The sequence below is a fragment of the Eleutherodactylus coqui genome, chromosome 10, assembly GCF_035609145.1.
Source record: "Eleutherodactylus coqui strain aEleCoq1 chromosome 10, aEleCoq1.hap1, whole genome shotgun sequence".
Lineage (NCBI taxonomy): Eukaryota > Metazoa > Chordata > Amphibia > Anura > Eleutherodactylidae > Eleutherodactylus > Eleutherodactylus coqui.
In genome coordinates, this window is record NC_089846.1 from 125,587,657 (window position 1) to 125,659,745 (window position 72,089).

Sequence of the window (72,089 nt, forward strand, 5' to 3'; positions counted from 1 at the left end):
TAAAGATCTGCCCAGCTACTGTACATCATTATAACAATCATGTGGTGCTATGGAAATATAGCAGAGCTTTACAAGACAGATAGAATTAGAAAGCAGGCAAGGCTATATTCATATCTGTGTTCGGGTACCTTGTAAAAGAATAGAATTTAAAAAAAGGACTGTTCATTGGAACTTGGAAGCAAGAATGGAAAGAATTAAAATTAAAAAAAGGACTCACCTCAGCGCATGCGGCCTAATCGTTCAGGTAGACCCTTACACCGTGCGTTCCTGCACATGTATAAAATGGGTGGACTAGACACTAGAGATGAGCGAGTATACTCGCTAAGGACAATTACTCGATCGAGCATTGTCCTTAGTGAGTACCTGCCTGCTCGGAAGAAAAGGTTCGGCTGCCGGCGCGGGGGGGGGGGGGGAGGTGCGCTGTGAGTTGCGGCAGTGAGCAGGGGGGAGCGGGGGGAGAGAGGGAAAGAGAGATCTCCCCTCCGTTCCTCCCCGCTCTCCCCCGCCGCTCCCTGCCCGCTGCCGGCAGCCGAACCTTTTCTTCCGAGTGGGCAGGTACTCGCTAAGGGCAATGCTCGATCAAGTAATTGTCCTTAGCAAGTATACTCACTCATCTCTACTAGACACTCCATCAAAGTGACATAGAGGACAACAGGAGAGCATGCAGAGAGAATCCAAGCAAGTTGACAAGCAATAAAAAATAACACCCCCACCCCCCACCCCCCATATCGCTCAAAGACTCACAGTAAAAAATGGATAGACTCTTTGAGCGCCAGAGATTTTTCGTACTTTTTACAACTTGCCTAGTTGCCTTGTCAGGTATTCCATCTCTTCTGACATTAAGAATAGCACAGCATGCAACACTATTCCTATTGTAAAAGTGAACCTTAGCGGACCCTGTGATAAATTTGGATATGGCTCACAGCTATGGCTACCGTCATGAACAGAACTGATAGCACAGATGTCACAGAGCCTAACGAAAAGGACACAGAGGTACTTATACAACTATGATCTTTATACACTAAACTAATGTAAGTATAAAATTAGTTTCAACTTATATTAAAATATTAATAGTGCTGATAGGTATAAGGATATGTAATTTAGAGATGAGCGAGCGTACTCGGATAAGCACTACTCGCTCGAGTAATTGGCTTTATCCGAGTATCGCTGTGCTCGGGTCTAAAGATTCGGGTGCCGGCACGGAGCGGGGAGCTGCAGGGGAGAGCGGGGAGGAACGGAGGTAAGATCTTTCTCTCCCTCTCTCCTGCCCGCTCTCCCCTGCTCCCCGCTGCGACTCACCTGTCAGCCGCAGCGGCACCCGAATCTTCAGACCCGAGCACAGCGATACTCGGATAAAGCCAATTACTCGAGCGAGTAGTGCTTATCCGAGTATGCTCGCTCATCTCTAATATGTATCTTTCTTTACATGTAGAACCTTTTACTCAATATTATAAGCATATAATTCCTTCAGTAATGAGTTGGCGCTATACAATAAAGATTATTATTATTATTATTATTATTACAGTAATGATATGTATACAAAAGTACATTGTGATAACCTGATGCCTATTTATACTGTATGCATAAAGAAATCAGAATCATCTAGGAACTCCTACTTTCTTTACGCAGTGTTCCTTTTGATTGCACATTCCAGCAGCCTTGAAGTAGAAATTGTTAGCCCTTAATCTCTTTAAGACCACAGATTTTTTTTTTTTTCTTTCTATTTGTTTCCGGCTTCCAAGAGCCATAACTTACTTTATTTTTCCATCAATAAAGCTGCATGAGGGCTTCTTTTTTGCATGACGAATTGTGTTTTTAGTGGTATCCTTTAACCCTTTGCAATCCAATTTTGGATTTAGGGGTTCCTAGGGGGCTTTCTCTTTCTGCCATTATACAATGCCGCCATCTGCTGGCTAGAGCCAGTACTGCGGTGTGGGACATGCTGGAGAGGTCCCCGACAACAGATCGGCCAGTAATCTACTGTAAGAAAATACTCTGCCAGATGTCTTCCAACATCACAGCTGTACAGCCTTCAATCGGAATGTCTTTAGATGTCAGACAGTGGATTGGAAAGGGTTAATGTGCTGAAAACCGGTTAAAACTTTAAAGTAGGGTGAAATGACAGAAAAATGCAAAATGACATTTTTTGGGGGGCGGAGGATTAGTTTTCAAAGAGTTTATGGTGCAGTAAAATTACATGTGAACTTTATTCTGTGGGTCAGGAAGACTACGGTGATACCAAATTTATATAGTTTTTTTTATGTTTTACTACTTTAACAAAGTAAACAAACTTTTTTTTTTTTTAACTAAAAACTTTTTTTCATTGCTATGTTTTGAGACCCGTAACTTTTTTATTCTTTGTCAATTTGGCTGTATGAATGCTTGTTTCTTAAAGGGCGACCTCTAGTCTAAATCAATACCATTTGGGGTAAATGCATCTTTTTGATCACTTTTTATTCAATTTTTCTGGGAGCCAAGGTAACTAAAAATGGTAATTCTGTTTTTTTTATTATGGCACTCACCATGCAGGGTAAATAGTGTGATAGTTTAATAGTTCAGGCTTTTAAGAACATGGCAATAGTTTTATTTTACATTTATTAGATATTTATGTAAAACATTTATTTTTAATCTTTTAATTTTTTTCCCAGTTTTAACAATGTTATTAAATTGTTTTCTACATTTTTCTTAATCTCTATAGAGAACTTGAAATCACTTAAATGCTTGTACTATATGTGGCAATACTTCAGTATTGCAATATATAGTAATTTTCAATGTTGCCTATTAAGCCCTGCCTGAAACAGAGCTTAATAAGAATCCATGAATGGAAGCCCTGTGAACCTTCACTAAGCTTTGAGCTGCCATACTAATCCATTGGCACCTCGTTATTGTGCCACAGACAGGGCTGATGAAGAGCAGCTATTCAGGCAATTTTGACTATGACATCTTAATAGTAAATTGCCTTGAATGGAGCTAACTCTGATCATGAGAGTTGTCATAGGCTTTGAGCAGTCAAAAGCAGCCACCAGGTATACACCAGACTCAACTTCTGATCCTGCTCCATGCACCGTTTGTGACCTCATGATGTATATTTATGTGATGTAGTTGCAAGGTGTTTTAAAGGGAATGTGCCTTTAGAAAATGACCTATAATATTATGCCTTTAAAGCTAACTTGCTAATCAGTGGGGGTCTCACAGCTGAGATGCCTGCCAATGTAACTCCAGTGTCCTACTCTCCTGCCATTGCTGGGGTAGCTTCTTCCCCCTCAGTGACGTCACTCTGACTGGGGCATTGGCAAGATGGCAGCCCCATACTGTTACACAGACAATAGAATAAAAAATCTATCATCGAAAAATAAAAAAGATTAGGAAAATGGAGTATACAGTGTTTAATTATCAAGTTTGATTAGAAAAAGAAAAATATAGGTGATACATGTTCCTTTAAATATGGAAATCTCACTTCTGGCAAGAAACTTTGTAAAACTGTAGTTCTGTGTGAACTGAGCCTGAAAACTCCATATTACTAATGCATGTGTCACACTGAACAGCATAATCTGAGATGTTGCTTTCACAGAGCTTTGGACGTCAGGGATGAAACCAGTTCTTATCCACAAATAGAATAGTAATGATGTGAATTACCATTCTATTTGTAGATCAGACATTGCTTCAACTCACAGAACATAAAGCCCATACTAATTCGAACCTTAGTTCTGTATGTAGATTGATGAGCGTGTAATGTAAAGTCATTACAAAATAGTAAGTCAGCAAGTTCTGTAAATTTTGTTGTTTTTTTATGTGTTTTTTTTTCCTTTTGGCTTATTTTCTGGCATGACATTAAAACACAGTGTTCTGGGTCGGTTTCAAAAAAACAACAACAAAAAAATAGTATATATCTGCTATTGTTTGAAAAATAGGTTGCTATCAAAGTAATGTTCCCTCTGGAGTTGCAGTCTATGTAAGAATTTCTCTGGAACACTAACTTAATCAGCATATGTATAACCTCATTATGATGTGTCCACATATTTTCTCTGCTCTTCTTTCTAAAATATAACTAATAAAGAGAAAACCGGGAATGACACTTTTGCGAGGCAGTTAATCTTAAGTGTCCTTCTTTAATCGTTTTATGTTGTTTTCGTGACTGTATTTTTTTCTTAAACATTCATTTTCACTGAATTACGACGTGAGCTGAAGCTCCATGGTTTAAATCAAATTACATTTCAAAGTTTTTACAAATTTGAAACACTGTCTTAAAGTGAAGCGCTGATGCTCACATGAGGGGAGTGTAACTTGAAGCTCTTGTGTCCCAATTAGAGATGAGCGAGCACGCTCAGATACAGCAATTACTCAAGCGAGCATCGGGGGGGGGGCGGCGGGGGTGAGGAGGGGGTCTCTCTCACTCTCCCCCACGTTGCTCGCCGCTCACCCCCGTTGCCCCCCCCCGAGCACGCTCAGACCAGTAAGCAGTTACTTGAGAAGAGCGATGCTCGCACAAGTAACTGCTGTATCCGAGCGTGCTTGCTCATCTCTAGTCCCAATGAATACAGTGGTCCCTCAACATAAATTAATAATTCGTTCTGGGATGACCACTATATGTTGAAAATATATGTTGAAGCCATAATGAAAAGGAAAATTGCTAATCAATACCTAAACGCCAAAATGTAATCAAAAGTAATAAAATGTGAAGATTAACCCCTTAGTGACCGCATTACGCTTTTTTGCTTACCTCACTAAAGGGCTTTAAACCTACACACACTTTTTTTCAAGATGGAGACTTGACTGACTCTAGACAGCCAGGCTCCTACTCTAAAAGCCGGGAACAGAGAAACCTCAGGACCTGGCAGTTTAACCCCTTACATGCCACAATCAATAATAACTGCAGCATGTAAGCAGATGACATAAGGATGGTGCCCCTCCTGTCACCCTTTAGCACCCTGCAATGCAATCGCAAGGTACCAACAGGCTCCCATAACGGCCTGACAAAGGCCTCGATGTCTGACATGTAACTCAGCCTATAAGGCCCCAACTCCCACTGAGTTTAATAGGCTGCAATTATAGGCTTAGCAAAATGCAAAACATAAGTAATGCAGTGTACTATCCTAGTGATTGAATGATCGCATCTTCAAGTTCCCTTGTGGGACTAAAATAAGGTAAAAAAAAGTTGAATTGAAAGAAATCCCCATTTTAGATAGAAAAATTCAAAAAAAATTAAAACGGAACATTTAATAGGTATTACTAAATTCATAATGATCCAGACAATTAAAATATTTTATTTATCTTGCCTGGTGAGTATAGTAAAAATAATTTTGTTTGCCTCTCAAAAATGTAATAAAAAGCAATGTAAAAGTCATATGTATCTCAAAATGGTACTAATAAAAAGTACAACCCTTTTGGCAAAAAACAAGGCCTCACATAGCTGCGCTGCCAGAAAAATAAAAAAGTTATGGGTCTTAGATTATGACGATGCAGATTCAATTTTTACTTTAAAAATGTGTTATTTATTGCGCAAAAGTAGTGAAAAGTAAGCAAAAGCCTTTTTAAACTTGGTATTGCAGTAATTGTGCTGATTCAGATAAGAAAGTTCTCATGTTATTTTTACTGAATGGTGAGCGCTGTAAAAACAAAACCCAAAGGCAATGGTGGAATTTCTGGATGTTTTTTTCCATCCCTCTTCTACCAGAAAAATAGAATAAAAGTTAAACAATACATTATATGTACCTCAGAGTGATGGAGTACATATAAAAAATATATAAAAAAATATAGCTCATCCCCTTAAAAAACAAGCCCTCATATGGCTATGCCAACAAGTTATGGTTCTTGTAATCTGACAATGAAAATTTCTTGTTCCTTAAAGCACAAAATAGGCTGGTCATGAAGGGGTTAAAGAAAATCAAACAAATAACGAATGGAGATAAAGTAAGTCCTTACATGTAAAAGCCAGAAATTACTACCAAAAGCTGCCTATGATGATGACAGACATTTCTGTACAGGCTAAGACTGGCCCACAGGGGAACAAGTGAGTCCCCTGGTGGGACATTAGCCCCTGACCCCGCAGACAGGATATGCACCTATTGGGTAAATAGGAGTCTACAAATTCCTTGTCACTGCTTCCTCCATATACTACAGTGGAAACAGGGCCATATACAAATGGAATCACCTTTTTATTGAAGTATGTGGAAAAAGCAGCAGCAAGGAATTTGTGACCAGGGATCAGGTAATTAGGTAATATTTGCATGTTGCTATACATAACAGGGGCCTATAGAATGACTTTTACTGACATTGCATTAAACCATATCAGCATACCAGGGAGCAGAGACTAGCCATTTTCCATCAACCACCCCACACTGGGAGCAGACAGTTGGTGAGTGAGATACTTATTAGCAGCCACTGTGAACAACATCCCCATCTCGATTACTGCATCTGCACACTCAACATACTCTGCTATATTTCACTACTTCTGTCCACTGGTGTAGATATAGGGGTCACAGTTGCGACCTGGCCCCTAAGCCAAGGGGGCCCTTCACCACATTTATATATTGGGACTGTGCTCCCTTCCCTCCACCCATGTCATCTCACCACCACCAGGTCACCACACTCAGTTACTTAACCCTGCTGTATGATAGCCTGACTGATCGTCTGTGCCTACAACACGGACAGAGGAGAAGTCAGGCTCTCATGCTGCCATTTAGGTGACTGAACAGCATTGAGAGAAAGTTTGAGTTCCTTCCTGTCACCGCTCAGTCATCTAACCCGGCCGCATCAGAGCCCAACTTCCCTGACTTCTTCTGTGTCCCCAAAACCGTCGAAGAAGCAGCACAGCATGAATACGTGTCTCATGATATAATCTTCATGGTAAAAACCTCATCTTTATTGAGACATCCACAGATGTCTTTATTGAGACATCCACAGAACTTTTGCACCCAGGCTCAGACCTCTGTTTCTATGCCCCTGCTTCTGCCCATTGGGTTACTTCTCCCTCCTTCAGACTACCAAGTTCCATCTTGCCTGTCCTCCCTCAAAGACTTAAAGTTTCAATAGAGAAATCGCCACCTTTCAAATGTTAGCAGAGGGGAAACCAGATCAGTCAAGTGAAGTTATCAATGAGCAGATGCTGATCTGCTGTACCACATAGTGGTTTGGCTATGTGGCAGCTTACTCTACACTAGACCAGGGTGCATGATGCAAGCTGGCCTTATAAGACTGCAGGTGTGTGCACATGTGCACCCTTCAGGAAGCTGTGAGAGACTGACTGAGGCCAGAGTATGGCGCCAGCCACATACAGGATTGTGACCTTGATTGTGAATTGTAATAGTACAGACCCTCTAAATCCCCTCTCAATGGATCTCCACAAAGTGGACTAGGCAAATTCAGGCACTAGAGGCTTGGTAGACTGAACCAAACAGAGTACAGCAGGCACTTGTGGCTTTGCAAAGTTAGGCACCAGGCTTGGAACAGCAGTTTCAACATCAGGCTAGGAACAGCAAACTCATGAAGCCTTTGTAGTGGCCCAGAATGCCATCCTGGTCTCCTCCATAAATGTCATACATGTTTTGTCCTATGTATATGCAAAGCTTGTCCTGTTATATCCAGTGTGTGTGTTGCACAGCTGCGGTGCTTGAGAGGTTAACAGTAATAAAATCACTGCCTGCATGTAAATGTATCAGTTTGTCTGGTCATGTGGTACAAGTGAGGTTATAAATGTGAATGTTTGAGAGCGGGAAGAGGTCTTCCATCTTGTCTACCTGAGAGAATGCTAACACAGAGCCACATGGAAGCACCTTCAGCTTCCATGTAGGTAAAGATGGAGGAAGAGGAGCGACATTGGAGTGGATGTGAAGGAGTAAGTCCCACCATCATAGAGAAAGAGAGCCCTACAATAATTCTGTACAGGTACCAGTTCACACTACAGGCTTTTCCTGTGCAACTGTGCATAGTGGGGATCACCGTACAGAGGTACTTTATTGTGTCACACCCATGGGGTGTTTATTGACTAAGCCTTCCTGTTATTAATTGTCTGCCAGAGAGTCTGCATAGTGACCCCTACCCCCTTCCTCCTCTAGAGTGCTCCCAATTTAGGACCGGTGACATACAGATAACATGGACTGTAGGACCATATTTATCCTGTGTATCCTCCCTACCTTTGAGCTATAGTCTGTTAACATTCTAAAGTGAATTGTACCTGCATTACCTGCTGTAAAAAGTTTATTATCAGTAAAAGTTATACCAGGCCCTAACCGTTCCTTGGGACCCGTGTTCTCTGTGTTCATTTCTCTGCCACATAGCACACTGGTGTGTGGGAATGCTTGTGTCATGAGTGATCAGTACTGCTATTCCCCCCATCCTGTTTATTGGCATTCCCTATCGTAGGGGTGTCGAAGCTGGCCTACGATCCTACTCTGGCCTTGGCTATGTGTCATCCCTCCAGGACGAGAGCCTGGTAAGTGACACCATGACAAAACAGCACTTATCCCTCCTAGCTCTTCACGTTAGCCAGGTGCCCAGGATCACCCCTCTGTGGTATTGCACCTTTATCCATAATGCTTTTACATTCATTTTTAATTGTGATAAATATCTATGACTTCATTTTCATACTGTTCATTACTCCAGCTCCAGGCATTGCTACATAAACATTTTCTAGTTTTGCATTCATATTCTGAGATTCCATGGCTACCAACCATGTTTTCCAATAGCACTCATCGCCCCTGTTTGAACCCAGCCAAAGTGCTCTGTATTAAATGTGCTTTAGTAGATTGTTCTGAGTGTTTGCTCTTTACAATGGCATTTTCCTTTAGTCAAACATCCATATACAAGAGTTCAATGCAAATGTTTTACAGCGCACTTGCATACAACTGCAGAACTCTTAAGTGTGCCATTCAATAGGTTTTACAGCTGCTTACGAAGTCTGATTGATAGTCAGGAGCAGACAATGTCTTTGTCCAACATGTGAGTTCTTCATTATAAAATTAGCACATTATCATCTGATTAGTTCATTCCATTGATTTGTGGTGAATCTAAAAGGTCCATAACTGTAAACACGTGCAAGCTAATAGACCTTAGCTATTCAGAGACCGCAGTACAAGCATAATATTACTTATTCCTTTTAATGTATATTTATCTGGAAAGCTCCATGGTACCTGTAGGTAATTAGTATTTTCATCTTGTAATTATCACTTGAGAACTGACAGCATCTAGACCTTCTGTCTAATGTTTAAAGTTCTTTCATCGGAGCTCATTTAGTTTTCATGGATCGGTGTTTTGTCAGTTGCCTGAATCATTCTTTACTGATATAATTGCATTTTTATCTAACAGCTGTTTGTGAGCCTCAATAACCATTGCAAAGGATGTTCCTCTTCTTACTGTTCTAGGCAACTGTTAAGATTGTGTCTGTTTGTTGCTTGAGGCAGAATATGGACTTTCTACTACAATTTAGACCAATTTTAGCAACATATGGAATTCTTTTAATTACTTTCATTCCTTTAATACAGCTATATGAATATAATGGCTTATTACTGTTTTTTTTTTCCTTTTAATTACTCTAAAGATTAGGTCTTTGGTGTCCAGTGAAGATGACCAAGCAGAAGATGAAGTGATTAGATAGACACATTTCAAAGACGTTTTTATGCTGTACAACAAATTAATACTGTCACATTTGTTGTCTTACTCTAGGCAATTTACTTCATTAGATTGTCAGATAACTAATGGCAGAATGTAACTTGGGAAATAACAAAATACTTCTTATAAAACTTGGCAAAGTATGTTCCCATATGGTGAGTTTTGTAACAGAAAAAGTGCATTCCTTGCTTTCTATTGTATTTAAATAACTGGAGAAACTGCAGACTAAGGTTTTTCTAATCAACTAGTCTATCGCATTCAAAGCTTTTTAACACTTTCGTGTGACACTGAAGAAATGTTCGGACGCACCAGTCAATATAGCTTTATTCCATAAAAAGGTATATGTGTATATATATATATATATATATATATATATATACAGAACCTTGTAATATATCTTATTAAAGGGAAGTTACATTAACCCCTCTTTCCAGAAGTCTGTTGTTCCCCTTTCATTACCTGTAGGACTTGTGCAAATTGTCACGAACAACTACAAAAAACTACTAGGCCTTGTGTGGCACAGAGTGTTAAGGTAGCAGAATGCAGTCCTAAACTCTCACTCACAGCCTGAAGTTTGTGGTTTCAATCCCTGCATGGTTGATTAAGCCTTCCATCCTTCCGAGGTCGATAAAATGAATACCCTGAAAGCGCTGCGAAATAAGTTTGCGCTATACAAATAACTTGTCCCTTCCCCCTCATATGCAATGTTGAGAGAAAAAAAATTGCGCCATGTTCTATCTTTTGGTGATATTGCCCATTAATTTTAATGGGGCGGGCAGCAGCAGCAGCCCTATTGAAAGCAATAGGAGAATTCCGTAATCCTCTGCCACAGCTGTGAAAGCTGTGACGGGGAAATCCCTTCACCAGATGCTGGGGAAATCCCTTTAGCAGTGGCTGGGGGAATCACTTGAGCCATGGCTGGGGAAATCCCTTGAGCCATGGCTGGGGGAATCCCTTGAGCCATGGCTGGGGGAAATAAGTTGGCGCTATACAAATAACTTGTCCCTTCCCCCTCATATGCAATGTTGAGAGAAAAAAAATTGCGCCATGTTCTATCTTTTGGTGATATTGCCCATTAATTTTAATGGGGCCAGCAGCAGCAGCAGCGGCCCTATTAAAAGCGATAGGAGAATTTCGTAATTCTCTGCCACAGCTGTGACAGCCGTGGCGGGAAAATCCCTTCACCAGATGCTGGGGAAATCCCTTTGGCAGTGGCTGGGGGAATCCCTTGAGCCATGGCTGGGGAAATCCCTTGAGCCATGGCTGGGGGAATCCCTTGAGCCATGGCTGGGGGAATCCCTTGAGCCATGGCTGTGATAAAAAGATTTCCTTCGGGGATGAAGGGATTTCCCTTAGTGATGCAAGACTCTTCAAATGAAAATGCCTTACAGCCAGGGTGCTTTCACATTGTAGAAAGTGCAATATCGAGCTGTGAATCACAACCTGTGTGAAACTACCTTAATTCAGCTAGGCTGAAAACCACTTGATTTACTAAGACATTTACCTCATTATTATTTGAGATTTGCTTGCCTTGTATCTTTTAAAACGTGCTTAGCTACCAATATACTGCAGTTTACATTACATAATTTACTAAGCCTGTTACAGTGTTGTATCATAACTAGACAATCTGACATGTCTTTATGAGCAATAAACATGCGCTTCTTAAAATGTTACTTTTTAACCTCTAAATGATCTGCCTATTTTGGTCTTCACATCTCAGGAATCCTATTTCAATGTATTGTAAATCTCAAAAGTAAGGCACTCACCCATTGGATAATTCAATAATACCCCGTTCTCTAGATATTCTTTCCTCTTCATTTTTGTTGTCTATAGCTGGTTGTCAAAGGCAAGGGCTACCTCCACTATTAAGTCGGTGCTTGCACACTTGTTACTCCTTCTTTCTTCCTTATCTGGTGGCTGGGATCTCAGGAGCACATGAGCACTAGCCCCCGGCCTGGCCACTGCTACTGACGTCTCTGCTATTTCTTTTAATAAAAGAGGGAACACGAACAACAAGGACTTGTCCAATGAGAGTGAACGGGATAAGCCTGTGTACTCAGATGAGCTGCTATAAAAAGTATGTCAATCTGATTACATACAAGATCATACTGTAATGCAAACATTGAAGCCACCACATCGCTCATTTAAGCACCATTGTCCTTTTTATTGGCTGTGCAGCAGGAGTTCTGGGTGGTGGACCAACAGCGGGCAGATATTGATGGTATATCCCAAGAATAGGCTCTACATTTTCAAAGCTTGGATGACCACTTTTGGTTTACATTGAGCAGACTAATACATATTGTGACAACTTGGGGTTGTTAGCTCATTGGCTCACCATATTTCCTCCACCAGATGAATAGTCGCACAAAAGTAAACTATGTTCAGGCCAGAAGTTTGGTACAACCTTAGTAAATCTGTCCTTTATTGTGGTAAATCAACAGCAATCATAATGCAATCTTCACACTGTTGTTACTCATCACAATTTAGATATGTTGTCCCTATCTTCAAAAAAGGGAAGAAGGTGGATCCAGGAAACTTCAGGCCTGTTTTCATATCACTGCCAGTGCACACATATTTCAGTTAGTTCTGACTAGAGATGATCAAGCATACTCGTTCGAGCATTAGCCTATTCAAGGTACTCGTTACTTGAGCCGAGCACCATGCGGTGCTCGGGGGTTCGAAAAAATTTCACCCTCTCCTCCCCACATGTTTTCAATGGAGCCGCAGCTGCTGCCGGTGGCTCCATTGAAAACAATGGTCTGCCGGCACCCCTGAATTGTTTTTTATGGAAGGGCGCTGCCATGTCCCCCACGGGATGAAGAACACATCTGCCGCATGCGGCAGATGTTTCCTTCATTGCTGCTAGTAAAAGGAATTCCCCGCTGCTACATCTGCCACATCTGTATCAGATGCAGCAGAGGAATTCTTCAATTTCCTACCGCAGCTGTCACACATGACAGCTGTGGTAGAGGATCCTGCTGCCCCCACCTGTCAATGGATTTCTGGGAAGGGCTTTAAATATAATCCCTTCCCTGAAAAACCAGGAAAAATTGTGTAAAAAAAAAAAAAAAAAATACATACCTCCCTTCAGCTACCGGGGCTCAGCCGAGTCTTCTCCGTGCTGTCCCTGACTTTGTAGTGCTGATCTATCAGCAGCTGAAAAAGCTGATTGTGATTGGCTGAGGTGCTCAGCCAATCACAGGCAGCTCTCGCCGAATGACAGTCGAAAACAATGCAGAGCATGGGTCACCTTGAAAAATGCTCGAGTGTCCCATTGACTTCAATGCGGTTCGTTACTCAAAACGAGCTCTCGAGCATTACAAAAATCTCGGCTCGAGTAACGAGCACCTGAGTATTTTGGTGCTCGCTCATCTCTAGTTCTTACTAGTTTGGCTTGGACAGATCAGTGGCAAAAGAAGACCTGGCCACCAAAGCACATGATGGCTGATACTTTCAAAGCTGATACTGGCATGGATAGCAGACAACTGAAAGAAGCAGTGCAAAACCGAAAAACATGGAGGGTCACCGAGGGTCATGAACGACCAAACGGCTCATAACAATAAATTAGGGTTAAACATTTCCGTGCTGTTGTCAGCTGAAGTTCTAGCTGGTGATTTAGAGCTCTGTTAGTTAATCAGTATCATCATTAATTATGTCAGCAACTGTGCTGTATGTGAGGATTGACAGCAACTTCTCTTTAGAAATGTAATCCAGCTCTTCCTGGCCAGAAGTGCATGTTATACTTGTTGTATTCTGGCCTCATCAGCGCTCACAGCGTACCTGGCTGCTAGTACTCTGTATTTGTCTGTTTTGTGTTCTCTGCATTTTTGTCTGTTGTCTGCAGTCGGTTTGCTGTCAGTATTGTTGGTGTTTAATGTTTTATTTTTTATTCCTTTTATAGTCTCTGGTTTGGTTATCCAGCAGTGGGGTTATCCCTTTTGGGATGGGTGCTCCGTTTCGAGGCAGGTCATGTCAGAGAGGATCAAGGTCTGCTGCTTAGATCTGCACCTCTTTGTTTGATCCACTTTTGTGTCTTAGCCATCTTTAGTCTTGTGTACACACGCCTGTCCAGATTTCTCCAGTACCTTGCTCACCATAGTTTTGTCAGCAGTCTTGGACAGACATGACATTATAACCGGTCCTAAAAAATTGTGCTAGATGCAGTATGTATCCATGTTTAGTCACTGACTAAGCAGAATAAAACTATGTCTGTACAGGATCCAATGCAAGCCTTGGTACAGCAGGTTCTGGTGTTGTCACAGCAGATGATGGATATTAAGTCTTTATCAGCATCTTCTGATGACTCAGCACAAACTGAACCAAGGCTTGATTTACCAGACCAATTTTTCTGGCAAATGCTATGACTTTGTTTTATTTCAAGAGGCTTGTAAGCTATATTTCTGTTTAAGACCAAATTCCTCAGAGAATGAGGTTCAGAGAGTGGGCATAGTAATCTCCAGGAAGACCCTGTGGCATGGGAATTCTGCCTTCCACCCACTTCACCTGCTTTACCTCGGTAGGCAATTTTTTTGCAGCCCTTAGTCTGCTTTATGATGAAATGGATCATGTTGCCCTTGCTGAGAGTAAAATCTGTGCTCTTCAGCAAAGGAATCGTCCGTTTGAGACCTACTGTGTGGCATTCCGATGCTGAGCGAACAGAACTCAGCAGAATGATCTAGCCCTGAGGGAAAAATATCATGGCTCAGGATGTGACACCATGCATGCTGAAGGATGTTATGGCCCTGGCGATTAAAGTTCATCACTGCCAGCGTGAAAGAGTGCATGAAAAAGTGTTTGAGTCTACCTCCTCATCTTCTGCTTTCCCCAAAGATGTTTCAGAGGAGTCTATGGAAATAGGGACAGTTTCCATCAATAAAGAAACCTTGCAGGTCCTGTTGGAGATATTCAAGGTCTTCTGCTCATTTCTGTACGCCTTTGTTTGGTCCACTTTTGCGTCTTAGCCACCTTTAATCTTGTGTACACACGCCTGTCCAGACAGCTCTAGGACCTAGCTCACCATAGTTGCGTGAGCAGTCTCGGACAGACATGAGACCTGTGAGTCTGACTCTATACCAGGAAAAATTTTTGAACAAGTTATTAAGCAGCATGTATGCAAGTACTTGGATGAGAATGGAACAACTAACCAAAACCAGCATGGGGTTGTAACAAACAAGTCATGTCAGACAAATCTAATTTCTTTCTATGACAGAATCACTGACTGGGTTGATCAGGGAAATGCACTGGATATAGTACATATCAGGGCTTGAGCGGATTAAAAGGCAGGCAACTAAAGTAATAAATGGAATGGGCGGACTACAATACCCAGAGAGGTTATCAAAATTGAGATTATGTAGTTCAGAAAAAAGACAGCTGAGGGTTGACCTAATAAGTATGTATAAAAAAATAAGAGGTCAATACAGGGATCTCTCCCATGATTTCTTTATATCCAGGACTGTGACTGTAACAAGGGGGCATCCTCTGCTAAGGAATTATCTACCTGAGGACGTGGTAATGGTGAATTCAGTAAGAGTTCAAGAGGGGCCAGGATGCCTTTCTTGAATGTTACAATATTACATGTTATAATCCGTAATAACTTTAGAAGGGTTGTTGATCCAGAGGTTATTGCGATTGCTAGACTGGAATCGGGAACATTTTTTTCCCCTTAAACGGGAAAAATTGCTTTTTTTGCCTTCCTCTTGATCAACATGGGGGGTAATAGGCTGAACAGGATGGATGCATGTCTTTTTTCAGCCTTACATACTATGTTACTTACAAGTCCCTGGCTGACTGGCTGCAGCATAACAGACTTAATCTTGTCTACCATATAGGCCTAGTACCTCAAACATGTAGCATAAAGTCCATCACATCATACCCATCCAAGGTGCCAGCTAAGGGCCTTCCGCCCTTGTCAACCTTGTGGTTCTCCCAAGTAGCAGCAGGAGTTCCACACTAGACCGGTGCTAGGTCTTAAATGGACCAGAATGGATAAGGAACTTAGAAACTCATGAGCTTTTCTATACTGCAGAAAAAAACCTTCTGTGCTGTAGATATTCCTCTCAAAACCAGTCCTTGAGTTCCCTACAAGCCTTTTCTGATACTGCATTATGATATATCCATATACGTACCATGGATATAAAAAGTCTACATATCCTTGTTAAAATGCTAAAAATATCCGACAAACATTTATCATTTCAAATTTATTTCCACCTTCAATTTGGCCCACTATCTGTACAATTCCATTGAAAATTAAACTTAAATCTCTTCTGGTGGAAAGAAAACCATAAAATATTGTGGTTGCATGAATACGCACACCATAAAACTAATACTTTGTTAATGTACCCCTTGACTTTATGACAACATTCAGTCTTTTGTAGTAGGTGTCTATCAGCATGGAACATCTTGACTTGGCAATCTTTGGCCACTGTTCCTTGTAAAAAAGCTCCAAATCTCTCCGATTGTGAGGACAGCTTGTGTGTACCGCCCTCTTCAAGGTTAACCCACAGATCTTCAATGGGATTCAGTTCTAAGCTCTGGCTTGGCCATTCCAAAACTTTGATCTTCTGACAAAGACATATGCTTTTGGTTGTTGTCATGCTGCAAGGTGAAATTTCTTTTCATCTTCAGCTTTTTAGCAGAGGTCTGAAGGTTTTTGCCAAAGTGGACTGATAATTGCAGCTGTCCCCTACACTTAGACTAAAGCCCCAGTTCCAGGAGCAGAAAACAGCCCCAAAGCATATTGCTGCCTCCACCTTGCTTCACTGTGGGTATGATGTTCTTTTAGTGATGCACACTGTTGGCTTTGTGCCAAACATGCCTTTTGGAATTAGAGCCAAAAGATTCAACATTGGTCTTATCAGACCATCACAAGTTTTCCTCCATACTTTTGGCAGATTTAATGTAGGTTTTGGCAAAACATTAGCTGGGCATTGATTTTTTTTGGTTAGAAAGGGCTTCCGTCTTGCCACCCTACCCCACAACCCAGACATAGGGAGAATACGGGAGATGGTTATCACATGCACTACACAACCAGTACTTGGCAGAAATTCCTGCAGCTTCTCTAATGTTGCTGTCAGCCTCTTGGCAGCCTGCTGGACCAATTTTCTTCTGGTCTTTTCATCAATTTTTGAGGGACATCCAGTTCTTGGTAATGTCACTGTTGTGCCAAATTTAATCCAGTTGATTTTTCAAAATTATTTTTATTGAAGTTTTATCAAGATTTTCAATAACAAACATTTCATGCATTGCTTGAATAACAACAAGTGTTACTACTAAAATCAATCGATTTTACAGAGAAAAGACAGAAAAGAAAAGTTATGGATTAGATTCTTCAAATCACAGAAATCATGTTGCAAGGAAAATCAATACGGTGAATTCAAAAGAATTGAAACAAAGTAACATTGTTTCAAGAAATACAAACAAACAGTAGTGCAGCTAGGGGTTCCGTGATAGAACTCGTTATTCAATAGGTTAGCTTTAGTTGAGTAGGTATTCGTCTACAAATACATTTCTCTGGCAATTTGTCAGAAATCATCTTGTGACAGGGGAGAGGCATTTATTCTCTATTTAGTCTTATGTCCTGTATCCAAATAGATATCCTGCTATTTCAGGATGTAGTGTAACCAATAGAGATGAGCGAACGTACTCGTTTCGAGTAATTACTCGATCGAGCATCGCTATTTTCGAGTACCTGGCTACTCGGGTGCAAAGATTCGGGGGGCGCCGGGGAGCGGGGGATGGTGTGGTGGAGCGGGGGGTAGCAGTGGGGAACAGGGGGGAGCTCTCTCTCTCTAACTCTCCCCCCCCCCACTTTCCCCTCTGCAACCCCCCGCTCACCCACGGCGCCCCCCGAATCTTTTCACCCGAGTAGAGAAGTACTCGAAAATCGCGGTGCTCGAGTGAAAAAGGGGCGCGGCCGAGTACGTTCGCTCATCTCTAGTAACCAAGGATTCCATATTCGGTAAAAGTTAGATAGGGGCCCATTGGTTAGGGCATGTATTTTCTCATAGGAGCAATAGTCTGTTATTATGTCATGTATCTCCTTGGCTATAGTAGGGAGCGCGGAGTTCCACTTTCTAGTCAAGGCTAGCTTAGTAGACGGCAGGAAGTGGCATGTCCACTTTCGGACCTGAAGGGGTATACTTTTGCACTCTAGCAGTAATAGAGCTAACTCTGGACCCTTAGAGATTTTGCTGTTGGTTACAGTCTGCAAAACTTGAATTATTTCACCCCAAAAGTCTTGTATCCATGGACACTCCCAGAGCAAATTGTATATAGTCCCCTCCTGCCCACACTCTCTCCATCATTGGTTGCTAGTGTTAGGAAATCTCCCCGCCAGGCAAGAAGGCATATAGTACCATTTCATCAGAGGCTTTTAAGAGTCTGGAGGAGATTTGCGTTTATGGTGCATTTGTTTGCCCAATTGAAAGACTATATCCATTGTGTTGGCAAGAAGCTTTTCTTTAGCTATCACACCCAATTTAACGAGTGAATCACAAAGTGAGTGGAATAGTGCCTTGATGGTAATGTAGTAGTAAAAACTCTATAATAGGAGGACTTACCTGGCGTTAAGCAGGGGTACCCAGGAGAGAGAACCTGCCCGCTAGTACCTGTAGTCCTGGCAGGTATAATTACTGTGAGTCGTCTTTCCGCCCCACAGGGCATTCATAGGACATGGAGAGCAGCATGAGAAAAAAAACAGATTTCAAATGGGGAGGTCCATTTTTTGTAGAAAGTCATTAATGATGGCTAAATTCAGTTGCAAAATTGACTTGTAGACATCGTTCATGTAGGCATCAGGTAATGTTCCAGTATGGTGTGAGGGAATAGATTTTGCTTTAGGCCTTAGTCACACGGGCGTTTTTTCACGCGATTTGCGCATCGCATGACGGATGCGCATGCGCAAATCGCGTGACCGGCGCCGAAAAATCGGCCCAAAAATCGCCCGAAAATCTGTTCCTAGCCGCGTTTCATTAGAAACGGGCCGGAGCTGTCCAGCGCATTGCATTTAATGGAGCCGGCAATACAGCCGGCTCCATTGAATGCAAGCGCTGCGGGCGAGTGTGGGATGAATTGTCGGGAAGGAGTTAAATATATAACTTGCCAATCAGAGGCAAGTCTCAGTCACACCCATTCATGAATTCATGAATGGGTGTGACTGAGATCTGCCTCTGATTGGCTCAGGCTGAGCCAATCAGGGGCCAGTCTGAGTCACACCCCTTCACACCCACTGCAGGCCGGCCACGGGGATCTCCAGCTGCCGGGAGCAGGTGAGTACATCCTTTTTTATTATTTTTTCACATTTAAGGATGCATTGCAGGGAAGGGGTTATATATTTAATTCCGAGCATGCCGGCAGCCCATTGCTTTCAATGGAGTCGGCTGTATTGCCGGCTCCATTGAATTCAATGGGCAAACATCGTTCTTCTCTGCCACAGCTGTTCCAGCTGTGGAAGAGAAGAATGATTTGTCTTCTGTATGTTCTCAATGGGGTCGGCGCTGCTGCCGCCGGCCCCGTTGAGCGCATATAGAGAAGAGAACAGGAATCACAGATCGCAGATAGGTGCGATCTGCGATTTCTGTTCTCTAATTTATCGGACGAGCGCATAAAAAGCGCTCATGTGTCCGATACCATTGCAAAGCAATGGTTTTAAAAAATCGCCGGACGCATGCGCAAATCGCGGCAATAAACGCCCGTGTGACTAAGCCCTAAGAGGTTTGATCCGGAAGAAGCTTCTCATGTCGAAACAGGGCTTCCTTAACATGAAAAAATTGGATCCTCACTATAACATCTCTGGGATATTTTTCCAGAAGAAATTTAGGTTTGGGCAGTCTATGTGCTCTATCTATAATCAGTTCCTGCAGTGGGGTGTTTGGTAGAATTGAGCTCATAAGCTTGAAAAGGAAGTCTTTAAAATGTTTGGTTTACACTTTCAGGGACTCTACGAAATTTCATATTATTTCATCTATTTCTGTCATCAAGGTCAGCAAGTTTACTTCTAATGGATGACACTTCTTCAAGAGTGTAATAAGCATCTATGAAATTATTGTGGGATGTGGTTATTTCCCTTATTTTATTTTCCATGTGATCTGTGCATTCTCCCAACTCTTGTATAGAAGAGTTAAAAATGGAGGACATGTGCTTGAGATCATTCTGGACAGAGCCGCTCAGTGCCATTATCATGCTTTTAATAAACTCTTCAGTAGCTAGTTAGTGGATGAGAGGTTTGTAATGGGATTTTTTATTGTAGTAAAGCTGGTTTGTGGGGGGGGGGGGTAGGAGGGGACAACTTGGTTCTCCGCTTCTCTGGGCTTGTTGAGGGTGAAGGGGCTGCAGCATGTTAGTGCCTGTGCTTAGGCGCCATCTTGTTTGCCTCATCAGGGCTGAAATGTGCTCTCTTACTGCTGTCATTAATCACTGTCTGCCGTAACTCCTCAAAGCTTGTGTCTATGGGGAGCAAGCTGTGCCTGCTGTTTGCAGCTATAGCAGCATTGAAGGTGCTGTGGGGGGAGGCAACAGCAGAATCCTCTTCTGCTGCAAAGCTAGCAGGGGAGAAAGGGCTGCTGACAGCTACTGCCTACTCCTGTCCACCGCCATGCGCTGTAAAAAAATCCAAGACCCACTATGGAGGAAGCCTGGATGTCCTCTTATTCGTTATAGTGAGTGAGGAGAGGGTCTTTTAGAGCTCAAATTTGTACCTGGACTGCTGTGTAGTCGCTACGAAGACACTCATCAAACAGAGCTCACTGATGTGCATCCGACCTGTTCTGCATATAGACCACACCCCATTTAATCCCCTTCTTGATGACCATCTTCACTGTGTTCTATTGTACACGTATGCCTTGAAAAGCTTTTGGTACCCTTCTCCTGACTGGTGCCTTTCAACAATCAGATCCCTTTGATATGTTGTCAGCTCTTTACGGACTATGGCTTTTGCTAAACAGTGCTGCTAAAAATGTCAGGAAAATCCTACTAGAACAGCTGAACTTTATATGGGGTAAATCAGAATCACTAAATAATGGCAGCAGAGTACTGACTACTATTTAACATGAGTTTAAATGTGATTGGCTAATTCTAAACACAACCACATCCCCGAATATAAGAGGGTGTTCACACTAATGCAACCACATTGCTTAAGTTTTGATATTTTTATTTTCCCACTCAGTTTGTTTTTCAATGGAATTGTACAGATAACGGGTCACATTGAAGGTTGAAATAAAACTGAAATGATTCATCTTTGTCACATTTTTTAACATAACAAAAACATGGCGTTTTAACAGGGGTGTGAAGACTTTTTATATCCACTGTATATAAATTGTATATAAATTCTTTACAAGTTTGAACATTTTTGTATCCTACAAATATTTTATCCATTCTACATGAAACAATCTTATCAGCCAGATAATGACATTTTTGAAGGCTATATGTCACAAAAATCATGCTAACAAATACAGATGAACAGATGGATAGTGATTATGGGTTCACAAAGGTTGAGTGCAGCTAATAGTGAAGATTAATACCTTCCTATGAAACAACAATCTGGCGGAGGTGAACACAGTAGGGCAACAAGTATTTACTAGAACTAGTGAAGCTTTTCTATTTTAAACTCAGCAAAGCTATAATGTAGACTTTTAGCACATAAGAATGATAATACTGTGCTTTGGTATAGCAAGTAAAAAACAGAAGCTTCAGGTAAGTGAGCTATAAAGCCACATTTACAATACATTTATCATAATGGCTTACAAATGGATACCTTTTAGAAAAGTTAAAAATAGCGTAATCTTTTATTAGAACACCTTGTCTAGTGGGCCATTTTTAGTAAAAAAAAAAAAAGCTAAATGATTCTCCTTCTTTAAGAGGTAAAAAATGACCTGCTTTTATGAAAAACTAGCTTACCCGTCGCGCGTTGTTGTGAAGACAGACAGACATACATTCATTCGTTTTTATATATCTAGATAACAACCAATCACAGTGCAGCTTTCATGTTACCTCAGTGGTATAATATATAACAACCAATCACAGTGCAGCTTTCATGTTACCTTAGCAGTATAAAATATAACAACCAATCACAGCGCAGCTTTCATGTTACCTTAGCAGTAAGAGAAATAACAACCAATCACAGCGCAACTTTTATTCTGCCTCATCAATATAAAAAATAGCAACCAATCACAGCTCAGCTTTCATGTTACCTCTGCGGTATTATATATAGCAACCAATCACAGCGCAGCTTTCATGTTACCTCAGTGGTATAATATATAACAACCAATCACAGCACAGCTTTCATGCAACCTCAGTAGTATAAGAAGTAGCCACCAATCACAGCACAGCTTTCATGTTACCTCAGCAGTATAAGAAATAGCAACCAATCACAGCTCGTAATGCCTTTTGTTTTTGTGCTTGAGATGGAAATCAAACGATCTTTGTCTGGGGGGCATAACTGTCGAAGATGCTCGTACGCGCGGCACCTATCGTAGGATAGTTGTACTATGCCTGTAATCTTCCCAGGAGTGTACTCAACAACTTCCCAGTCTCATGGCAATTGGATGAATGGTGTAGTAATGCATAAAGGACAGACAGACAGACAGACAGACATTTATATATATCAGGAAGTGAGAGAGTTAGATTCCGTACGTAAAATTTGGACGCTAATTGTTTTGCGCTTAGAATTGAATAATCGACTTGGGACCCATTAACTTTTCCTATTTATGGCATAATCAATGCCCGTGCCAAATTTCAAGTTTCTATGTGAGAAAATGACATTCCGTACGTAAAATTTGGACGCTAATTCTTTTGTGCATAGAATTGAATAATGGAGTTGGGACCCATTAGCTTTTCCTATTTATGACATAATCAATGCTCGTGCCAAATTTCATGTTTCTATGTGAGAAAATTAGATTCCGTACGTAAAATTTGGACGCTAATTCTTTTGCACATAGAATTGAATAATCGAGTTGGGACCCATTAGCTTTTCCTATTTATGACATAATCAATGCTCGTGCCAAATTTCAAATTTCTATGACATTGGGAAGCGAGAAAATTAGATTCCTTACGTAAAATTTGGACGCCAATTCTTTTGCGCTTAGAATTGAATAATCGAGTTGGGACCCATTAGCTTTTCCTATTTATGACATAATCAATGCTCGTGCCAAATTTCAAGTTTCTATGATATTGAGAAGGGAGAAAATTACATTCCGTACGTAAAATTTCGACGCTAATTCTTTGGCGCATAGAATTTAATAATCGAGTTGGGACCCATTAGCGTTTCCTATTTATGACATATTCAATGCCTGTGCCAAATTTCAAGTTTCTATGTGAGAAAATGACATTCCGTACGTAGAATTTGGACGCTAATTCTTTTGCGCATAGAATTGAATAATCGAGTTGGGACCCATTAACTTTTCCTATTTATGACATAATCAATGCTCGTGCCAAATTTCACATTTCTGTGACACTGGAAAGTGAGAAAAATACATTCCGTACGTAAAATTTGGACGCTAATTCTTTTGCGCATAGAATTGAATAATGGAGTTGGGACCCATTAGCTTTTCCTATTTATGACATAATCAATGCTCGTGCCAAATTTCATGTTTCTATGTGAGAAAATTAGATTCCGTACGTAAAATTTTGATGCTAATTCTTTTCCGCATAGAATTGAATAATCGAGTTGGGACCCATTAGCTTTTCCTATTTATGACATAATCAATGCTCGTGCCAAATTTCAAGTTTCTATGATATTGAGAAGGGAGAAAATTACATTCCGTACGTAAAATTTGGACGCTATTTCTTTTGCGCATAGAATTGAATAATGGAGTTGGGACCCATTAGCGTTTCCTATTTATGACATATTCAATGCCCGTGCCAAATTTCAAGTTTCTATGTGAGAAAATGACATTCCGTACGTAAAATTTGGACGCTAATTCTTTTGCGCATAGAATTGAATAATCGAGTTGGGACCCATTAACTTTTCCTATTTATGACATAATCAATGTTTGTGCCAAATTTCAAGTTTCCATGACATTGGGAAGTGAGAAAATTAGATTCCGTACATAAAATTTGGACGCTAATTCTTTGGCGCTTAGAATTGAATAATCGAGTTGGGACCCATTAGCTTTTCCTATTTATGACATAATCAATGCTCGGACCAAATTTCATGTTTCTACAACATCGGGAAGTGAGAGAATTAGCGGCAATGATGGAAATCGAACGATCTACGTGGGGGGGGGGGGTCGTAACTGTCGACGACGCTCGCGCACGCGCCATTTATCATAGAATATTTGTACTATGCCTATAATCTTCCCAGGAGTGTACTCAACAACTTCCCAAAGTTTCATGGCGATCGGATGAATGGGGTAGTAGCGCATAAAGGACAAACAGACAGACAGACACGCAGACAGACATACATTCAATTTTATATATATAGATAAGGAACATCTTAACTGGATACCCCATAGATGCTCATACTCTGAGATGGCTACTATGGAGGGTGAAGCTTGGTGTTTGCAGGGTACCATTCTAATGAAGGAAAATAATATATGTTGCGGTGAAGGAATGACTCATACAAAAATGATGACTTTTATGTAAATTTGATAAAATTATTAAAATAATGATATTTGAGGAAATAAATGTGTGTTTCAATGTTACTGTTATGTGAGAAGTGATAAGGGGAATAAAATAACTTAGATAAAAGTGCATTTAGTTTACCCCTCAGGGACACGGCCTATTTTGGCGTTGAGGGCCAAACAATTTTTGGTAGATTTACATCTCCATTGTTCAAAACCCATAACTTTTTTATTTTTCCGTCGATGCGGCCGTATAAGGGCTTGTTTTTTGTGTGGAAAACTGTAGTTTTTATTGGTGGCATTTTGGGGTACATAGACTATATTGTAAAACTTTTATCATATTTTTATGATCGTAGGGAGAGAAAACGCATCAATTCTGCCATAGATTTTTTTTTAAGTGTTAATTATGCAGCATAAATGACACACGACATTTTTTTCTGTGGGTCGGTATGATTACAACGATACCAAAATTCTTATATTTTTTTTTAGGTTTTTCCACTATTCTGCAATAAAAACACTTTTTTTTTTAATTTTCTTTTTTCTAAACTCACTGCATTCAAAGTCCTATACCTTTTTTATTTTTCCATGGATAGAGCTCCGTTAGGGCTTATTTTTTGCGAGACGAGCTGTAGTCTTTATTGTTATCATTGTGGGGTACGTACGGTTTTTTTAAATCACTTTTATTGCTTTCTGGGGGGGGGGGCAAAATGCTAAAAATTAGCATTTTGCCTTAGTTTTTTAGCGTTTTTTTTAAACGCTTTTTTACATGCAGCACAAAAAAAAGCATGTTCAATTTATTGTACGTGTCTTTACTAGAGATGAGCGAGTATACTCGCTAAAGGCAATTGCTCGAGCGAGCATTGCCTTTAGTGAGTACTAGAGATGAGCGAGCGTACTCGGAAAAGCACTACTCGCTCGAGTAATTTGCTTTATCCAAGTATCGCTGTGCTCGGGTCTGAAGATTCAGGTGCCGCTGCGGCTGACAGGTGAGTCGCAGCGGGGAGCAGGGGAGAGCGGGCGGGAGAGAGGGAGAGAAAGATCTCCCCTCCGTTCCTCCCCGCTCTCCCCTGCAGTTCCCCGCTCCGTGCCGGCACCCGAATCTTCAGACCCGAGCACAGCGATACTCGGATAAAGCAAATTACTCGAGCGAGTAGTGCTTTTCCGAGTACGCTCGCTCATCTCTAGTGAGTACCTGCCCGCTCGAGACTGAAGGTTCGGGTGCCGGCGCGGGGGAGCGGTGAGTAGCGGCTGTCAGCAGGAGGGAGCGGGGGGAGAGAGGGAGAGAGAGATCTCCCCTCCGTTCCGCCCCGCTCTCCCTTGCAGCTCCCTGCCCGCCGCCGGCAGCCGAACCGTCAGTCTCGAGCAGGCAGGTACTCGCTAAGGGCAATGCTCGCTCGAGCAATTGCCTTTAGCGAGTATACTCGCTCATCTATAGTCTTTACGGATCAGACATTACCAAATATGTATTTTTGTTTTTGGTTTTTTTTATGCTAATATGAGAAAAAGCCTTTAAAAAAAGTTTTAAAAAACCCTTTTTTAACAGTTGTACAATATTCTGATCTTATTTTTACACCATTTTTGTCCCACAGTGGGACTTACACTGTAGCACCAATGATTGCTACGATAAGGCATTGCAGGACTTATCTCCTGCAATGCCCTATCACTTATTACAGCGATCATAGGCACTGGCAATACAGGACGCCATGGCAACCAGCCGGGCTCTCTGTGATAACATTGCGAGAGTCGGCTGAAGTCACAGAGGGAGTGCGCTTCCTCTTTGACCCCTTTCCCTGCCATGATCTACTTAGATTGCATCTCCTATGATGTAAGGGTACATCATTTTGCAGGAAGTACCCTGCTCCCATGACGTACCCTTCATAGGGAGGCAAGGGGTTAAATCTGTGTGACAGCATGAAATTGTTGTGTATAATATCAGGTTCAGTTTTATAGATTTTTTTTGTGTGTGTTTCCTGTAGATATAGTTGGCTGAAATTTTAACAAGTAATTGAGTACTGAAAATGGGCTTAAGTGGAGAATTCAGGACACAACATAGCTGAGGAAATAATAGTCTAGTGCAAAGTAGAATATAATGAGTAGTCTAACATATAACAAACCTAGGCTGCAGTGCTCTGGCAACAAACAGTTGATTATATGGGAAAAAACGTCCGGAGGAGTAGAGAGTCTCCTTGTGCAGAGCACCTAGTAAGTGTAAGGCTTATAAGGCCATGCATCTCTTATTTGCATACTAGGTTTCCCAGATGAGCATGCATGACCTTATAATTTTCCTCAACCTTACTAGGGGCTCTCCACAAACTATACTCCTTCCAACTCACATCCTAGACCTCTCACACAGCCAGCCAGCAACTTACTGTACAGTGATGACGGGCAAAACCTGTGAAACAGCTGTCTGTGTATGGTTAATCTTTTTTTTTCCGGAGAAGACTTTGGCTTTGGCTTAATTTCCCTGTCCTTTTCAAAGGCCTGTTAAAAGGTCAGACATTGACTTGCAGTAATGTTACCTTCTAGTAGGTGGCACCCTAGAGGCAGTGTACTATCTTACATTTGCATGAGAAAAAAACTGAAATGGTTAATGTCATTTCAACAAACTGCATAAATCAGTAGTACATATGAATAGAAGAAACTCTGCAATATATCTTCCCAGATAAAAATGCTTCTATTCTCCTTTATCTGGCTTATTTCTCATTTATAAAGAAAAACTAAAAATGTATCAGAATAATATGAGGATAATTTGATGATGGCATTGGGAGCCATAGGATGTTGCAGATGACTCACAGCTCTCTATTATACTGTCACATACATCATTTCTCACTCTACTGACTTTCTTAGCTGATATTTTTGTATAAAAGAACATTAAAGATTCTGTCAAATATGTAACGACTCAGACATTACTGGGTGACAAACAGTGACAGATTATAGGAAGGTTAAAAGGGGCATATGCCCAGGGACTTCCAACAATAAGGGACTTCTACCACACATTTTGCTCCAGTGCTTGTCATATACTGTACTACCATCCAAAATGATATTAGTATTTTGTGAAAGGTGATTATCCAACTGTTATTGCTAAGCCGAATGCACACTACTGGGTCGGATTCCACATGCAAGATCTTACAGCAGAATCCAACTGGCTGGTGAGCCCTTCATACCTCCCTGAATTCTATTCTGTCTGTACTATGCATGTGCTGACCGGCGCGCCGATGTGACTGCCGCGTCGTTAGGCGATGACGCAGGCGATGACGCAGATCCCGCGGACTTTCAGCAATGATAATTGCAGAAGGGCCGTGGAACGGACGGCTTCCATAGACTACAACATTCGCTCGGAATCTGGCTCAAAATAGAGCATGCTACAATTTTTCCCCCGTGGGTGGAAAAATCATACTTGATTTCCGCTTGTGGCCATGGAAACTTACTTTTACATTGCATGCTATGGTAGGTATTTGCTGTGAAATCCAGAGACGGACGCCTGTTCCGGATTCCGCAATGCAAATCCATCTGTGTGCATTGGGCCTTGAAGACGGAGCTTTTACATCCTGGCTGTCTGTACTCCTGGATAGAAGAAATCCAGGGGTCAAGTATGCATTTTTATAGACCTCAGAGTCATCAGGACAAGATAACAAGAAACTGCCAGACAACTCCGACTTTTCTTTTATTTGCCAGTTGAACAAACAATTCTACATGCTAGAATCCAAGATGTTGAGTCTTGTTTTCTCCAGCAGCACACATTGGGGGACAGTCGCCCCGCTCTCATACGCACTAAATTTTTTGCATACCCTGTTGATATCCTATGGAAATCTACTGACAATCGCCCAATGTCTGTCTTCAGTGTAAGTTATCAATATATTAAATGGCAGTGCTACTGGGGAGGGGACCACATCAAGCTTCTAGTCTCTGTCAACATTGATCTGGGCCTGGTAACAATTCAGCAAATGATTTATTTTAAAGTTAAAGACCATTAAAGGATTCCTAACATTGTATTGCTTAGGATTATGTTGAGTTTTATCTTTAATTCAATAGCATACAGAATATTTGTGCTTCCCTTGTGCCGTTTACGAGCTGAGAATAGGTATTGTACAAATTCCTTTGGGATTCATATTATAATAGGCCAGTGGAAACTACAAAAGAGAAAATGTTACACTATCATTATGAAATATGTAGATGGTTTATGCTAATAGCTCTATATTTGCATATTAATATTATTTTACTGTTATTATCATTTTACAGGCTGTCATGCATTATCTTTTTATGTGCATGTCATTTTACGTGCATTTTTAACACGTTGGTGGAAGGAAGCTTTAGTATTATAGAACCAGCCTTGTTACAGTTGGTTTTAAAGAATATGCTGTAATTATTGTTTGTTCTAATTATGTAAGCACTTTTCTGGAAAGTAGTTTTTTTTTGTGTCCCTTATGTATGTGCAGTTTCTTTATAATTTCCTGGAAATACAAAGTTAACTGCATTTTAAATACTCATTTTATGGAGGCACAATGTTTGTGAGCTATGAATTATGTAGATACTTCTAAGTCTTTTATTGAAATAATCAGACGCACTACGGAGCCTATTTTCACTTATATTTTGAAGTAGTGTTTGCTGTCTTCTGTACATTTAGATTTCAAATATATTCAATCAACATTGAAAGTTAACCACTTGCCACCCAAGCCTGTTTTTGTCTATGTGATGAAGTCCAATCTTCCACATCTGATATAGTAACATAGTAACATAGTATTTAAGGCTGAATGAAGACAATGTCCATCTAGTTCAGCATGTTTATCCTCCTATGTTGTTTATCCAGAAGAAGGCAAAAACCCCTAGACTCAGAAGCCAATTAGCCCATTTTGGGGAAAATTTCTTCCTGACTCCCTAATGGCAATCAGACTAATCCCTGGATCAACCCCTAATAGTTCCTATCTGCCTGTATACCCGGATTAACAATTAACCTAAGATTTATATCCTGTAATATCCTTCCGCTCTAGAAAGACATCAAGTCCCCTTTTAAACTCCTCTATGGATTTTGCCATCATCACATCCTTAGGCAGAGAGTTCAACAGTCTCACTGCTCTTACAGTAAAGAACTGTTTCACTTATTCAAGTGATTTTGAGAATGTTTTTTTTTTTCATGGCACATTTATTGATGTTTTGCACACATTTATTTAAATAAAATTTGGAAAAATTAGAATTTTTCAAAATTTGAGATTTTCTACGTGTAATTCATATAGTCATACCACACAAAATAGTTAATATCTAATATTTAACATCTGTCAATTAGAGATGAGTGAGCATACTCACCAAGGCAAACTACTCGAGCGAGTAGTGCCTTATGCAAGTACCTGCCCGCTCGTCTCTATAGATTCGGGTGCCGGCGGAGGAGAGCGGTGAGTTGCGGGAGTGAATAGGGAGGAGCGGGGGGGAGAGAGTGAGAGAGAGAGATCTCCCCACCCCCCCCCCCCCCGTTCCCCTCTGCTCTCCCCCGCCGCTCCATGCCCCCCGCTGGCAGCCGAATCTATAGAGACGAGCGGGCAGGTACTCACATAAGGCACTACTCGCTCGAGTAGTTTGCCCTAGCGAGTACGCTCACTCATCTCTAATGTCAATGTTTTGTTGCCGTCATTTTTCAAATTTCCTTTTTATGTTTTTCCAGATGTTACAAGGCTTAGAAATATGGCAGCATTTTTTCAAATTTGGAAGGACATTTCCAAACTCAATTTTTTGAAATGACCAGTTCAGTTTTGAAGTGGGTTTGAGGGGCCTGTATATTAGAAGCCCTTATAAATCACCCCATTGTAAAAACTGCATGCCTCAAAGTATTCAAAACCACATTAAGGAAGTTTGTTAACTCTGTAGGTGTTTCAGAGGAATTTAAGTAAATTAGAAGTGAAATTTAAATATTTCAGTGTTAACCCCTTAATGCCATGGGATGTAAGGTTACGTCATGGCAGTGGGGTACATAACGCAACATGACATAACCTTATGTCATGTGGATAGTGCAAGATCAGAAGAGATTCCGTGACAGCGGGAGTGCATAAGGACAGCGACTCCCGAAAATCATTGTTGCGGGGGTTGCCTGCAACCCATTGCTTTCAATGGGGCTGCAGCAGTGCTGGCCCCATTGAAAGCTATGGTTTAGCATTGCAGACTTCTGCCACAGCTGTGGCAGCTGTGGTAGATGATTCCTTCATCCCCGCAATCCCTGCAGGGATGAAGGAATCCCCTGCCATAGCTGTCACGGCTGTGGCAGAAGTCCACGATGTACTCCCTATATTTATAATGGGGCTTGTGCTGCTACCGCTGGCTCTCTTGAGAACAATGAGCGATAGCACAGATTTTTCTTAGGTTTGAGTAAAAAAAATCACAAATGAGAATGAAACCATTGGAAACCATTAGTTTCATAATCACACATTTTCACTCGCTCTCGCATCACAAGAAAACATATCGCTAATGGGTAGGTGCCCTTATAGGACTTTGAATGCAGTGATTTAAAAAAAAATTCCAAAAAGAGGGTTTTTAATGCGGAAAGGTGGAAAAACCAAGAAAAAAAAAAGAACTCTGGTATTGTTGTAATCGTACTAACCTGCAGAAAAAATGTATTGCGTCATTTATGCTGCATGATTACCGCTGTAAACAAATGGCAGAATTGATGTGTTTCCTCTCCCAGCTATCATAAAAAAATAATAAAAGTTTTGCAATATGGTCTATGTACCCAACATTGGCATCAATAAAATCTACAGTTCGCCATGCAAAAACAAGCCCTCATACGGCCATGTCAACTGAAAAATAAAAAAGTTATGGCTTTTGAAAAATCCTTGCATTCTTATGCCCAAAATAGGCTGTGTCCTTAAGGGGTTAAAATAGTTTTTTTCTGCATCAGTTATCAGAAAAACAAACATCAATATTTATTACCCTGGATCTCAGTTTTTAGAAATATCCCACATGTGACCAGAGTGGGCAGCAAGACTCAAACATAAACATTTGAAGCAAAGTAGCGGATTTTGGAGTCTGTTATTGGAACATTTTCCAGGCACCATTTTCCAGCTGGGTTACATAGCTTCATGTAGGAAAGCCAACAGATGAGCTGCCTGACTTGAGAGATGGAGGAAGAGAGGACAGCAGTCACATGCCTGGAGACTATGCTGACTGGTCTACTGGCAAAGCTCTATAATCTAAGCGGTTATCAGACTCTCAGATCACAGAGGTCCTGCACAGTTGGGGTGTAAAGTATGAGGTCGAGCTTGTTCACCCCAAAAAAGACCACAGTGGTCAGACAAGTCACCCTTTCTTGTAGAGTCTACGGGGCTCAGGGTCTTCCCCTACGTCTCCCACATGAGGGTTAGATTTTGCTGCAAGGAACCCTCTGTTTATGTCCACAAGGTAACCACTAACTACTGAGTGGATGAAAGAGCTAGACCAAAGAAAAGTCATAAGATAAACCAGGAGTCCATGCAGGAAAAAGAGAGGAGCCAAAGTATAAACTGGAATCAGAATTTAGGATGGAATCCGGTCAAGACCAGGAGTACTGCAAGGCACAATATAGGAATCAGAAGCTAAGTCAGGCAATATCAAATGAGATTCCATAAGTACAGCAAGGAAAAATCCAAAATCAGAGTCAAGAGAAACTGAGTTAAAAATGTAGGAAAATGATCAGAATAAATCACATCAGAGAACAATGCTAAGGAGTAATATTACCTGGCACCAGAGCTCTGGAATACCCGAGCTAAATAGCCAGATAATATTAGGTATCACACCTCGTCAATGCTGCTCACCTCACTTACCTGTTGCTGGGGCTGCAGTCAGGCATTGCTACCATTTGTGCATGTCTCTCCTCTGCTCGTACCCAGGCTTCTGTCCATAGGGTTTGTGCACACTCCTGCCCAGCTACTTAAAGAGCCAGAACAAGCTCCCATTATTCATCCTCCTTCAATCTTGTTCTTGCACTTGCTATATTAGGCATCCACTTATGTATCCTAGACTAGATGACTAAGCAATTTGATATCAGGTACAGCCTTGGTTCAGTATAGCCACACAACTGGGACTACCTGTGAGTGTAATGGCCGGGGGAACCTGCAGGAAAGCCAGTATACTACTTAGCAATACAGCTTGCAGAGGGAAAAACTGGACTATATACAAGTCAATAGTTGACATACCTGGCTTCACCCGAGTTAATTTGGTACATATGTTTACCTGTTGTTCGCACAGAAAATTTTATGAAGCCTTGGTTACTTCAAGGAACAAAGGAATAAAATGTGTATACACATAGAGGAGCATTAGATTCTCCTCAGACTGCATGTACCGATGCCCCTCTGTAGAATGTGCCACCTCTCCCACTTTCCTCACTTTTTATTCTTAAAAGTAATGCCCCATTTCATTCAAATTTAACCCCAGACTAGAGGTTGCAGCCTCTTCTTAGCCTTAAGGGCATGCTCCATTCCTGCAGTCCATGGCCGCTTACTTATGTACTTTACAGTCTTTCAGTATATGCAGACAGGGGTCAGTTATATTCTCCTCAGTATATACACATAGAGGAGAGTTAGATTCTCTACAGTATATTAACATAGAGGAGCGTTAGATTCTCATCAGTATATACACATAGAGGTGAGGTAGATTCTTCTCAGTATATGCACATAGATGTGAGGTAGATTCTCCTCAGTATATGCACATAGAGGTGAGGTAGATTCTCTTCAGTTTACAAATCATTTCCCTAGGCTTTATGGTTTCTGAGAAAAGAACTCTCTCATGTATCACACATTTTCACAGTTTTTCATGCGTAGAATTGAATATTGAAGTTGCAACCCCTTAACTTTTCCTATTAGGGCATAAAGAATGGTTGTGGCAAATGTCATGTTTGTGTGGTTCAGATGTGTTGTTAGTTACATTACATAGGGGGTCACTTACTCTTGCATTTAGAATTGAATAATCGAGTTGTGACCCCTTTACTTTTCTTACTTAGGTTTTAAAGAATCGTTGTGCCAAATTTCACATTTGTGCAACACCGGGAAATTACATAACATAGGGGGTCATTTACTTTTGCACTTAGAATTGAATAATCAAGTTGCGACCCCTTTACTTTTCCTATTTAGGACCTAAAAATGGTTCTGCCAAATTTCATGTTTGTATGACCCCGGGAAGTTAAAGAATTAGATTAGATACATTACATAGGGTTGCGCTTACTTTTGCAATCAGCATTAAATAATTCAGCTGTGACCCCTTTACTTTTCCTATTTAGCACCTATAGAATGGCCGTGCCAAATTTCAAGGTAGAGAATTTGTGGTGGCTTTCGCCTTTATTTATAAAGACTAGTAATTATTAGGCAGTTATAGCATCAGTGATACAGTGATGAGCCCCTGATCAAGTGATCCCTGACTCCACCCACACAGGTGATCCCATGACAGTGACATTATCACAGATAATGGTACTTTCTCTTGGCTTATCCAGTATACAGTTATACCAAACTCCAGAATGGCTCCTCCCACAGCAGTGACGTCATCACAGGTCCTTCAGCCTGACGGATCTCAAGGGTGACAGTAGATCAGTGTCTCGTGTCAGGACCGCTGAGTTGTGTCTGACATAATAATGGCTTAGTTAAATTCTTAGTGTGTTAGGACCTGCCATAATGGCACCAGGGGCGGAGCTATGATGTCACCAGGGACAGGCTATGGCATCACCAGGGACGGGGCTATGACATTGCCAGAGAGCCAAGCTATGAGACTCACTCACTCACATATAAACAGACAAGGGATCGTTAGAAGTTTGATATAAAGGGCAGGATAGTGTTATTACTGATGTACGTGTATGTAGCGGTTTATATTCATCTGAAAGTGTGGCTGTACTTTAACCCCTTAGTGATCAGGCAATTTTATTTTTCATCGTTAGGCCGCAATCAGACGAGCAATTTTTTTTGTTTTTGTTTTTTATGTGCGCAAAAAAGTCATGTCTATTAGAACCATTGGTTTCCTATGCAGTGTTCGCATGTCCATTGTTGGGCTTTTACCCAGTAACGTTTTTATTAACGCTGCGATATCGCAGAATTTTTTAAAATGGGACTTTCTAATGTTAACATTGCATTGTACAAAAATTGCAAAAGCACAAACGTGCTATTTTGTGCGATGCAATTTTAACATTAGAAAGTCCCATTGAAAAAAATGCAGCAATATTGCAGCATTAAAAAAAATGCTAGTGGGTAAAAGCCCTTTTAGAGGTGCGAAATACTCGCACCTGCAAAAGATAGGACATGCGTGCCTATAATGCACTCTGGTAAGGTCCGTGCTGTGCGTAAAGACATCATGTGATGTTCTGTTAATCCCATGGGGAGTCCCCTCATCACTGAACACTGTGACAGCACTGTTACAGTGCTCAGTGATGAGAGGACTCCCCGCAGGGATGAAGGAATCCCCTGCCACAGCTGTTACTGAATTCAATGAATGGCTGAGCGCTGCATCTGATTGGTCACAGCCCTCAGCCAATCAGAGGTAGCACTTTCTGGTGGTGGGGATTTTTTAATCCCCAGCCACCAGAATACAGATGAAGACTGACAGGGACTGGAAGAAGAGCCGAACAACGCTGCTGGGTGGGTTCATTTTTTTTAACAGCTAGGGATGCTTTTGGGGGTAGGGCTTACATTTCAAACTACCCCCAGCCCTCCTGAAAATCATTGCAGAGGTTGCCTTCATTACATTGCTGTCAATGGGGCAGGTGCTGCTGCCGTCCCATTGAAAGTAATGGGATAGCATATCTGTCCTCTGCCACAGCTGTGACAGCTGTGGTAGGGGATTCTTTAGAATACAGTACAATTAGAAGACAGCCACACACTCACTCAGCTCACACACTCGCTTAGGTGTTGTTTTATATAGCTCGTATCTGTAGCACCTCTGTTCCTCCTCTGTTTGGTCCCCATGAGGTTATTATGTATTGATTGGAGTCATGCCCAATGTACCACAACTATATCAGGTGAGGAGCTTATAGTATTGTTATTTGGTTTCCATGTTTTGTTTTTTAATACTACACCTAGATCTGTATCCTTTGTTGCATCTCTATTTTCTTACATTCCTTTTAGGTCCAAGACTTTTCTCCTACATTGCAAGGGCCCAAGATGGTGCATCTGGTCTCCAGTGTGCCGAGACATGCCCATAAAACACTCCATTTTTTGAGGCTTTTTTCAAACTTTCAGTGCCTTTTTTGTCCAATGGCATTTTCTCAGAATCATCACTTGTGTTTGGGCATGGTGTTTTCTGACATTTTCGCATAGCTTTCTCTGTATGAAAAACAAACAACAAATAATACAAAAACAGCAACATCAAAAATCTAGGTGCACCCAAACAACACTGCCAAAAATGCTTATAAAAATGCACACATTTCACGACAATTTTTTATAAGCTAGAAAAATACCAGAAAAAAATGTTATGTTGGAAGGCGCCATTAAACCAACATATAAGGCAGTGGTGTTATAAGAATCCCTATAAGACAACTATGGGGACGGGAAGTTAATCGGTTTTGCAGTAAGCATTAGAAGTGAGTTAGTCTGTGAATATTTGTGAACAATATGAACTGGACAGTTTATTTTACAACAAAGCAGTTTGTACAATGGCTCATTCTGTATCTTGGTTCGTTAGGTATTTTATTTCTTTGTATAAGAGCTGGGAGTTTGAACATTTTTGTTTATAATAAACAGATGTAAAGAATCAGAAGATAATTAGTTACACTTTGCAGTCTCCCTCTCTACATAAACAACTAAAACCTCTGATCCATGAGCTAAAAAGTGGAAGTGGGCTGCTATACTAGATACAGCCCATGGACAAGAGTGAAAAGAAGATTTGGAAAAAAATGGATATTATATTAATTCCTATTTTCTGAAGCCTTTAAGCAAGTTGACTGTCCTAAATATTTCTTGTTCATTCTCCTTATATATTTTTGTACAGTAAAATAGTAATCAAGGCTAAACAAATTTGAGGCATCAGATAGTTAATGCACCAAAAAAAAAATTAATAATGCTTAAAGTGCTTGTACAGAGATAACAAGTTATCCCCTGTCCACAGGATAGGGAATAACTCGCTGATTGGACAGGGTTTCATCACTGGACCCCATCAATCTACTCACTGCAGGCTTACTGCACCCCCCTCTGTGAGGAGAAGACTGAATGGATTGCTGTCACACAGCGTGCTTCCACTCCATTCATTTTCAATTAGATTGTGGAGATAGCCGAACACCAAGCCCTCAGACATTTTTGTAAGCACCATTGAAATGAATACAGTGCTAACCGCACATGCTTGGCCAGCACTTCATTTACTCTGATGTTATTAAGGGAGGAGAAGTGACCCCACACCAACAAGCAGAGGGAAAAATAGGCTTCTGTTATCAAAAACAGTGGGGGCCTTTGCAATGAGACCCCCATAGATCAACAAGTGATAGCCTATTCTGTAGATAGGGAATAACTAGTAATCTTGGAACAACTCATTAAAGCAATGCTTTTTTGGGTTGTTTTCTGTTGATGCGTATGGGAATTTCTTGGCTACTAAAAATGTAATTTGTCCAGCTTTAGAATCATAGAATTGTAGAGTTGGAAGGGACCTCCAGGGTCATCTGGTCCAACCCCCTGCTCAATGCAGGATTCATTAAATCATCATAGACAGATGTCTTTCCAGAATATGTTTGAAGACTTCCATTGAAGGAGAACTCACCACCTCCCGTGGCAGCCTGTTCCATTTATTGATCAACCTCACTGTCAGAAAGTTTTTTCTAATATCTAATCTGACTCCTCCCTTGCAGTTTTTTATCCAATTGCTTCTGGATGAATTATCCCTCTACACTGTGACAGCCCTTCATATATTTGTAGACAGCTATCAAGTCTCCTCTCAGTCTTCTTTTTTGCAAGCTAAACATTCGCCGATCCGTTAACCGTTCCTCAAAGGACATGCTAACTCTTCTCTGTACTTACTCCCTTTTGTCGATGTCTTTTTTACCTGATCAACTCAGTTGATGATTCTGTCATAGAAGGAGATTAGATTAGTTTGGCATGACTTTTTGTTACAAACCCTTTATGGCTCTTGTTAATTACTTTATTCTCATCCAAGTACTTGCATACATGCTGTTTAATAATTTGTTCAAAGATCCTTTTCTGATGTAGAAGTCAGGCTCACAGGTCTGTAGTTTTGTGGGTACACCTTCTTCCCATTTTTCAAGATAGGGACTACATTTGACCTTAATGGACAGTAGGCCATAAATGCTACATAAGTGCCACAGAAAATGTAGCTGATAGTAATCACAAACCAGAACCTACAAGTATATTATGGAAATAGACTCAAACGAAAGAATGCCCCACTGAAAAAAGGTGAAACTCCAAATCATCCAAAATGTACAAACAATTGACAGGATCCAAAGAGAAGATGTTACCTGTAAAAAGAACCTTCAACAAAATACTTGCAGCAACCCTTATACAAATGCATATGTTACACCACCATATAGTAAAGCAACAAACTATACATTTTTATAACTATATAACCTGTATTAAGTATATAAAGTTTTAGCTTCACATTGAATGTGCATTTAGTGTATTGCACAGTGATGTAGTTTATATGATCTGTATGTTTCAGTTAAGCAGCACTTGTAAGGTAAAGGTTTTAGCTATAGCAGCACCTAACTTGTATTCAACACATACAACTTGCTCAAATAGCTCTTGTACAGTATATTTTTGATTGCATCCAGTTTATTTATGAATTCACTGCCAACTCAATATATACTTTCTACTCCAATTAACTGTTATTACTTCCCAACAAGTAGCAACATTAAAATTTAACTTATTATATCCATTAAAAAAATACTTCAATAAGCAGAAAATACTCTGATTTTCATGAAAAAGAGACCTCTCTAATATGGCAAAGAGGGACAGACCTGGATAACCCTTTTATGAAAATAGCCAAAATCTAGCTCGCTAAGTTGTATTATAAAATATACACTTTATTTAAAAAAATCATTTAAAAAACCTCAAGATATCAAAAGCAAGGTTTATCCAGGCTCTCATGTAGGAAAACAAGAAAGAGGTACATCAAGAAATAACTTTGCTCACAAAGAGCAGTTTAGTAAGAACTCAGAATCCTCTCGTATGAAAAAAAGGAAGTGTTGGTTGGTTGTTGGGGATTCCCTATTGAAAGGAACAGAGGCAGCTGTCCGTAGACCTCACATAACCTCACGAGAGGTGTGCTGTTTTCCAGGTGCACAAATCAAAGAAGAGCCTGTTAGGCTTTCAAGATTTTTCAGTTCTACAGATTACTACCCATTACTACTAATACATGTAAGGAAAAATGACCCCGCATACAAAGAACCTTGCAACTATCCACAAAGATTTTGAAGACATAGGCAGAAAAGTGAAGGAACTGGGAGCACAGGTAGTCTTCTCATCCGTCCTCCCAGTAAATGGCCATGGAATAAGAAGATGGAACAGCGGTGAACCACTGGCTATGTCAATGGTCCCATCAGCAAGTATTTGGATTTCTAAACCATAATCAGTACATGAGGTAATTATCCCCCTCTAGATGGTCAGACGTCATCTGGAAAACTGTGTCTAGATCATCATCAAACTAGAGCAAGTACAGAGAAGAGCTACTAGGATGGTGAGCGGTCTGCAAACCATGTCTTCTGAAAGAAAGGTTGAAGGATCTGGAGTTGTTTTGCTTGCAAAAAAGAAGGCTGAGAGGAGACCTAATAGCGGTCTACAAATATCTGAAGGGCTGTCACAGTGCAGAGAGATCATCCCTATTCTCATCTGTACAAGGAAAGACTAGAAGCAATGGGATGAAACTGAAAGGGAGGAGACACAAATTAGATATTAGGAAAAACTTTCTGACAGTGAGGGTGATCAATAAGTGGAACAGGTTACCACAGGAAGTGGTGAGTTATCCTTCAATGGAAGTCTTCAAACAGAGGCTGGACAGACATCAGTATGGGATGATTTACTGAATCCTGCATTGAGCAGGGGGTTAGACTCGATGATCCTGGAGGTCCCTTTAAAGTCTATGATTCTACGCCCCCATTTGACATTTTAGAGTGCTCTCTTTTTTTGTAGATATCAGACTCTTTTCTGCTTATTGAAGTACTGTATTTTTCATAAATGGATTATAGGGTAAAAATTGTGTAGTTTTGTGTACTGTTCATTTTTTAATGGATATAATGAAAGTTAGAATTTAATGTTTCTGTTTGTTGGAAAATGATAGCAATTAAACACATAAATGTGGTTAAACGGGTTAAAAACACGTTTGCTTTTTTCTAAACACAGCGCCACCCTTGTCAGCGGGTTGTGTCTGGCACTGCAGCTCAGTTCCCATTTACTTCAATGGAGCTAAGCTGCAATACCACACAACCCTATGAACAAGGGTGACACTGAGTTTGAAAGAAAGCAAACATGTTTTTCTAACCCTAGACAACCCTTTTAATTCATGTATGTTCTTGTGGAAAAGGATTGTGTTTGACATATAAAGTGTTGCTTATCCCAGGGTGTAAAATAGTAAAACAGTTTAGCATCTACACATTTTCAATAAAAGTTTCTAAAAACTATAGATCTTTTAATAAGAAGTAATGTGTATGGGCAGCTTAACACAAAATGCATTATGAACTACAATTTAGCTGGAGGGATAGAGGCCAGAAAACACTGATTAGCTAGCAATGAAAATGTTGCACTTGAAAAGACTTATGATGCCCATTAATATAGTTATAACACCACGGAAAAAAAAAAAAACTGTGTAAGGGCCATACAGTACTATCCATTTTCGCTAATGTAAATTCCTCTGTCGGCTGGTAAAGTCATCATCAATCATGTTATGGAAGCTCCCTGTTAATTCCAAGCCTGCATGAAGAGTACCTGACAGGAACAGATGCATGTGCTACAGTTCAAAGAGAAAAACAAGTTTAGATGTCATAAAGAAAGGGTTGAAAAAAGGTGTACTTGAAATTTTAAAACAGATCTTATAGTAAGCCGCATTTTAACTGCTGTGAAAAAAGATCTAATAAGCTGAAGGAATTTGGATGAGCTTCAAAGTTAAAACACATCATTTTTATCCCTGTCTACAGCAATGTTCTATAAAATGTGTACCCATTACATTCTTGGAAACAAGATTAATAATTCAATGAATATTTACTGTTTGACTGATTATTATTGTTACTTTTATTTTACTTTCTCCTGGATAATATCTTATTTACTGTACTGGTAATAAAGAATTGATTTTATACCAACTTATATGAAGGTAATTAATTTCTTATTTCTGTGATAGACATTTAGACCCAGGGCTAAATTTCCAGTTGGTCCTGGCACTTAAACTTGGCCAATTCGCACCCCATATTGTCATGAAAAGATTAGTAGTTCCAATACTAAAATTGAAAGTGAAGACTCTAAATATTACAAAAAATGTAAAGAAAGAAAAGGTATTGTCATGGCAAGATGGCACCAGTAGAGGAACGGGAATGGGGTGAGGTCACAGCATCGGCCCTGGCCCATGTGGTACTCACGTCAGCACATCATTACTGTCATATGGTGCTGGGTAGAGATGAGTGAACGTACTCGGTTCGGGTGTTTTCGGGGGGGGCCGGGGGGCGGCGTGGTGGAGCGGCGGGTGGCAGTGGGGAACAGGGGGGAGCTTTCTCTCTCTCCCCCCCCCCCAGTCCCCTCTGCAACCCCCCGCGCACCCCCGGCGCACCCCGAATCTTTTCATCAGAGTAGTCAGTTACTCGGAAAAAGCGGTGCTCGGGTCCAAAAACACCCAAACCGAGTACACTCGCTCATCTCTAGTGCTGGGGGATGATAAGTGCATATATCTGCCAGCATGTGATGTATTGGTTGGCTGAGAGGTGTTTCAGCCCAGTTACCTGATCAGCATTAGTCTCTTTTGGTTATACTTTTAGTTTAGTATATGTTGACACATATCTGACGGTAATCCCGGTCTTGTCTGTGGACTTCTATCTAAAAGCCTTCTGGTCTCTGTGGTTCATTGCCTGACCTGAGTCTCCAACCAAGCTAGGTTTTTGGCTCTTTTCACTTTAACACCTGTGAAACAGTTTAACACCTTGCTGTCTTGTGCGTTTGTGGTCATTCATATATGTTTGTGTCATTTATCATTTACCACATCTCCCTTTCATTCTATGGAAAGTTAAGGTTGGTCTAGATTCCTGATGTGGGGTCACCCTTGTAAGGGCGAGCACTCCACTATTAAACAGAGATCCTTTATTTCAGGTTCAGTTTTACTTCTTCTCTACACTTTTTGGTTTCATTAATAAACCAAAGGTGTTCTCCATATTAGTCCCGTTTGAATAATAAATTTAATTGTACTGACCCACAAAATAAAGTTAACATGTCATGTTTACATAAGGTTAACATGTCACATCACACCACAGAGTGAGCTTTGAAAAGACAAAATGCAATGGTGGAATTGCTTCTTTTTCCAATTCCATCCCAGAATGGTTTAAACATTTATTACTGCATTATATCGGATATTACATGTTGCTACTAAAAATTACAACTTGTCCTGCAAAATACAAAAATTTATATGGCTATGTTGACAGAAAAGTAAGGCTACAACCCTTGCAAGGAAAGCATGAACAACGAAAACCAGAAACATTACAATTGACAGCAGTCCTGTCCCTGATAGGCCTGTGATGTCAGAAATTACCTTTTAAGTTGAACATTTCCTAAATCTTTTCATTTTTGATTATTTAACAATGTTCTTCTCGGGCATAACTTTGTATGTAAAAAAATTAGAAAAGCAAATTCTGTGTGTCCTAAGGCCACAGACAGAATTTATACAAAGGTTGTCATAATATGTGTGAACTGCATCACAAATACCTAAATTACCTCTTCATTCGAAGAATGAAACCACCATAAACAGCATATCTATTACGGATTTTGTTCAATACATGTTATTTTGCTCTTGAGTTGCTTTACAAACCCCAGTCCTTACATGCTGACTAGTCACTGGCTTAATTCCATAATGTTATAACTCCCAATTTGCTAAATTTTCAAAGTGGCACCTTGAATGATTGAATGTTTGTACAGTCGAATGTATCTGCTTAATTTGGAAATTTAAAGTATACACCTTCCTTGACAAAAATAGTTTTTGATGGCATTTTACAATACACTGGTAATTATCAGGAAATTCTAGTACCAGTGTTTCTGGTAGTGCAGTGTGCCACAGAGCTCTGCTACGTGCATGTCACACACACAGTTGTACTACAAGCATGCCACACACACACAGCTCGGCCATGTGCACAGCACATGCATGCAGCTCTTCTACATGCATGTCACACACACACAGCTTTGCTATGTGCACATCACACACAGCTCTGCTACATACATGTCACACACACAGCTCTGCTACACGAATGTTACACACACAGCTCCTCTACATACGTATGTTACAGACAGACAACTCTGCTATGTGCATGTGTGACACATACACAGTTCTGCTATATGCACATCATGCACACACAGCTATGCGACATGCACGTCACGCACACACAGCTATTTTACACGCATGACACATGCACACAGCTCTGCTACATGTATGTAACATACAGCTCTGCTGTGTGCACGTCACACACACAAAGCTCTGCTACATGCACGTCACAGACACACAGCTCTGCTATGTGCATGTCACACACATACAACTCTGCTATGTGCATGTCACACAAACAGCTTTGCTACATGCATGTCACACACACATCTCTGCTACATGTGCGTCACACACAGCATTGCCACATGCACGTCATACATACACATCTCTAGTTACACACACAGCTCTGCTACATACATTCTACAAATCTGGTATCTGGGTATGTGAATTTGTCACAAATGTTGCTGCATATTTACAGTAAAGATCGCCCCATTCATTGAAAGGGTACATTTTTGCTGTGAAAGTCACAGCAAATAATTAACAAATCCACACTGCATGCCAATTCCGCACCATGTAGATGAAAGTTGTTAAAACGTAATTGTCATGGCTTGCACTGTAAGAGCTTCTTCACACAAGCATGCTCACATGCACAATACGTAGAGCTTCTTCACATTTTGCGTGTGCAAAAATAAAATGCCACATGCTCTATTTTGGTGCGCACTTGTGCACCAAAGGAACGCAATACCCGTGCAACAGTGCAAAGAACTGCTCAATTTTGCAGGGAAATCAATTCACTGCAACAACATTTCCTTACATTTAGGGACTTAAACAGACGAGCGCATGAGCAATTAGGCTCCCCACTATGGAGCGTGTTTAATCAGGTCCTGCCCTATCTTTTCTTGCATGTAGAAAAACTATGTGAGAGAAAGACAGGGCAACTCCTATCTTTTCTTGTGTGCAGTAATAGCACACATGAATCCTGCTAGTCCAAACAAAACTATTGAAATTAATGGTTTCGCTTCATTACTTTTTGCAGCCGTGAAAGTTGCGGCCACAAAACCTGGAGGAATCATAATCATGTGTTTAAGCTGTTAGCATGATTTTTACCTTTCCCTTTACCATCATTAAAGTTGGGTGACTTCTTTTGCACATTAAAGGGGTTTTCCAGGGAGAATGACCTCAGGATAGGTCATCAATAGTTGATCAGGTGGGGTCCATCTCTTGGGACCCCGACTGATCAGCTGACCGGGCTCATGCTGTCACAGCCGCAAATACACGGAAGTTGGAGCAAAAGCCTCTGTGCTGACCTCCGTGTACTGGTCCATGTTTGTAACTGCAGACACAGCTCTCACCTCTGTATATTTGTGGCAGACAGCATGCACTCACACAGCTGAATGGTTGGGGTACCGAACGGCGGACCCCAGCCGCACAATTATTGATGTAGAGTTGACCAAACATACTCTGTCGAGCTTGATGCTCGTTTGAGTATTAGCGAGAGAGAGAGAGAGAGAGAAAGAGAGAGAGAGAGAGAGAGAGAGAGAGACACGAACCAAGAAAAAAAAAAGCTCGGCACCCAGCGTCCCACATACAAAAATGCTCGAGTCTCCCACTGCTAGTCAATGGGGTTCGTTACTCGAGTAGAGCTCTCGAATTTTACGAAAAGCTTGGCTCGAATAACGCGGACCGGAGCATTTGGGTGCTCGCTCATCTCTAGTCATCAGTAGTATTCTCCCTGGAAAACCCCTTTAAGATTTTTGCAGATTCAGAGATCAGTTTTCTATTCATCCAATATAATATTGAATAAAATAATCAATCTGTCGGGTTTGAAATCTGCTTGACAAATTTAAGAAAAAATATCAATAAATATATTCTTCCAATGAATCTGACAGATTGCCAAATCTGCAAACTGATGAATTGAACAAATCGGCAAATCAGACTAAGCAGTTTGCCCATCCATAATTATGATACATTCAAGATGATATTTTTTTAGATTTCCAACATGTTGGATTTAATAATATTCCATAACAGATTGCATTTCCTGCAATAATGGAAAAATATATCATTAATAGGCCTTAATTTCTGACATGCGGAAATTAATTTAACATGTCAACTATCTCATAGTGTACTGTTTATCATGGAACAGCTCTCACCTTGGAGGTAACAGGGTCTCTTGAACGAGATGCACAATCTGAAAATAAGTGTTCTTGCAGCCTTGTACAGAGATTTGTCTTTCAACATTTTCACACATTACCTTATAGAGCATGACAACACATTGCTTGGACAGTTTATTAAAAAGTGCACACTGGCTTCAAGTGTCCTTCAAGGAGATTTTGATGTTGTTAATCTAGGTAATGTCTCTTCACTGTGGTGATGATGATGCTTTCGGGATGATTATAATATGCCTGCCCTGTTAAGGTAGAAGCAGATACAAATTAAAATTATTTCAGAAAAGCTAAATGTTTCATCAAAGTTAAGTCTTACAAGCAAAAGTAAGTGAACTCTTAGGGTCCTTTTAGATGAGCCAATTCTTGCTTCAACGAGTGAATGAATGAGGGACATCACCGCTAACTTTTCATACTATTGCAGCCTGTTTGGACAGGCAAATGCATCATTGACTCGTTCAAGCGAGAATCGTTCAGAATCGTATAAGCAAATACAGGGACTGAACGATTGCTGTTTAAACCGAACAATAAGCCAACAATGTTTATGCCTGCATAAAATGAACGATAAAAAAAAGCAAATGATTCTCATTTGTCATTCAGTCGTTGGCTCACGTTTAAACCAAACAATTTTTGCTCAGTTTTGCTGATTTGAACATTTTTTTCAACGATAATCATTTGTCTAAACACAGAGTTAGGGTCACCTCACATGAGCGTGTTTTTGTGCATTCCCTATGGTGTGTGCACATGTCCGTACTTTGCAGGTGCGTGCCTGCAAAGATAGGACATGTGTGCACCATTGGGAATGCACACATTGTATTCAATGGAGCCGCGGCTGCTGCTGGCGGCTCCATGGCGAACAATGCTCTGCCGGCCCCTGCATTCTTCTTCAGGGAAGGGCTTTACATATAAGCTCTTCCCTTAAAAAGAAAAATTTTAGTGTAAAAAAAATAAAATAAATAAAATATATATATATATATATATACTTACCTCTCCACTGCTGCCATGACCCCCGCGGGGATGAAGAACACATCTGCTGCATGTGGCAGATGTTGCCTTCATCTCCGCTAGTTAAAAAGAATTCCCTGCTGCTATATCTGCCACATCTGTGGCAGACGCAGCAGAGGAATTCTTCAATTCTCTACCGCAGCTGTAACTCATGTCAGCTGCGGTAGAGGATTCTGCTGCCAGCAATTGATTTCAGGGAATGGCTTTAAATTTAAGCCCTTCCCTGAAAATCAGTAAAAGTGCTGTAAAAACAACAAAAAAAAAAACATACTTACCTCCCTTCGGCTGCGGGGCTCAGGCACATCTTCTCCTGGCTGTCCCCGGCTCTTTAGTGCTGATCTTTCAGTAGGCGGGGATTTTAAAGAGGTACTCGATAAGGCAAACTACTCGAGCGAGTAGTGCCTTATTCGAGGACCTGCCCGCTCATCTCTAAAGATTCGGCTGCCGGCGCGGGTGACAGGTGAGTTACGGCGGTGAGCAGTGGGGAGCGGGGGGGAGAGAGGGAGAGAGAGATCTCCCCTCCGTTTCTCCCCGCTCTCCCCCGCCGCTCCTCGACCCCTGTCGGCACCCGAATCTTTAGAGACGAGCGGACAGGTACTCGAATAAGGCACTACTCGCTCGAGTAGCTACCAACTATAATAAAATGTGTTACCATATATAGTCTGTATATAGAATGACATGTGCAGAGTATTACACAGGGCTTTATAGGAGAAGCATCATAAAGTGGAATGTTACATTCTTCTCTGACGTGCAGATCACATTGTTGGGAGATGCTAATCTTCATCCATGATGCAAATAGCTGACAGGAAGACAAGCTTGCTGCATGGAAATGCCACGAGAGTTGACAAGGAACGTCTATCAGTATGCAATGTTTATACAGTACATTTTAGTAACAGTAGCTCCCACAGTCTGCTATCTTGAATCTGAATATTAATAATTAAGCTTTAAGTCTATAACAATTTGATTAATTCTTATGGCAACGATCTTACAATTTGTTGCATAATTTCACAGTTCCTTTTGTTATTAAACATAAAATCATATGGGGCTTAGGAAGCCATGCTATTGATCTTTGTCAATCTCCAGGTGTTAGATTCGAAGCACAAATTACCACCTCATTCTTATCCATATGGATTATAGCGGAGCTTTCAAATAAGCTTTCAATATTGTCTTATGTTGTGTTATTTTTAATTAAATTAACTTTATACTATGGGAATTTAAAACAACCACCAGCCATTCGGCACACGTCACAATGCAATTTGATGTTAATTTTCTGATTAGGTTTTTTTCCCTAGGTGACTACTCTAAATTCATCTTTTTCAGCGTATTACTGTAATGTTGGCCAGAGAGCAATTAAGGTCCTTCGAGCACTAAACAGTTGCGCTTGACTGATCCCATTCTTCAATTAAAACTCGGCGCTTTCCAATGAGCAATACAGTATTTCGCAATCAATCAATATGTTTAACTACGTCGACAGTTTGGGAACTTGAACTTGGTTTTTGTATGTTGAAGTTAATACGCACATGGAACTAAGTTTGATGACACTTTGTATGGGCAAACATAAAATGTTTTGACTGTTTTTCAGTCTTTTTGTCGTGGTTTTGTCCTGATGCCCAAGCATCAATTAACACGTTTCCAGCTTTGATTAAAATTTGGAACAAAGGATAGAAACCGAAAGCCATTCCAGAAGTATGAAAGGAAATGTCTAAAATATTGTAATGCATGGGCTTTGGAGATCCATGTGGATATTAGATTCTTTTTATGTCTATGTCCTGCCGTGATTACACATTTCTTGGCTAACATATTGTTTACACCTCAGCTGGACTTTGCCTTGCCAAGGAATTGTCTTCTTTGTTGTTGTGTCCACATTGCTCATTTCTGCTCTTTTTTTCCAAACATTTTATGGTGACAATATAAAACTTTAAAGATTAACTTTTTCCTGTTGGCTTTATCTTGGCATTATATTACTATTTTCATCAGCATGTGAAGCCCTACACCGAGAATATTAATTCGTTTCCATGTGATTTTACTGTAGTAAAGCCTGCAATAAAAGTTTCATTTCCACAAATAAACCCAGTTAAATTTCCCACTCTGTAGAAGTTGAGATATGTGCTAGAACTGGTAGTTCAAGCTCTTTCTAGCTATAATGCAGTGGGGCTGCACATGCCAAGGATTTTTGGCCTGTTGCCATTTTATCCTAAGCAAGTGTCAATTTTAACTACTGTCACAAAGAGGAAAACTATATGCGGAAACAAAAGTAGACTACCACCATTTGGTGGCACGGAGAAGAATTACTACTGTGGAAGAGCACAAGGGGAAACATTACTGCTGTATGGAGGCTAAAAAGGGGGGAATATTTTTACTGTATGGGGCACAGAGGGATACATTGCTACTGTTTAGAAGCACAAAATGATGTTAGGGCTGGCCAGGGCAGATGGACAGGGACTCCCTATGCCAACCCTCTCCCGTGTCCCTACCTATTTGCTCCCCTGGGCTAAGCCCCAGGGCGACAACTGGGCGACGGTCCCTACGCTGCACAAGTGTCAGGGATCCCGAGAAGGAGGGACTGGGAGACCAACTGGTGGGAACCTGAAGCTAACAGGATGTAATCAGAAACCAGAGAATAGTCAATACCAGGCAGGGTCAGAACCAGAAAGCATGTGTGCAGTACTGAAGGATAAGTCAGAGGCAAAGTCAGAGGCAAGCAATAGTCAAACACTAGAAGTCAAGTCAGAGATAGCGGGTGTCAGCAGAACGGATCAAAACCAAACACTGGCAATGAGAGACTGGCCGACCAGGTCTATATGTAGAACTCTCCGCCCAGAGGGTGGAAAGGAGTCTCATGACCATGAGGGGGAATCATAAAACCGCCTCCCCCCAGCGGCGCACATTGACCAGAGTATCGCGCTGCCGACCAGTGGAGGGGCGCACCCACACATGATGCAGGGCACACCGCCAGCCGCCGCGACCAACCACCAGAGTGGGGGAACCCCAAACAGAAACGCCAGCCTGGGCCCCTACACCCCTGGTAGCAACCCCAATTCTAAGAAGTGAGGTATTAGTGTGTAGGAAGCATAAAATGGAACATTATGACTGTGTGGGGGCACAAAGAGGAGAACTATTACTGTTTGTGTCCTAAATGGGCTACTATTATTGTGTGGGGCACAAAAGGGGGATTATATTACTATATTGGGCACCAAAGGGGGCATTATTACCATCTGAGGAGCTATTACTGTCTGGGGGGCACTATGAAGGGGGAGTTCACAAAAGGTTGGGAAAAGGTAGGAGGGATTTGGAAAAGTGAGGAGCCAAATATGTCTGTGCAAGTCCTGCAGAAATAAGTCATGGCTAAATGAAGAAGAATAGGAATAGTGTAGGTCCTCAATAAGACGTTACCTTTAAGCCACTGGATTTAACAGTACTGTATTCACTTATATGGTCTGCAGAGCGCCCATCTACAACTCATGTCTACCAAGGGTATAGTCTATGGGTTGACAGAAACAGCCAAGTACAGTGCTTAGCTGTTTCCTTCATCCCAATAGACATTGAGTGCAATGGCAATGTGTATGTGTGACCACTGTGCCATTCAACTGTTGCTCACTACAATTGTGCAGTAAGGATGAACAGTGGGCTCTGGGCTCGTGTCAATCACTGGTAGAGTTCCCAGTAATCAGGTATTTATCACCTATTCTCACCAACCCCTGCTCCTGCGCACAAATGCCCAAAGTCATAGAAAGCAATATCAGTAGTTTCTGGATTATACAGTAGACACAAAAGTGAGATATTCTTACAGGTAAAGACTCCTCCTGTTTTATTTGGAAGGTGGAGCAAAGAGTATATAAAGAAGATGCAATGCTTTTTCTTAAATGTAATAGACCAAACTATTTAGATTATGACGTAATTTACCTGATTAAGATAATTTATCTTATTTACTCTTTTTCTAGTAGATTGTAACTGTCTAGCATGCAACATTGTGACAACATGCAATATAAGTGATAATGGATTATATATTTTTGTTTAGACAGATACCGTATTAAATTGGCATTTTCAACAAACTTTTTACTGTTCATTCTTTTTGATATACTGGTAGTATATTTTCTTTATTTTCTTCCTCCTAGCTCTTGCTGAATGTTATGGCAAGGTGTGTGTTATTCTATGAAAAATATGGTAATGGATGATGTGCTTCCCTGAAAATAAGACACTGTCTTATATTATTTTTTGCCCCAAAAGAGGCACAGTGTCTTATTTTTGGTAGGGGTTATACTCTACTGGTCCGCAGCGTCTCGATGCCTTGTGATGGTCTCCGGCGGTGTTGTGGCAAGCTGCAGTGTCCTCCACTCTGACATCTCAGCTTCTTTCTGGTGAAGGAGCTTTGAAAACCCCGTCTCCAGCAAAGTGAATGATGTGATTGGATTGAGCACCAGCCAATCACAGCCGTCTTGATCAGCCAATCACAGCCATTCGGTGGTGTTATTCACTGTGAATGGCTGGTGCTCGATCCAATCATAGTGCTTGTATTGCTGGAGGCAGGGTATTCAAAGCCCCGTCACCAGAAAGACACTGAGATGTCAGCGTGGAGGACACTGCAGCTTGCTGCAGCGCCACCAGGGACCATCGGGAGGCTTCGGGACGCCGCAGACGAGGTGAGTATTGATTTTTTAAAAATCTAGGTTAGCTAGGACTTATTTTCAGGGGAGGGTTTATATTTAGAGATGAGCGAACGTACTCAGTAAGGGCGATTTCGCAATCGAGCACCGCGATTTTCGAGTACTTCACTACTCGGGTGAAAAGTACTTGGGTGCGCTGTGGGTGAGCGGGGGGTTGCAGCGGGGAGTGGGGGGAGAGGGAGAGGGAGAGAGAGAGGGCTCCCCCCTGTTCCCCGCTGCTACTCCCCACTCCCCTCTGCAACCCCCCGCCCCACAGCGCACCCGAGTACTTTTCACCCAAGTAGTGAAGTACTCGAAAATCGCGGTGCTTGATTGCGAAATCGCCCTTACCGAGTACGTTCGCTCATCTCTATTTATATTTCAAGCCTCCCCAGAAAACCAGGTAAGGGCTTATTATCGGGGAAACACGGTAGTAAATATTAGTTCCTTATTAGAGATGAGCGAGCATACTCGTCCAAGCTTGATGCTCGTTCGAGTATTAGGGTGCTCGAGATGCTCGTTACTCGAGACGAGCACAACGCGGTACTCGTCTCGATTAAACGAGCACTGACCATTGAATTTAATGGAGCCGGCAATACAGCCGGCTCCATAGAAAGCAATGGGCTGCCGGCGATTGCAGGATAAATTGTTGGGAAGGGCTTAAATATATAAGCCCTTCCCTGCAATTCATCCAGAAATGTGTAAAAATAAAAAAAAATATATACTCACCTTGTCCCGGCAGAACGATGTTAGCCCATTGGATTCAATGGAGCCAGCAATACAGCCGGCTCCATTGAAAGCAATGGGCTGCCGGCGATCGCAGGATGAATTAGCGCTGAGCCAATCAGGGGCAGGTCTGACTCACACCCCCTTCACACTAACTGCAGGCCAGCCGAGCTGAACTCCGTCTGCCGGGACAAGGTAAGTATATATATTTTTTTTATTTTTACACATTTCTGGATGAATTGCAGGGAAGGGCTTATATATTTAAGCCCTTCCCGACAATTCATGCTGCGATCGCCAGCAGCCCATTGCTTTCTATGGAGCCGGCTGTATTGTCGGCTCCATTGAATTCAATGGGCTAACATCGTTCTTCTCTGCCACAGCTGTTACAGCTGTGGCAGAGGAGAACAATCTTTACGCTGACAGTGCGGCGGGGGGGGGGGGGTCTCACTCTTGCCACTATTGTGGCTTAATAGTGGGACCTGGGAACTTGAGATGCAACCCAGCATGTAGCCCCTCGCCTGCCCTATCCGTTGCTGTGTCGTTCCCATCACTTTCTTGAATTTCCCAGGTTTTCACAAATGAAAACCTTAGCGAGCATCAGCGATATACGAAAATGCTCGAGTCGCCCGTTGACTTCAATGGGGTTTGTTACTCGAAACGAACTCTGGAGCATCACTGAAAGTTCGACTCGAGTAATGAGCACTCGAGCATTTTGGTGCTCGCTCATCTCTATTCCTTATGTATCTACTAGGTTTAGGCTATTGAAATTCTCTTAGCTGTATTTGTCCAGTCATTGTTTTATCTATGCTCTCTATGAACCATGCATCACAAGCTTTCCTACTTAAGCAGCAATATATAATGTATCCCTATATGGTTACACAAGTAGGCAAACACATAGTTCTGGAGGTCTAAGTAATCCGTGTGATAAGCTCTATGGGAGTTGTAGTAGCAACTATTTCCAATTGTGAGCTTTGAAAAAAAAATCAGGTAGAACTAGGGAACAGCTAGCAGAATTTTTTGCAATTTTTAGAACTAGATTAAGTATGTTGTCTTTGTAAAATCGTGATGGCTTAGACTATAAAGTGATATCTAGAGCAAGTTATTTTATGTGGGGAATCCATTGAGATGAGATAAAAAAGAGACATTTTTAATCAAAGGCTTATTACCTTTGTTTGTTCCTTTGAAGAATTCTCAAGCAAAATACCTACATCACTTACAACAAAACTTACATGATTTGAAACCCAATATTCTGACATCAATCAGAAAAGTTGAACAATGACTGTTAATTTTTAGAGATGAGCGAACGTACTCGGATAGGCACTACTCGTCCGAGTAATGTGCCTTATCCGAGTACCGCTGTACTCGTGCTGAAAGATTCGGGACGCGCTGCGGAGCGGGGAGCTGCAGGGGAGAGCGGGGAGGAACGGAGGGGAGATCTTTCTCTCCTTCTCTCCCGCCCGCTCTGCCCCGCTCCCCGCTGCGACTCACCTGTCAGCAGCGGAGCGCACCGAATCTTTCAGGACGAGCGGATAGGTACTCGGATAAAGCACATTACTCGGACGAGTAGTGCTTATCCGAGTACGCTCGCTCATCTCTATTAATTTTAAATTCCCAATAATTTAGAATTATTAGTAGATACTTCAGCACTTGAATCTCTGTTAGACCTCGTGGAAAGATCTTTAAACTTTTTTTTTTTGTCACGTTTTATATTTTTATGAAATCCAAAAATCCTGCATTTTTCACACTGTCAACAAAGCCAAAAAGTAGTTTGCCACTTCCTGTTCTTGGAGCCCTTTTACATTGAATGACAATAGATCAGACTTTTCTTTGGACGGCGGGAATCTGAACGAGAATTATTCACTGTAAATATTATCAGCGACCGAATGACAAATAATTATTTGTTCACCCATCAGTTTCTACAGGGATAAAAATCAAAATACAATGAACCTGTGTAAGCAGGCAGTCATTCATCTATGAAAGAGTGCCTGTTTACTACAAATGGAGTCGGACTGCCAGAGCAATCTCTAGCCCGCTCTGCATCCATTTTCTGAGTGATCCTCGCTCCTATGTGAAAGTAAAGCAGTAATTATCGCTGGGAAAACTTTGAAGTAGTCATCTCATTATAATCACAGGCAAGATTAGGCCTCAGTCAGACGAGCGTGTATTTTGACGCATTCGTGCAGCGCAAAAAAATGTGCTGCATTAATGTGCAAAATATGCATGACCGAAGCTCTGTGCCCATTGCTTTCAATGGGATGCAGGCATTCCCCACAGTTATTTTCGGGAAAGGGATTGAAATATAAGTCTTTCCCTAAAAAACATCCATAACTTGTGTAAAAAAATAAAAAATATATATACTCACCTCTCCGCTGCTGTCAGGGGTCACTGTGTCTTGACACTTGGCTCCCCGTCACTGTACTGAACTTCTTTCAGCAGGCGGGGATTTAAAATCCCCACCTCCTGAAAGGGCTGCCTGTGATTGGCTGAGCGCTGTGACCAATCATAGATAGTGCTCAGCTGTCATTCAATGAATATCTGAGCGCTGTCCGTGATTGGCTGAGCGCTCACCCAATCAGACCAACACTAGCACTGTGACAGCTGTGGCAGGGGATTTTTTCATCCCCTCGGTGAGTCCCCTCATTACTGAACACTGTGACAGTGCTGTCACAGTGTTCAGTAATGAGGGAATTCCCCTTGGGGATTCTTGTGGAGCATGGACCTATGCAGTGCACGCATGTCCTATCTTTGCAGGTGTGAGTATTTTTACGCCTGTAAAACACGTACATGTGAACACATCATATGAAACCAATGGTTCTAATAGATGCATAGTTTTGTGTGCACATACGCACACACAAATACATGCTCATCTGACTTCAAACCCTTAAACTTTAAGGTAAACACCTATATGTGGATAACACAGGATTCACAATAGGTGATAAGCTGTAACTATCTACTCCCCACGCTGCAAAATGACCACTGCACAGGTCACACAGCATGTCTAGAACAGTATCCCATACAAGTCAATGGGTAGCTCCTGTATATTGTGTGAATGGCCCATGAGGCTGCTGTAAAGCATCTCTAAAAGTTAAACTTAATGTTGTTAAATGAAGCTCAGGCAAGTTGGCAGCCCCCATAATCATGTATAGACAGCAGAATGAAACCTACTACTAGAAAATAAAAATAGATTTAAAAAATTGGAAAATATGTATCTGTTTTTAAAAATTTAGCTGATATATTCCCTATAAATCATTATTAGAATGTAAAAAAAGCAATTAAAATGTAATATCCCTTGATGGGAAACCAGTGGAAATCCGCAACCTTTCTGCAATATAATTGCAGACGGGCCGTGGATCGGATGGCTTCCATTGACTTCAATGGAAGCTGTCCATGCGGAATCTGCACAGAAATAGAGCATGCTGCGATTTTTCCTCTGCAAGAGGAAAATCACAATTCATTTTCGCTTGTGTAGAGGAAAACGTGTTTTACCTTGGCATGCTAAGGGCGGCATTTGCTGTGGAATTCCGCTCCAAATTTGGAATTTACCTACATAACTTTTATCTTCTGTTGATGTGATTCACACCTTTCAAACTGATGCTTGAGAAAGCATCATATCGTATTTAGTTACCAGAGCTGTTCTTTGCAAACAGTGATTTCTACAATTTAAGGTCAGGGAGTGGTGAGAATGATTTAAAAGAGTTTTTCCAGGACTGAACTATTGATCACCCATCCTCCGCATAGGTAATCAATTGTTAATTTGCAGGTGTCCACTACTTGGAACTCAGCAATCAGCTGACTTTGGGTCATATGAAATTGATGTGTCACTGGAAACGCAGCTCTGTATACATTGCAGTGGCCTGGCATGGTATTGCAGGCACAGTTTCCATTATGTGCTTGCAATATCATCTTTGACCACTGCAGTGTGCATGGAGCTGTGTTTTTCCAGCAACACGTGGGCTTTATATACCAGTGCCCTGGCCCAGTGATCATCCAATCAGTTACAAACAGAGGAGCCTGCTAATCAGCTAGTGATGTGCTTATCAGAGGATAGGTCATCAATAGTTTAGTCCTGCAAATGCTTAAGGCCTCTTTCATACTGGGACCTATGTGAATGTTCAGATGTTTTTTGCACATATAAAATTCCTTCATTTGAATGCTTACATAGGAAGCCATTGGTTCTCATAGCTGCAGATTTTCTATGCAGGTAATGTTTACGCTTGTAGGTCCCCGTGTGAAAGAGGCCTAATTGTGTTCATGTACTTACTATTTTTGCTTTTTAGGCTGGATTCACACGAATGTATATCGGCTCGGTTTTCACGCCGAGCCGATATACGTAATCCTCATCTGCGGGGGGGGGGGGAGGATGGAAGAGCCAGGAGCAGGAACTGAGCTCCCGCCCCCTCTCTGCCTCCTCTCCGCCCCTCTGCACTATTTGCAATGGGGAGAGGCGGGGCGTGAATTAGCCCCGCCCCCATCCCGCCTCTCCCCATTGCAAATAGTGCAGAGGGGTGGAGAGGAGGCAGAGAGAGGTTCCTGCTCCCGGCACTTCCATCCTTTCCCCCTGCATATGAGGACAACGTATATCAGCTTGGCGTGAAAACCGAGCCGATATACGTTCGTGGGAATGCAGCCTTTAGATTGGATATACTGACATAACATAGCTGTAAAAATTAGTTTTACAAAGTTTTATTAATAGTTAAACAAAATAAAAGATAATGTTAAAAAAAACTGAAAAAAACTTTTGCTATATTTATCATTACAAAAAAATTTTTTTTTAAAAACCTATATGGCCGCGCTGCATCCCAAAAAGTTTGGTCTATCAAAATAGTGCATTATTTATTCCGCACGGTGAACGTCATCTGAAAAAACGAAGCAACGTCAGAATTTTTTTTTGCCGTCTCCAAGAAACTATAATAAACAGATTAACAGAAAAGTACAGTATTTTACATTTTATGCTATAGCATTATATAGCATGGAGCACAATAGTCCTTAAATCATGCAGCTTTTAGCTTCCACGTGGAAATAGAGAATTACTAAGTAAAGTAGACCTTCGCATGCATTAAAATTCCATCAGAGGCAGTTAACGTTTATGCAGTACACTATTAAACCCTCTGGGCTGAAGGGGGGGATGTTTTCCCTTATTGTATGCCACTGAATTGAAATACATACATTTTAAACAGTCGCACAATAAATGCTGAGATCTTATTTTGTGCTGCTTTAAAATCTTATAAATGCATGCAGACCAATCCATAAAGTATCAATAAAACAATATAACATTAATAATGTAGCTTCCCCATATCTAGATGTTACACTTACAATGCCTTTCCACATTATATGTATATATACAGCTGTATCCCCTCAAGATGCTAGAAACATTAGAAATTTCACGTTTTTTGCAGTAGTAACCCACATTACTATGCGTAAACATCATAATAAGGATGCTTTGTGACAAATATTAACACTTAGGGCTCCCACCCACTGGCGATATTTTCTCCACTGCAATGCGATTCTAAAGTTAAAATCTCGCATCGCAGTGCGAGAAAAAAATCTGCATCATGCCGACATATTGCCAGTCTTTTCAATGGGGCCAGCGACAGCAGCGCTAGCCCCATTGAAAGGAGATGGAGAATGCCGGGGACTTCTGCCACAGCTGTGACAGCTGTGGCAGGAGTTTCCTTCATCCCCGCGGGGACCGCAGGGATGAAGGAATCCTCTGCCACAGCTGTCACAGCTGTCACAGCTGTGGCAGAAGTCCCCGGCATTCTATTCGATTGCTTTCAATGGGATCGGCATTCTGCTTTCTGCAAGCCATGCAGAATGATTATCAGGGAAGAGCTTGAAATATAAGCCCTTCCCCGATAATCTGCCAAAAGTGTGGAAAAAAAATGTAAAAAATCATACTCACCTCTCCTGCGCTCAGCCGCGTCCTCCTGCTGGCTCCCGGTCACTGCTATGAAGCTCTTTCAGCAGTCGGGGATTTGCGCTGCAAGGCGAAATTTTTCTCGTGCTCTCGCAGCGCAAGAAAGAAAATATCGCCAGTGGGTGGAAGGTCTTAGTGACATAGAATGTAGAGTTACACCTCATGGTTTGGGGTATGTATGTGGGGGTATTGGGGGTTGATCCCACTCCATAAAATGTGGATGTTTTTTACAGCCAACAACCACCGGCAACAGCTTCAATCAGCATTATAACTGATCGCGACTGTTTACCCTTTAAATGCTGCTGTCAATTCTGACTGCAGCATTAAAATTCCCCCGATCGCTGTTTAGGGATGCTATATGGCCAATTATGATGAGATCACAGGGTGCCGTGCAGTTGTTACGGCAGCCGCAGGCCCTTCTGAAAGCCTGCAAGGCTGCCATTGCAGATTGCCTATGAAGCCATGTCTGTGATGTGGCTTGGTAGATTGCAGTATCATGTAATACTATGATATTGCATCATACCAAAGGGGCGATCAAACCATCGCAAGTTCTTGTTCCCTATGGAGACCAAGGAAAAAATCAGTTTAAAAAAGTTTTATTAATTATATTTCCCTTAGATAGTTCTCCTTAAAGGGGGTTTCCAACTAGAATGCTACTGATGACCTATCCTCTGGATCAATAGTTGATCGGCTGGGGTCCGTCGCTTGGGACCCCAACCGATCAGCTGAGCAGGAGCATGCCGTCACATAGGTAAGGGCGGAAGTAGTGGAAGTCTCTGCGCTGACCTCTGTGTAGTGGCCGGCACTTGTAACTGCCGGCATGGCTCTCATTAAAATCAACATGTGTGACGGACCCCAACCAATCAACTACTGATGATTAATCCTAAGGATAGGTCATCAATAGGCATATTTCAATAAGGCATGTAGGTGGAGGTAATATTACACAGATGTTGCTGGGCAGAAGTGAACATCTTTTCGAGCAACAAGGCTCCATTGGTCAGGAGTTTGAGCCACTCATCTGCTGTTACCAACTGGCTCCCAAAACCACCCAGAGCAGGGCAAGAGGTGAAGTAAACACAAATTTGGCTGCAAAGATCTCAGCCAAGCAGGGGTGTTTTTTGAATCTGTATAGGATTTGTTTAAGAATTAGATATTTTTTTAAGTCTAGATTATCAGTTGGGTTCTCCATTTTATTTTAAACTGTTTCTGAAAGACCTTATTTACGACGCTGCCTACTTTTGACGTTCAGTATATTGGTTATGTATGTGTCTCTCAAGCATTCATACTGCATAGATTGCTATTTGCTCCACTGCTGTTTTTAGCCTGATAATGGATTTTATGGGGTCTGTGTTTTATCTATTTTCCCTGGAGGTTGGCTACGGCCCTTCTGAGCGGATTTTATCTGATTCTACCATTACTATCAATATTTTTTATGCGTGCTTTTAATATATGCATATGATTTTAACAATTTAGTGAATTCATTATTTTACCATTTTGCACAATTTTAGCTAAATCAACTCAGTTTCATAAAGAAGGACTATCAGCTTCAGACTATGCATCAGTCTGTACAGAGGGAACTCCCCTTTCCCTTGGAAGTTGAATATATGTACTAATTTTTGGAATTATTTTCATTTTACATTTATTTTAACCTTATGTTAATTTACGTTTTTTTGTTTGTGTTTTTGCCTCATTTCCTTCTAATATTTTATTTTCTGCCTTTATTTATTTTATGCGAAATTTCACCCTGATATTTTTATCTGTAAAAAATGCCCCTTTCCCCTCCTTGCTGGCTTTATACTTATCACATGTTCTGATATAGTGTGTCCCCAGAAAATACTGAAGAAGGGGTGCCAGAGCCCCGAAATGCATCTACTTATGCTATTTTCAGTAAAACAGAGAAGTTGAGCTAGTCCTCTGATGTTTTCTGCTTCTCTAAGATAGTCGCACCTATACCCAGCTTTTTACTATTGACCGACAGAATTATATATTTGCCCGCCTTGAAAGTTGAGCTGTGACGTGGGTTGGCTGCACCTGTTCAAACATTTTTTAATCCAATTAGGTTTATGCTTATGTATATATTAGAGATGAGCGAGTATACTCGCTAAGGCCTTAGTCAGATGGGCGTTTTTTTCGCGCGATTTGCGCGTGCGCATGCGTCCGGTGATTTTATAAAGCCATTGCTTTGCAATGGTATTGGACACATGAGTGCTTTTTATGCGCTCGTCCGATAAATTATAGAACAGAAATCGCAGATCGCACCTATCTGCGATTCCTGTTCTCTTCTCTATAGGCGCTCAATGGGGCCGGCAGCAGCAGCGCCGACCCCATTGAGAGCATATACTAGACAAATCATTCTTCTCTGCCACAGCTGTAGCAGCTGTGGCAGAGAAGAACGATGTTTGCCCATTGAATTCAATGGAGCCGGCAATACAGCCGGCTCCATTGAAAGCAATGGGCTGCTGGCGAGCGCGGGATGAATTTTCGGGAAGGGCTTAAATATATAAGCCCTTCCCTGCAATTCATCCAGAAATGTGTAAAAATAAAAAATATATATATACTCACCTGGTCCCGGCAGACAGAGTTCAGCCGCGGCTGGCGGCAGTTCTCCTGAACTGCTCTCTTTAGTATTCAGCAGCCGGGGATTTAATATCCCTGCCTGCTGAATGAGCTGCCTCTGATTGGTCACAGCCTGACCAATCAGAGGCAGCTCTCACTCACACCCATTCATGAATTGATGAATGGGTGAGTGAGTGCTGCCTCTGATTGGCTCCGCGCAGGGACCAATCAGGGGCAGCCCCACTCACACCCATTCATGAATTCATGAATGGGTGTGAGTGAGAGCTGCCTCTGATTGGCTCAGCGCAGGGACCAATCAGGGGCAGCTCTCACTCACACCCATTCATGAATTCATGAATGGGTGTGAGTGAGAGCTGCCTCTGATTGGTCAGGCTGTGACCAATAAGAGGCAGCTCATTCAGCAGGTGGGGATTTTAAATCCCCGGCTGCTGAATACTAAAGAGAGCAGTTCAGGAGAACTGCCGCCGGCTGCGGCTGAACTCCGTCTGCCGGCACAAGGTGAGTATATATATATTTTTTGTTTTTACACATTTCTGGATGAATTTCAGCGAAGGGCTTATATATTTAAGCCCTTCCCGAAAATTCATGCCGCGTTCGCCCACAGCGCATTGCTTTCAATGGAGCCGGCTGTATTGCCGTCCATTGAATTCAATGCGCTGGACAGCTCCGGTCCGTTTCTATTGAAACGCGGCTAAGAACAGTATTTTCGGGTGATTTTTCGGACCCGGTCACGTGATTTGCGGATGCACATCGGTCATGCGATCCGCAAATCGTGGGAAAAAACGCCCATGTGACTAAAGCCTAAGGCACATTACTCGAGCGAGTAGTGCCTTAGCCGAGTATCTCCCCGCTCGTCTCTAAAGATTTGGGGGCCGGTGACAGGTGAGTTGCGGCCTGGAGCGGGGAGGAGAGAGGGAGAGAGAGATCTCCCCTCCGTTCCTCCCCGCTCTCCCCCGCTGCTCGCCCCCCGCCAGCCCCGGAATCTTTATATATCATACATATTAGGATTATGCATGCATGGGACAGGTGCAGGCAGCCAGAGGAGACCTCATTCTCTGAATGATGAATGCTCTTATGTGTTACGCACCACCAGTCGTCCTGTGTAAAGGTACCTTTGACTTGCTTTCAAACTGCATTGGCATTGTACACTTACCATACATGTTAGGAAAACTTCTGAAATGTGTAGTAAATGGATCAACTTCTTGAGGCATTTTTTTGCCAGATTTGTGGCCAGATGTCAGCTGTAGATCAAGGGAGAATTGTGAAATGCACTCCAATCAGAGCATTTTTTGCGGCATTTCGTCACTCTATCAGGCCAGTGGCATTGATTTGCAGTCACAGCAAGCTGCAAATTTGGTATTTTCTCTGGTGTTTTTACTTAGGCCTTTTTTTCAGATGTTTTTACATGAAAAAACACCATAAAAAATAACACGTTAAAAGTGTAAAAAAGAGAAAAAGAAATGCCTGTAAAAAACTAGCATGTACCAGTTAAAAAGACAGGAACTTTATTACAGGCTTTTTGGGTTTAAATAATAAAAAGCCACAAAAATGGAAACCTTTAAGAGGTTCTCTGGATTATAGATTATAGGTAAAGTCTGCAAGCAGTAAAATATCAAATAGGCCTGTACTTCTCTCTCCCAGCTCTTTCTGTGTCCCACGGTGCTGCTGCAGGTCTCCCCTGTGACATCACGTTTACAGGTACACCCAGCCTACTTACGGAACGTCGCTGGAACTGCAACCAATGACAGAGCTATGTGATTGCTAAGCTCTGTTATAGGCTGCAGCTCCTGTGACATCCTGTAAACCGGGCGGGACTGCAGCCTGTACACAAACAAAACGGGCAGCACTATGGACCGCAGCAGGCAGACGTGAGTATATGCTTATTTATTATTTTACTGCATGCGAAGGGCTTTTACCTATGATCTATAACTCAGACAACTCGTTTTAGGTGAAATAGTAGTTGTAATGAGAATAAATTTCCTAATTAAATAACTCAAATTAATATAGTGTAATATCAATGGTGGGAAGTATTGAATAAAAGCAAGTAAGAAAGGATTTAGAAAGTACTTATTTCTCATCTTGACAACTGCAATGTGGATTGTAGAGATTAGTAGGAAAGGAAAATGTCAAAGGCAAAGGCCAAACAACATGATTCAAAGCCTGCAAGCACGAATGGCAAGCAGGCTTAGCTGATGAACTTATACACTTTAAGTATTTGTCTTCATATAAACATAGCATATTTCTTCTCGTGCAATTACTTATGTCCAGAGTTTTTGTTTGTCACTCTCCCACAAGCTGTTATTAAATTTTAGATGAAGGTTGTGGAGGAGCAGCATATTAAATTACATGACGCATTCACTTGGTTGTGTTTTGATTACATCTTTCGCAAACTTGCAAGTAAGATGTTCCCTGCTCGTTGTTCAAGTAGTTACAAGTATGAAGCACAGAGACATTCAGAGATGTTTATTAATATTGTCTTAAAGGGGTTCTCTTATCACTTAATAATAATGGAATAATCATTTTTTGATAATGCCTACATATTCCACAGCACTTTACAATTCAGATGGAACATAGGTAAAATAAGACATAACATACAGGATTAAACCAATAAACAATTTGAGCAATAGGACCTGTGTGTTGATTAGAAGTGACAACTGTACGGGTGCGGTTGGAGGAGTTATGACCTCTAGCCACACTGCTGCTGGAAGCTTCTCCCTGGGACCAGAGATAGCTCAGAAGGAGCTGAGAAGGGTGGAAACTGTAATGCCACAAGTCTGACAGGGAAGGACGTCCCTAGGTTGACACCCGGTTGGCTATGGTATCTACCATTGTGGACTGCTGCTGTTTCGCCGACAATTTGACGCATGCAAGAAGTAGCTGAGAAAACTACTGTCTAGATAGTACCTTGAAGGACAAGTGTTTGTATTGTTTACTGCATGTGCTGCCAGTGGCTGATGTGTTTCCACTGGGTTCTCCTTTTTGGCTGAAAAATCAAGAAAAATCAATCGGTTGGATGGTCATATGGGCTAAGTGAGCAATTGTGCCTTCACTGACACCCAACCCCCATGCAGGCATATATATATATATGAAGCACATAAGGGTGCATAGAGTGTGGGGGATACAGTGGGATGAAGGGAGTTGGGCGATGAACGGGAATATAGAAATATAGTAAAAGGAGAAGAGTTTGATAAGTTAATGTGCTAGACCTACCTGAAAGATGTGTTTTAAAGGCATGCTTTAAACTGTGGACATTGGGGATTTAAATGATTGTTTGTGGTAGCACAGTCTAGAGCACTGGTGCAGCTCAAGAAAAAACTTGGAGACAGGAGTAGGAAGAGCACAGGTAGGATGGTAGACAGAGATGAGGGAGGAGATATAATATGGTGCAACACTGTGGGATTTCATGGATGAGAGTGAGTTTAAATATAATTCTATATTAGATGGGTAACCACTGGCTACTAACCAGTTCAGCACAGTGTAGGGGCATTGGTGTAGGGGGTGAACAAAAACATAAGCCTGGCTTCTGTGTTCAGGAAAGCCAATCAGTAGTGAGTTGCAGTAATCAAGCTGAGGCCTCGGTCACACGGGCGTTTTTTCCCACGATTTGCGGATCGCATGACGGATGCGCATCCGCAAATCGCGTGACCGGGGCTGAAAAAAAAAAAATTAAAAATCGCACAAAAAAACTGCTCCTAGCCGTGTTTCAATAGAAACAGGCCGGAGCAGTTCAGCGCTGTCCAGCGCATTGAATTCAATGGAGCCGGCAATACAGCCGGGGACCAATCAGGGGCAGCTCTCAGCTGTCATTCAGTCTGTTCTATAATTTATCGGACGAGCGCATAAAAAGCGCTCATGTGTCCGATACCATTGCAAAGCAATGGTTCTATAAAATCGCCGGACGCATGCGCATGTGCAAATCGCGCGAAAAAACGCCCGTCTGACTGAGGCCTGAAAGTGGATCAGGGCAACAATAAAAATTTATGATGCATCCGCATCAAAGAAAAAGGGAAACTTTGAAGATGTTCTTGAGGTGCAGGTGACATGAGCATGCAAGTGATTCAGTATAGAAAGTGAAGTAAAAATCAAAGTCAAATATGATCCCAAAATAACCTCAGGCTGAGATGGAAATATCAGGATCGGGGCATGCTCACATGGGGCAGATTTTCTGATCGACCCTCCGCTTGAAAAATCTGCAGTATTTACAGTAGCAGCAAAGTGGATGAAACTTTCAAAAACTTGTCCACGTGTTCCGGAAAACATCCCCACAAAACTAAGGTGGAAATTGAAATGCAGTACAGAATTTAAATCAATAGCATATAAATTTCAGCACCATATACGCTGCGGAATCCACTTTTTCTGGAATAAAAGGGTGAATTCCGTACCAAAATCCGCATTAAAAACCACATTAAAATCTGCACCAAACAGTACAGGTTTTGATGCAGACTTTCAGCTGCAAATCTGCTGCAGAGTGTCCACTGTGGATATTCCACAGTAAATCAGTCACATGTGACCATACCTTTAGGTTAGTTAGTAGATGGTGGAAACACCAGAAGCTCAGTTTTTAAATGATTCAGTTTTGAGGCAGAGAGAGGACATGATGTTATAGACAGCAGACAATCACTGGTATTTTGTAGTAGAGTGAGGGTGAGTTGTCACTGCTTTCTAACTAAATTTCTTTCAAAAAGGAAGAGTGGTGTAAAATAAATAAATCATGCTCACCTTACCAACCTGCTACAGCAAATACATAGTTGTGGTGATCATATATCTGTGTTGACCAGACCAGACAGTAGACTGCAGACTGCCTCTTTTACTTTTGGACTGTTGGTAGATCTAGGAGGCATTGGAACATGAGTAATGAGGGGTTGGGAAGGTAAGTAGGACTTTTTTTTTTAAATCAACTAGGCAATCCGTTTAACCCCTTTAGTGGCATGCCCGGAAAATCACCGGGGCTTGATGCACTGACCATGCAGTTAAACCCTGGAAGATTTCCGTGGACAGCTCTAGTGCTGAAATGTGCAGAACACTAAGCTGTTATCTGAAATCTTCCGGGGTTTTTACTGCATACTCAGCTCAGCAAGCCCCGGAGAATTCCCTGCCATAATACCAAGTATCAAAGTGTGAGGCATGACATGCTAATAATAAACCTGCCACTGTAGGAGTTAAAGCACTAGAACCATAAGAACCAGTTAGCAATTTGCTTTTATGTAACAATCAGAGAAGACAATAAAAGTTAGCACTTAATGGGCATTTAGCACTGTCTGTTACACAAGTAAAAAATGCTTACATAATACGTAACCTAAATACGCTCATGTGAACGAGCTCTAACATGCATCCGTTTTCTTTCCAGCTAGACATAATGGAGTTTTGCAAAGTTATGTCTAGGGATCATCTGTAGTTACATCACATCAAAAAATGTTGACTACAGAATTTTTTGACCTAACTAGTTGACCGGTCCAGTGCTGTGCACCATTTGAACCTATAGAGCAGCAGACAGGATGCCTGGTGTAATGCATTCATATGGTGTTCCCATTCAGAGTGCTTGAATGCTCTCTTTGGATTGATGGGCATATGTGAACCCAGCCTTACACTGATTAATTCAAACCCCCCTTTGATGCCCCCTCCCACCTCAACAGTCCTGAGCCCTGTTACCATCTCTCACTGGTAAGGCTCCTTTGCTTTTAATACCAGATAAATGAGATACAAGATACCTTTACATGGGCTGATAGTCAATATAACGATTACGGGTGATTGTGGGACGGGTAAACATGGCACAGACAGTGCACTGAGCGAGAAGTCACTCAGTAGTCACAAGTTTTTTCTCTTTAGCTCCCTAAAGGCTGAATGTCTACTGAGAAACATTTCAAGCAGTTTACTTTGAATAGAGATGAGCGGCCGGTCGGAAGCAATCTGCAATTCGCATCTCTTACACTCTCTGACAGACTATCGTTCCTGTGTTGAAGCACAGGAGTGACAATTATCCGGTCTGCACCACGGATCCCCAGTATATACCATTCGTTACATGCTATGGAAAATCACTTCTACCTGCACACTCACAAAATCAAATTGTGATTTCTCTGCACTATTTAGTGCAGATTCATCATAGACAGCTTCCATTGAAGTCAGTGGAAGCTGTCCGAGCCGCGGCCCCTCCGCAATTAATTTTGCAGAAAGGTTGTGGATTCCAAGTCATCGGCTAGTGACGGTATGAGAAAGGTAAACATTTAAAATAAAAAATTAGTACTGCTCATGTCTGACGGTGCTTACTGTGGTCATCCGAAGTACTGATAAAAGAAGAAAATCACAGGTACACGCGGATGCCGACTGCTATCAGGGTCAGATTCCGCTCTGGACTCCCGCATGCGGAATCCAACCCATTCGTGTGCAAGCGGACTAAGGGTACCTTTGTGGCCGCAAATTAAATTCATTGACATGTCGAGCTCTACTATGCCCGTATCTCACCAATCCTGTCAAAAAAACAAACAAAGCTCTGCTTTATTGGCAAGATCTACTCTGCTATAAATGTCACGGTACCATCGAAGAAATATCTCAGATTGTCACTGAAATTGATGGGAAGTTTCTCATTTAACCACTGCTGAGCGTGCAATTAATATATGCAAATAGGCCAATAAATAAAGCTCTCTGCATGGAATCTCGTTTTGTTTTGCTCTAGCGCTTTCATTTATGGTTTCCGGAAACACAAAACAAAAAATAATCTCTTGTTAAAGATTGACTTTCTTAGTTTAGAACAAGTTTGCAGGCTGGATCCAATATCAAAAAGGATCATACAAAATAGGAAAGCAACAGCTAGGGAAAAGCCTTGGAGGCTGCGCCCAGCCTGGAGGCGGCTTTTATGACAGCTCCTGCTCTGGATAATGATTTACTTTCAGAAAAGATTTCGGCTGGCTTAAAAATCGGCAATAGGAATAATTACACTGGTTGCTACTTCGGTATTCGACTCGTGTGCATTTTCTCATTTATAATTTTCAGATAAAAGACACCAATTTTTTTTTTCTTCTTTACCAACCGTTCTCTTATTAAATCTTTAGTAGAGATCATTCCGCTATTCTCCACAAATTATACACAGTCCAGAGAGAATGAAAATTCCATAACTGTCAACATTCTTATTGATAGTGAATGTATACATATCAGACGGGTGGAGAGAAATTCTTTGGAAAGCAGTCTCACTAATTTCCGACCTGGTGGCTGAACACAATAAAGCACATCTCACTCACTGATGTCCAGATGATTCCATCAAAATGTCATTTCATGATCCAGGGACCCAAGCAATTACACTATAATATACTCTCTTGCCAATTAGAGCAGTCTTCTGTACTAACTGCTAAAAAGGCACTCACTAAATTGAATTCTTATTTTTACTGATCTTTTTTAGGAACATGATTGCTAGTTAGGAATTCTCAATATAATAACACAAAAAGAGCCAGCGCCTACAGTATTAATGACAATAGTAATTTCATTCTGAATGTTCATAAAATACACAGTGTTGAAATGCTGATCACGTTGCGATGTTCACTTCACTTACGAGCAGTGAGTGCTTGCATATATTTAAACTGAAGCTTCATGACTATAAGAAGGAGATATACGGTTAATAGAGAAGGGCAGCAGTGGTAAAATAAAATTGAGATTCCATCCTGAAAATACAGGCACTGTTAATGGGGATTTGGATAATAGGTAAATACAGTATCACAGAATAGCTAAAATCCCTATTGTATTATAGAGGCTCCAAACCACAGATTTGTTTTATTTGCTTAACCCCTTGAGTGGCGGGTTTCCTACCACCCTGTCGTGCCCACCAGGGCAGGTTTTTTAAAATGGTCTAATCATTGAATTTCAACTAGTTTTGCAGTTGCGTCTCAAGAGCCATAACTTTTTCATTTTTCCATTGACATGGCCATATGAGGGCTTGTTTTATGTGGGACAAGTTGTGATTTTTTAAACACGGGGGAGGACAAAAAGAAATGGGGAAAAAAGAAAAAAGGGGCCATGTCATTAAGGGGTTAAATAATGTATTAACTTCCTTCTCTGGGTCATTACGACACACATGGATACCACATGTGTGATTTTATTTTTGATTTTTTACAAAGTAAAGGGAGACAAGTGTTTTTTTTATTTTTTTAATAATTTTTTAACTTTTTTTTTTAAATTTAAAAAAAATTTTTTTTTTTGTCCCTTTAGGGGACTTCCACAGGGACCCATCAGGACCCCTGATCACATTCCAGGGGTCCGATGGTGACAGCCCTTTACATGCTGCAGTGACAGCCCTTTACATGCTGCAGTCACATAGACTGCAGCATGTAAAGGGTTAACACAGCAGAGATCGGAGGTTTTCTCTGATCTCTGCTGTAAGAGCTAGTACCTAGCTGTCCTCTGACAGCTAACAACCAGCTCTCCCTGCCACAGAGACCATCGGCTTGCTTCTGACAAGCCGATGGTCCCTATGGCAACCTGTAAGCAAAGCAGGAGATTGCCGACATGTCGGCAATATCTTCTGCTGGTTTTTCAAAGCCCTTGCTTTGTTCTCTGTGGGACTGTGCAGGCAGAGCACACTGTCACAGCTTGTGGCATTGTGCTCTGCAGCTCCCATAGTGATGCATAGCCCGGAAATCTTCCGGGCTAGATCACTATCGGCAGTGGAGCTCATCACGGAACTTTTCCGGGCGTGCCACTCAAGGGGTTAAAGTGTATCTAATTTTTTTTACTATAGGTCCAAAAGCCTTTGCTGAATATTTTTGGAATAGCTCTCTGTATGGGTGTTTCTTTTGACCTAGATAAACATTGGGTGGCCACTTTAATAGAGGCAACGGCCCTTTCACAATTGGAGCTTCCCTGTATGGAAATTACTGTAGACACCTAAACCTGGAGTTCAGCATAAAATCAAGTGAGCAAGTTTTCCATTGATCAGTTTCAGTGAGAATCCACATTAGAATGTTAAAATCAAGCAATCTGAGCAACTTCCAACAAAGCCTGGTCATCAAGCTGGGACCAGTATTACAAAAACTGCCAACCTTGTTGGGTTTTCTCATGCAATGCTGTTGAGAATATGCTCAAAATGATGCGATAAATGAGAAACATCCAGCAAATGTTGATCTTGTAAACATAAATAAGTTGTCAATGAAAGGAGTCTGAAGGGAATGTCAATAATCATTCTGACAAACATGCGATGCACAGTCAAGCAAATTGCAGCCAAACACAATGCTAGTGCTCCAACTAATGTGTCTCAATGTACAACTCATTGTTTCTTGGCACGGATGAACTATAGCAGCAGATGACCAGTTTGAATGCCATTGCTGTCTAAGAAAAAAAGAGAGAAAGATAAGACTCCGGTGGTCAAAATAGCATAAAAATTAGATCAGTCAACAGTGGAAAAACAATGGCTGTTCAGATGAATCCAGATGAACTCTTCTGTTGCACAATGCTGTCAAAGACAGCCAACACTTGCCGTGCATGGGGCAGCCTTGGCTCCTGAGCTCACCCCATATAATCCCCAGAAATATTTACGGTACATGTATAGCAGATGTCGCTAAGGTGTTGCAACTATTTCATTTTTAGTACTAAATTTTGTGCTGATTAATGTCATACTATATATTTCTAGGGGTCATAGCCGTGTTTTTCTTTTTTCAAAGTTTAAAACCTTCTGTTTCCCATAAAGATAAAGCCTAGTTCAAGCTATACAGCAGTTGGTGCTCCCACTCAAATCTAGCAGTGATGTTGGAAGATGCAGCCAGAACTGCAGAGAAGGAAAAAGAGGGGTGGAGCAAAACCCGTACCGTTGTGTTTGTTGTGATCAGTGATACTATAAAAGTCGTGAAGTGAAGTGGTAACTTTAATAATGGAGGTGCTGCCTGACCAGATGACACACCACCTGGGTGGGCGTGATAGAGTAAGAGAATAGAAAAAAACTGGCAATGAAGACGGCGCAACACTCCAGATTAAAGCAAATAGGAAGTGACCAAAGGTATGTGAAACTTCTCCTTTTATTTAATAAAGTATGTGATCAGCTTATGAAAACGCGTTTCGGGGATAACCCTGAAATGCGTTTTCATAAGCTGATCACGTACTTTATTAAATAAAAGGAGAAGTTTCACATACCTTTGGTCGCTTCCTATTTGCTTTACTGTGGACTGTTGCGCCGTCTCCATTGCCAGTTTTTTTCTATTCTCTTAGAACTGCAGAGTATCAATTCATAGGCACCAAATGAGAAATTAGCAAGAGTTAAACAAATGTTGCAAATGCAAAAATGAACAGCTAAGTTTAATACAGTAGGTGGAATTTTTCCTTCACCTTTAGTGACAACCAATATGGGCACCACTACAGTTTTCACAAGAGTTGCATCCTAGCTTTGTAGACTTCAAAATGGTAAATAGTACATTCTGTGCTACAATTGCATTCATACCTTTACAGAATTACCACAGTAGCTTTGGTCAATATAGCATGGAAAGTACTAAGCCAATCGTAAATTATGCGTGTCTTCTTCCTAGTGGCTCCAAAACCCAGCTTCCCAAACATAGGTTTCAGAATCATCTTCTTGTATGGTACTTCAACAGATTCTCACATGTATTAGTCAACTGATATAAGAATATACGAGGGCGGAATAAAAAGTATTGCATCCGTGTCTGTAACTTTTTATCTATTTGAGTAACTGTGGATGGCTATGAACAATGTTATATAGGTGTCTTATTTTACTAATGCATGCCTCTCTATCTCAGTCTGAGTGATTAGAACTGTGGATCTGAGGCTAAAACAAAGAGTTATTATTGGATTTCTGGCCTAAGAAAGGTGTGCACCCAAGAAAATCCATACATTTTCTCACTATATGTCCGTGTTCCCAACTTTCTGCTATTTGTATAAGAAAATCCATAATCTGCTGAAGAATGTTTATAGGGATGCTATCCTATCACAAAGTAGGTGTTAAGTGTGTTCCCAAGCAGTTGACAGCTGACAATCAGAGGAGGCAGGTTCAAGATTGTCAAAAGCTCCTGGATGCCTTTAAAGGGGTTGTCTCGCGAAAGCAAGTGGGGTTAAGCACTTCTGTATGGCCATATTAATGCACTTTGTAATATACATCGTGCATTAAATATGAGCCATACAGAAGTTATTCACTTACCTGCTCCGTTGCTAGCGTCCCCGTTGCCATGGTACCGTCTAACTTCGGTGTCTTCTTGCTTTTTTAGACGCGCTTGCGCAGATGGATCTTCTCCCTTCGGCTGGTCTTGGAAGCATCGGCGGTTTGGCTCCGCCCCCCTTGTACGCATCATCGCGTAGCTCCCATCATGTGCCGATTCCAGCCAATCAGGAGGCTGGAACCGGCACATGTCATGGGGCGGAGCTACGCGATGAAGCGTACAAGGGGGCGGAGCCAAACCGCCGATGCTTCCAAGACCAGCCGAAGGGAGAAGATCCATCTGCGCAAGCGCGTCTAAAAAAGCAAGAAGACACCGAAGTTAGACGGCACCATGGCAACGGGGACGCCAGCAACGGAGCAGGTAAGTGAATAACTTCTGTATGGCTCATATTTAATGCACGATGTATATTACAAAGTGCATTAATATGGCCATACAGAAGTGTATAACCCCACTTGATTTCGCGAGACAACCCCTTTAAGGTTTAGGAACAGGACATCTTCAAAAATGTGGTCACTGGGGATGAGATGTGGGCATACCTGTATGAGATTATGGTTAAATTCAAGAAATAGATCAATAATGGTTTTCCACGTCCTAAAAAAATTCAAGTCTACTATATCAATACAGAAGCAAACTCCTCATTTTTTCTAAACTGGATTTCATACTTGGATTCAACGATTGTGTAAATCTATTGCATGTAATGATGGCTATCTTGAACAATAGTTTAGTGTAAAGCAGACTTCAGGCTATAAGCTGTCACTTTTGCTTTCATCTGTTCATTAATACAATTGTGGAGATGGTGGAGGCATTACTTTGTGATTCACCCTTGTAATATAAATTGTCATATACCATATACAGTGAGAAGTAAAATACTTTAATTATGTTTTTAAAAATAAAGATTTTCTACATCTGTGGATGAAACTATATTTAGTCTTAGCTCCAAAGTCTATAATGGAATGAAGTAATGCTTTTATGTGCCTGCCAATAATTATTGAGCATGCTCTAGCTTATGCTATACTTATCTGCTATATGATGTGTAGCTTTTATAAATTAAACTTCAGAATAATGTTTAACCTTAGTTTATTATCCACCTGAATTAAATTAGCTTTTCAATTTTAGCATGCAAAACCTAACGATCATTAGAGATTTGTATACTCGCTGTTCTTTTGGAGAATAACTCCCATTTTACTGAATTAGAAAGAGTTTATGCATAAAACAATGCTCCAATTTGCTAAAATGACTTCTAAACCTAACTAGACGACATACGTCTTAATCCTAATGGGTGTATATTAGGGAATTGCTTATGTATTATAGAGCTCCAAAAGCAGAGACTCGATTTATTTATTTGCCCAAAGTATATTCCTAAATGTGGGTTTATAATTCCA